This window comes from Vicugna pacos, chromosome 3 (genome assembly GCF_048564905.1).
Source record: "Vicugna pacos chromosome 3, VicPac4, whole genome shotgun sequence".
NCBI classification, from domain to species: domain Eukaryota; kingdom Metazoa; phylum Chordata; class Mammalia; order Artiodactyla; family Camelidae; genus Vicugna; species Vicugna pacos.
This window is the reverse complement of record NC_132989.1, coordinates 67448888-67520704: the sequence shown is the minus strand read 5'-3', so window position 1 is coordinate 67520704 and position 71817 is coordinate 67448888. Positions and strand designations below refer to the sequence as shown.

General features: G+C 44.5%; 1 protein-coding gene and 1 long non-coding RNA gene across 3 annotated transcripts; one reads left to right on the top strand and one right to left on the bottom strand.

The window, feature by feature from the left end:
* The first annotated feature begins 16503 nt into the window (after positions 1–16503).
* Positions 16504–58343, top strand: THBS4 (thrombospondin 4). The gene is made up of 22 exons (XM_006197608.4): positions 16504–16792; positions 22510–22713; positions 33542–33789; positions 35967–36075; positions 36462–36544; positions 36894–36945; positions 37164–37366; positions 38793–38930; positions 41253–41321; positions 43158–43310; positions 46338–46442; positions 47151–47258; positions 47572–47731; positions 49021–49139; positions 50020–50072; positions 52422–52615; positions 53488–53666; positions 54324–54372; positions 54469–54665; positions 55282–55454; positions 57407–57546; positions 58124–58343. The coding sequence occupies exons 1-22, from the start codon at positions 16705–16707 to the stop codon at positions 58183–58185; spliced, it is 2886 nt and encodes a 961-aa protein (XP_006197670.1). The 5' UTR covers positions 16504–16704; the 3' UTR covers positions 58186–58343.
* On the bottom strand, positions 47712–62258 carry LOC107034332 (uncharacterized). Of its 2 annotated transcripts, XR_004188312.2 has the most exons (8): positions 62018–62258; positions 59661–59804; positions 58347–58609; positions 57360–57538; positions 57083–57184; positions 49260–49418; positions 48905–49016; positions 47712–48355 (listed from the first exon to the last, which is right to left on the bottom strand). It is a non-coding gene; the product is annotated as an uncharacterized lncRNA (long non-coding RNA). The 2 variants fall into 2 exon arrangements; XR_012071364.1 differs by lacking the exon at positions 49260–49418.
* Between the last annotated feature and the right edge of the window lie 9559 nt (positions 62259–71817).

The window sequence follows — 71817 nt, the reverse complement described above, 5'->3', positions numbered from 1 at the left end:
GAACAGTGGTTCAAACAAAATGCCAAAAAGAACACATGAACTTCTTCTTCTGCCTTTATTAATTTGAAGTCTACAAATTTGTATTTTGTGAGGATAATGCAAAACAGTCCTAATAACTGTGTCATTGTAACTAAATTTAGGCAAATACTCCACTAAAGTTACTTTTCAAAAAACATATGTCAAGCCAATTCTGCTGTAAGGGCAAAGCAACTCAGTTCTGGTCCACAGTTTTGTCTTAGACAAACAATATACGCAATGCCTAAGGACGCAGCAAAGACCCGATGCCCTTAAGATAAAGTCCGGAGTCCTCACTGAGGTCTACAAGGTCTTAAATTATGTGACTAGAATTGATCACACTTTCTCCAACTCCTAGGATACAGGCTAAGCTGCTCTAACGTAGAGACGCCACAACAGAGTGGATCAAATAAGATCAAAGTTGATCATTTTCTCACATAACAGACTAGAGTCATGTAGGTGGTCAGTGGTCCGAAGTTCGTTGGGAATTTGACCCATGACGTCATCAGGGGCCCATGTACTTTCTATCTTGTTGCTCCTCCACCCTGTAAGGCATTTTCCTCATTCATACAGTCAAAACTTGCTCACCACCACCCCTCTGTGTTCCAACCTGTAGAAATGTAGGCAGAGATGCAGGCAAATAGCTTTCTTTTAAAGATGTGGGTTTCCCGGGAAATCTGAGATGGGCATTAGCATGTAGGAGGTTCGTTAGGGAGTGCTCCTGGGATCAGCCTCTGTGTGGGGAACAGAAGGAAGCAGAATTGGGCAGAGGGAGAAGTAGGCTGCAGGACAGTCACAACCAGGCCTCAAATGACCCTGTAGTTAGCCCTGAAGCAGAGAGGCCCTTCAGAGTTGGAACGGGAAGTTGGCCTCTGTATCCCTTGACCAGTTAGTGGTTGTGAGTTAGCTGCTCCAGGAAAGGGGGCATGACCTTGGATGAGATGGCTTTTTCCAGCTCAGGCAATTCTCAGAGGGCCATCCGCCAACAACCCCCAGATGGCTAGATGGCAGCTCAACACAGCACCCATGACAATATGTGACCCAGAAGTTGCACGAGCCCCTTGTCCTTGTATCTCCTTATCAAGAATGTCTACAATGGCCACCATGGCTGCAAAAGAGGCCGGGAAATACAGTCTTTGGCTAAGAGGCCATATCCCTATCCTTGCCTAAAGGGAAGAAAGGTGGATGGAAATTGGGGAACAATTACAAGAGGGAAGGAAAATCATTGCTTGCATTTGTGAAGCTTGTTGACTATTTGAGATCAAAAACTATTACATCAAGGAAGCTACCCACAAAGCACAGAGCTAAGAAGAGAGGTAAAAGTGGGGCAAGAACAGCAGAGACTTTGCTCACATCCAGTGATGTCCCTTGAGTAGTGATGATGACACCAAATTTAGCTAGATTTCAGAATGAGCCCAGGACTGGCTTCCCAGAGCTCTGCAGGAAGAAGTTCCCAGGAGCACACTTCCAATCTGCTGCCCCAAACCCCATGCCACTAGAGGAACCGAATAAAGCAGCATCTCCATGAAGGGCCCTACTTTGAGCTCTGTCTGTGTCCACCTCTGGGATTAGATGCTTGTCTAAGACCTGTTACATTTCAGAACAAGTTGCTTAATGTAGAGGATAAAAATACTGAAATATGATTGTTCCTACCAAAAAAGAAAAAAACAGTAGTTATACTCACCCAAATCAGGCACAAAGCAGATAGCACTTATACAAATGTATCACTTTCTATGAGAGGTAATTGGACTTCTTACATAATAACAGTGTGTGGAGAGGAAAGAGACTAAGAAAACTCCGCCTGCTCCCCCTCATCCTGAACAAAGCAGCCTGACCAGTTCCTGCTACTGACTGGCCCAGGGGTTGGAACCTAACATAAAAGCCACCATTTCTTGTCATTGTGGCAGGGAGGCTGAAGACTGCCTGTATTGTCATTAAATGGCAAGGTGTGTTTTATAAGGTTGACATTAGCTTCAGCCTGGCAAGTACGTTCTTAGACAAACTGCGAGGCAGCCAATTTAACAGAAAGTTGCTTGGCAAGCAATGAGGATGAGGTTGAACGGGGTCAGCCTATGATTACCTGACGCATCCCTTTCCACCACGTGGCCTGTCTGCCCCTTGGACCAGAAGCGTTGTGTCTGGGGCCAGGACAACGTATGAGTCCACTGCCAACTTTTGCCTCACTGACTCCTCCCATACCACCCATTCCCAAACTTCAGTGCTGACCAGTTTCCTTTCTGACTGTCCCAGTCTTTCCTTAAATGTGTTAAAATCTTTCATGAGGACAGGTTAAAGTCAAGTCTCTATTCTACAAGTTGGGGCTGCATACTGGATTTACCCTATGCGTGCTCAGCTGACAAAAGGCTGTTTCTTTGCATAGCCTAATTCTTGAGGTCACCCCACGGTTGCCCTCCTCCCATATAACACCTACACTGCAGTCTTAAAATGTCATTTTGTTTTATTTCATTTCATTTTTATTTTCTGTGTTCTTTTGAATGTCTCCACTGATTTTCTGAGTGGGATTGCTCAGAGAAAGGATATTCTTAGCATAAATTGAATCAAGTGAGAAGAAACCTTCTAACAAACTCAACTGCCATAATCAGCTTCATTATATCAAAGGAGGACAGGTTCTTTCTCCATCACCTTTCTACTTGAGAGTTAAAATTGTTCATCTATGATGAAACATGTATACGTATATTATCATGTTTAGAACAACTACTGGTTCTAAAAGTTGGCCAGTAGTTAAGTTTTCATTTCTCTTTCTCATAGTAGATTTTGCTCATCTTGGTGGTGGTTTGTACCACAAGCAGCTGCTAAAGACCCCAAGCATAGGCAGACTGCTTGGAATTCCAACGTTGGATGCACTCATTCAAACAGGGTAGATTAATCCATATCATTCTTCCTGTGCTGTCAGTAGTGAAGAAGACTAAAGAGCAATAGTTACCACTTTCCAGATTTCAATCTTTCATTTGCTTTAATAATTTTATTTTTACTTATTGATCCACTCAACTGTATATTTATTTATTCCTACCTAATTTGTTCTACATAGCATTTAGGACAAGAACGTGAGATGAAAATCAGGATCAGAAAAAGAATACATGTTAGATAATCAACACGGGAGGGAGAATTAAAAGATAGATAAGATAGTTTCTATGTAATTATTAAAGTGAAGGTCAATGTTAGGGCTGGGCTTCCAGGTGACAAAAGCAAAAATGAAAACATGATAGTTACAAAATTACCTATTACCCATAAAGAAACCTCCTAAAATAAACAAGCTTTTTCTGATACTTGGAGCAGAAAGAAATTTCTTATTTATATCTTTATATAAGAAAAACTCAGTGATGTGGATGACAGAATCCCATGATATAGTTTAGCATCATGAAAATCAAAAGAATTTTGTGTTTGGGGGTATTTTTTTCCTTGTTCAGTTTCTTCCTTCTACTAGTTTCTGAGCAATACATCTCCTATTCTTCTAGAGGTTAGCATAGATATTCAATATTTAATACAATATAAGCCTAGTCTTTTTACCTGCTCCTGAAAAATACAGGGGCATTTCTAAGAATAAATCGAATTGTTTCCTTCCCAACTTTATGGTACTTTAGTTCTATCTTGCCTTTTAATTCTATAAATTAAACATTATTTTTATTATTTTATATAATACTTAAATTTCTTTATTTATGAAAGCTTTGCTCACCATTTCTTCTTACATTTCAGACTTCTAATTTGAGTTCATTTTCTCTGAGTCTATATTCCTTAGCATTTCATTTTGTGAGGATCTATATTCAGTTTTATATGTATTTAAATGTCTTTATTTTACTATTATTCTTTTCATTAATTGTAGACTCCAGGATTGATAGTTATTTTTTCTCAGCACATTAAAAATAATATTGCATATCTTCTGGCTTCCATTAATTATTATTTATCCTATTTGGGTGTTGAAAGGGATTCTGTCTTTCAACAATTCTGGAAAATTCTCAGCCATTATCTCTTTAAATACTGTCTCTTTTCCATTCTTTCTACTATCTCCTTCTGGAACTCCAGTTTGACATATGGCCTTTCTCACTCTCTCTTCCTTTTACTTTTAACTCCTCATATCTCTTTTTAACCTTGTTTCTCAGCCATTATGTGTAAGTTCTTTAGATTCCACTTCACCAATTCTCTCTTAATTTCATCCAATCTGCTGTTTAATTCATACATTGTTTTTAACTTCAATTCAATTTTCCATTTCTAGAGGTTCTATTTCAAATATAATTGCTTTTTAATAATTTTTTTTTTGTTTCTTGTCCTTTTTTTTCAGACTTCTCTCTTATTTCTTGAAGCGTATTAAGGATATTTACCGTAAAGTTTGAAAGTCTGTGAAAGTGTGATTCTGCATCTGTTGTTTCTATTGGCTCTCACCTCTGGTGCCTTCTTTCCTTGACTGTTTTGTCATTTTTTGTGGGCTTATATTTTTGGAACATTGTCTGTAGGAACTATTTGAGAATTGAGTTCAAGGTGCTGTCCTCCAAGGGGATTTTCTTCGGCTTCAGTTGCCAGGAGGCACTACCACTATCTGGTATTTTTTCACACAGTCCAGTAGCATGAATTTGGGATTAGAAAACCACAAGAAGTAAAACCAACTATGAAGCATTCTTGACAAAAATATTTAACCTGAATCTAAACATGAGAAACAATTGGTCAAATCCACGTGATAGGACATTCTACATGACAGTTGGCCTGAATTCTTCAGAACAATCATTGCCATACTCACGAAAAGCAGGATAGTCTTCTTAATGAAAAGAAACAGAATGATCAAATGCAATGCACTTGAGCAGCTTCTGTTTTTCTTTTTAAGTCATAAAATATATTTGCAGGACAATCAAGAATAATTGAATCCAGAACATATATTAAACGATACTATGGAATTACCATTACTTTTCTGAGGTGAGGTAATCATACTGTGATTACATGGAATGATGTCATTTTCTAGGAGATGCCTGCTGAAGTATTTAAGGGTAAAGTGTCCAGGGAATATAAGTTAATTTCCACTGGTACAAACAAAAAACCCCAGATATTTATCTATATGAACAGACAGACACATGTAAAATATATGTACAGAGAAATTAGTGACCCTAGAACTGTTCATCATACTTTCCTCTTGATTTCTTTGTAGGTTCTAAAACATTCAAAGTTTTTAATTTTGAGGGAAAAGGCAAAAACGAACAAACAAAACAAAAACACATGAGGGATAGCTATAATTATAAATTCATAGAGGATAGATTTTTCTCCCCTGTACCAGAGCCAAGATCCAGTCGAGTTTCCATCTTAGCCCACCTGAACAGGAGGTTTATTTCTAATCTACTCTTACACTGAGGATGTGACTCCTTCTGGTCTCAGCTTTATATGGAGAAGGGAGTCCTCCCATCAGTCCCTTCACTCTAGGAGGCCCTTGGGCTGTTTTTTGTCCCTTCAACCTATGAAGCTGCTAAAACAGAAGTTGAGTGTCCCAGGGTTTGGCAGATGCTGTCAGTGTAAAAGCTGACTTTGGTGCCCATCTACCACCCAAGATTCATGCTTTAACTTTATATTTGGCCTTTGTGAATTTCTTGCTTTCATACAGCTCAGTAATTCATCTAACTTTTAAAATATTTTCTACCCCCGAATTTTAATTTCATTCAGGGCATCTTGTTCTATTACATTACTAAAAACAGAAGTCTTCATGCAACGACATTTCAAATACAAGTTCAGTTACAATTATTTTTCTCCCAATTCCCATAGAGATTTAAATAACAGTTATAACCACAAGCAGGTTTCAAAAAAAAATATTCCTTATCATATCGTTATTAAAAAGCCCCTGGCCTTAATGCGTAAATCCAGTATATTTACATTTCAGCTACCCAGGTGAAAATATAGTTGTCTCAACACGAAAAAAGTACTCTATCAAGCCAACTTTTCTCCTGATTTATGAAGCTCATTTACTCAAATCATTGTAAAGTCATAATTCTACATTATGTACCAAAAACATACATAAAGAGAGGCTAGATCATGAAAGAACACCTTCTCAGTAAGTCATGAATACATTTCACAGCCACAAGTAAGATACATCCTTTTTTCATGCTTTATTTATTCACTTATATAAGGATCAAACTACAAAGCCCACATCTCTTACATTTTCTTTTTTATCGTAATGGATTTGGGATACTCTGGACCAAACCACTCTGTGAGCACGTCACAATTCTCTTAACACAAGCCTCCATTTAAGAACAGGGAAAACCTTTCCCTTAGATAGCTGAGTAGGTTACCATCAGTTTCCTCAGCTGGATGAACATCAGCCTCAACTGATGAACAGGAATATGTATCAAAGGAAAAAAGGAGGAGGGGGTAATCGCTCAGTGGTACGTCATGTGCTTAACATGCACAGTCCTGGGTTCAAGCCCCAGTATCTCCATCAAAAAAAAAAAATTCTCTTAAAATCTCTTAAATCTTTTTCATCTTAAAAAAGAAATAAAAGAAAAATAAACAAACATTATTTATTCTGCAACAAGCAAATCTCAGAATCATTTAAAATTCCATGATGTCCCACAGTCCCTGATTATAGGTAATTAATCCCCAGTGTCAATTACGGTTGTACATGGAGGATATTTCTATCCTAGGACTTTCCTTAGCCTTTACCAGTGCCCCAAACTCTCTGTTTTCTGATCTATAAGTTGGCCCGTATATCTAGCTATACCTGCACACACACAGTTATCCAGGAGTGAGATTACGGTGCTTCTATATATAATAGCACAGCCTCCCCCTTGATTTTGGAGCTCAGTTTTTGCCCTAGGTTACCAAGGCAGCAAAAGCATTAATTCTGCTTGTAGTCCGGGTAATTAAAATTTCCTCTAAGTCCTGCGGTCCCTCCCTTGTTTTACCAGGGGGTTGGGTGCCCCTTTTCGAAGAGAATATATTCTACTTGTTTAAAGATTGTCAAGGCAACTACTGCCTCCCCATTTCCTCTCATCTAGGCACTGGACAATAACAGATTAACAAACTCAGTTAAAATGGAAATACCTGAACCCCATGAAAAAATGATACTAACAATGAAGCACCTTCGTCCAGGCACCGGGTTAAATGTTCATACTTATTCTCTCACCTAAAAAGTGCTGTTGGCATCTCCACTCAGCTTACAGTGAGTACCATTAGCATCTCCACCTTATGAATGACACTCCAGTGTAAGGAACAGAGCCATTAAATGCCTCCCCGAGGGCACACAGTATGGAGCCGGGATCAAAGCCAGTATGGCCACAGAGCCTGCTGCAATCCTATCCAGGCTTCCACCCCTGCTTGTTTTCACTGGCCCTTCTCAGAAATGTTTCACACATCCTGGGAGTTGGCTCCAGGTCTCTGAACTCAGAGCCTCAACATACGAATAAGCAACCCCTGTTCATTGAAAGCCATAATATGTCAGGCACCATCCTGGAGCTAGTTCCCATTCAATTCTCAAGGTAGGCGTCATGCCCATATCCCACTGAGGCAACAGAGGCACCCCCTCCGCCAGCCAGGGTTGAAGGGACCTCCCCAAGGCCATACACCCAGGTGCGGCTCCACTTGCCACATGTCCTGCTCATTCCTTCACAGACAGGGCTAGGTCATGACACACTGTGCCGGTGGCCACCACCATTTTGGCAATGGTCTTTAAAAAGTGTAGAGAAAGAAAAAGCAAATACTGGAAAACTGAGTTCTGGATTTCACATAATACATTAGAAAGAAATAAATTAACAACAAGAAATTCCTTCTAAAGCCTTCACTTCACTTAGCCTTCCCAGGAAGCAGAGTTTTCTGCATTGATCAGACATTGATTTTTCCCCAAGGCAGTGCAGCAGAGTAGAAAAGGCGCTGGGCCCAGGGTCAGAGACCTGAGTTTGAGTCCAGGCTCCAGCATTCCCTTGGGAAGGCCGTTCCACCTCCTTAGTTTTCTAGTCTGTACAGTGGGAATTATAACCACCCCATCTATCTTACCTCAGTGTGGTGGAGGTTAAATGAGATCAAATATCTCATATCTGAATGAGATAAAGTTGATTGATTATGTGGGTTACTAAGACTCTTCCACAGAAAAGAGGAAAAGATGGGGGGTGTGTGTGTGTGTACTTATGCATACACATGCATATATATGCATGCATGAATATGCATGCAAGTACATACATAAGTTGTATATGCAAATGAAGATTAAAAAAACAAGTCATAATGTCACAGGAAAAGTCCTGTTAAAGTGTGCTGGAGCAAGCCCGCAGGCCTTGATTTTAGCTGCTTAACTATCTGGTGTGCAGATAATGTTGAAAGATTGCTGTCATGACCAAGATAAAAGGGACAGTAGTCCTCAAAGGACTGGCACCAAAGTCCATGTCCCCACTGGTGACTTCAAGATGCTGCATTGGAACATCCTGGCCCCACCCAGAGGGCACTGAGAAAGGGGCTTACATTCTGGGGAGAGTGTATGCGTGCGTGCGTGTGAGTGCATGCGTGTGCGTGCGTGCAATAAAGAAAAATGAAGGTATCAGATGGGGCATGGGACTCTGATGGATACTTCAAAAGGAATCAGCACTCAACACCCCTGGACATAAGAAGCTTGTCCCAGAGGGACCCTTGGCTGCCTTCTCACCTTTCCTTCCACCTTCTCTCTCCTTGTTCCCAATTCCTCTGCCACCTTTGCTCACCTCTGGTTTCTCTGCTGAAACTTTTACTTTATTGGGTTTGTCATGTCTTTGTTCCTTTCCTCTGGTCAATTTTCAAACACAGCAGCCAGGATCATCAACATCCCGAGCAATCACGCCCATCCTCAGCATTGTTTTTGTGAAAGGACATGCCAGAACATCATACGGAAATCTCTGCGAGTTTTGTAAGGCGGAATCTCATTTTTAACTGGCATGCATGATGAAACACATGCTATATACCAATGAAATGCAATGCTCAAATGGCCTAATAAAATACCTTTGCAGTTCACATTTCCCTAGAAGAGGAAGCACATTTTCATTAAACAGATTTTTCAAGTCAATGACCAACTCCTTTCCGTTTCTCCTGAGACTGATAAAAAGCTGGACCATTTTAATACCACTGGAAGGATACTGTACCTAGAGAGAGGAAGGAGAGGAACAGTAGATTTAATATTTATTAGCTGGTGCTACTAGGAAACACGAGGTGACTGTCATGCCCTGAGCCCCTCAACTCACAGGTCTCAATAGAAAGTAGGAGAGAAAGGGATGGAACCAGCCACAGGAATCCACTCACACTTGCTTTCTCTGCCTTCCCATCCTTTCTCCTGCTTAGTAATTAAGTCTAACATAATGGATAGGATTTCAGAAAATGTATGGCCAAGAACAGCGGACAGTAACTTCCCATAAAGGGCCAGAGAGTAAAGGCAATACAGACTTGGTTGCAACTCCTCTACTTTGTGACTGTGCCACAGAAGCAGCTGTGGACAAGTGAACATGGATATGTTCCAACAAAGTTTTATTTATAGACATTGAAATTTGAATTTTACATAATTTTTCCATGTCATAAATAATACTCTTTTTAAAAAATTTTTTTTCCTCAACCACTTAAAAACGTCAAAATTTCCCTCAGCTTGTTGACTCTATAAAAACAGGTGGTGGGCCAGATTTGGCCTGTGGGTCACAGTTTGCTAAATCCCTGGTCAAGAACTTTTTTTATATGAAAAATATTCTTCATATTAAACCCATTGAAATGGAAGTTATTTCATCTCTTTTTGCTCATCTACTTTTTTCCTTAAGTCCGTTCTTTTTCCCCCATACTCTCCCTCCTATTCTGATTTACCAGTTTATCACTTCGCTTCTCACTTCACCTACTTGTCTTTTTCGCGCCATGATCCTCAAAGGAGACTAAGGACTATTTGCCAAAGACTCCCTTGTAAACACCCAGCCCTGCAGGGGGCGCTCTCAGAGTGGCAGGCACAGAGCCTATGGTGACCACAGTGGAGGGGTCAGTTAGCCACCTTCCTTTTCCAAGTCCTTCCTGGTCCAGCCCACTCCCACAGTAGAAGCTGGAAACATCACTTTCCCACCTTTGCTGGCAGACGAGACATGGGTATGTCTATGACCCCCTCCTGGACAATAAGACCTGAGGAGAAAGACATCTGTGTGACTGCTTCTGGGAAAGGTTTTCCTCACTGGAAAAAAGGGGGAAGAGGGCTTTGGCGGTTGAGAGATACAAAAGCAGAAACCTCACCCTCTCCTTGCTTCCTACCATTGTACGATGTCATGTAAAGATAGGATGTTTGGAGTTGCAGCAACCATGAGAGAGGTCCAAGAGCTGATCCAGAGGCACCACAATGTTACTTCACGGAACCACCACTACCCCTGCAACTCTCTTCCTCTGGACTTCACGTTATAGGAGATAATGAACCCCGGAGATGGGAAATTTGTTACTGTCTTAACACAGACAGTCTTCATTTTTTTTAATTGAAGTATAGTTAATTTACAATGTTGTGTTAGTTTCTGGTGTGCAGCATAGTGATTCAGTTATACAAACATATTCTTTATCATTAGGTGTTACTGTAAGATATTTATTATAGTTACCTGTGCTGGACAATAGGACCTTTTTGTTAATCTATTTTATATATAGTAGTATCTGCAAATCCCAGACTCCTACTTTCTCTCTCCCCTCTTCCCCTATAGTAACCATAGTTTGTTTTCTATGTCTGTGAGTCTCTTTCTGTTTTGTAAATAAGTTCATTTGTGTCATTCTTTTTAGATTCTACATATAAGTGATATCATACAATATTTGTCTTTCTCTGTCTGACTTACTTCACTTAATATGATAATCTTTAGGTCCATCCATGTTGCTGCAAATGGCATTATTTCATTCTTTTTATGGCTGAGTAGTATTCCATTATATATATATACACACACACACACACCAAACTTCTTTATCCAGTCATCTCTTGATGGATACTTAGGCTGCTTTCATGGCTTGGCTATTGTAAATAGTGCTGCTGTGAACGTTGAAGTGCTTGTATTGTTTCAAATCAGTGTTTCCTCCAGATATATGCCCAGGAGTGGGATTGCCGGGTCATATGGTAAATCTATTTTTAGTTTTTTTAAGGAATCTCCTTAGTGTTATCCATAGTAAGACAGCCTTCATTCTTGTGAAGGTCATGCTGTTAGAGGATTGATGTGACACAGAAAACAAAAACTATTATAAGAAAACAAAATATCAAATTTAGTAGACCACTACATGATGCTAGTTAAACTTTCAGTGCCCCTAGGTTAAGAAAACTCACGCATCAGCAACTCCCTCCCTGGCAGCTCTATTCTATCTACATCAAAATATGTCCCTGTCTCCCCCAATAGTTACTGCCCTATCTCCACATTTCAGACCACAGGCAAGCTTCCTGAAAGTTATCTTACTTTTATTATTACCCTTATTATCTCCACTTCCTCGTGTGTCATTCTCACGCTTCAAATGGCAGTACTCTGGTTTCCTTTCACCCACACTACTCCATCCAGCTGCTTTCAACAGAGTCACCAATGACTTCCGTGTTGATAAGCCCAAGCACAGTTTTTAGTTCTTATCTTGCTTGACTTTTCCACAGTATTGCTACTGTTCACCATGCCTCCCAGATACCATGCTTTCCCAATTTTCATTTACATCTTTCTGCTGCCTCCTCCTTCTCTACCAGCTCTGAACATTAGTGTCCCTCAGTGTTCTTTCCTCATCTTACACATGCTTCTTAGGTGGCCTCATCTACACCTGCAGCTTTAGTTGCTACCCGTAAATGAATGATACCCACACCGCTAAGCCTCTCTCCTGAGTTACAGACCCACGAAACTACACACCTCATGGACAGCTCCACTTGAATGTCCTGAAGGTGCCTCCCCCTCAACATAGCTGAGCCAAATCATCAAGTCTCAGTGAATGGCACTATGATCTGCCAGGCAGCCCAGGTCAGGACCCCAGACATCATCTTGACATCTCCCTCCACGGTCTTGCACATAACAAGCATCCCCTCTGCCTGCAGTGTTCTTCCCTTTGCTGCGCAGAGAATGCCTCCTCATCCTTCATGACCCCAATGAAAAGCCAGCTCTTCTAGCAAGTAACTCCTAATTCTTTTTAACTACAAGTTGCTCTCTCCTCAGCATTTCCTTATTTCTTAGGATACACGTCTGTTAGAGCCTTTATCATATTATTTATCTCTCTGTTTTTTGGAGCAGACTCTGAGCTGGAGAACAAGAACTGTGTTTTGTTCCTCGTTATAGGGCCACTGTCTAACACAGTGCGTGGTGTGTTCTAGAAAACTGTCCAGAAATGTTTGTTGAGTGAATTAATGAACAAACACATAATAATTATTTGTTGGATAACTGATTAATGAGAAGAAACTCTAAGATTTCATGATTGATAGGCAAATATTCTTTCTAACTCAACACTTCTGTCAGTGATTTGATGGCAGTACAGACATAATTTTAGAATTAAAGTTGGAAAAAAAATACATATATATATACTCTCCAGCTCCTCTACGAACTTGTTAGGGCTCATTTATAATTAGCAGTACCAATTTTCATGAGGACAGTTAACTACTAAAATCCTTCATGTGTTAGTTCTTTTAGTAAAGTTAAATATGCCCTTGGGAATTCAAGTAATACTATTAATTTGCCTACAAACTGTTTGTTTCCATAGATGAATGTCAATCCAATTCCCATCAAATTATCTCCAATTCTAAACTCCTTACACACAAATGAATAGAATTTTAGTGTAGTTTGCAAGTTTGCTTCATGCCCTATTATTTCATTGCACTTTGCTTCATATTCTCTCGGCGAATACATTTAGACATCCAGCACTAAGTTTGGGATTCTCCTGGCACAGTAGTCACTGTTACCACTAGACATTGCAGAAACCACCATTTGGATGGATTAATGTATTTTTTAATGAAGCAGAGCAGTTACTTTAAGAAATGCCAGTTGTCCAAACTCTCTGGCCTTCAAGTTGGGTAGACATAGTTATCTGTAATTAATGTCCTCACAGTTGCATTTTTGGCTATTTTCCTAAGGAATTTTTACACAGTATTTAGTAAAGTATATTAAAGAGGCTTAATGAGAATTTTTTAATAGTCTACTTAGACCCTTAGTGAGATTGAAAATGAGTGATTTTACATACTTCTTTTCTTGCTTCACTGATCTTCAGTGCCTAATTGCTAAAGTATCTTTTTTTGAGTTCTGAAAAAAAGGTTTTAATTTTAATTGCACACTAATCAAAAGTCCCCTGCTTCATTTACTAGGCCCTTCCGTGTGTTAACTAGTTGCTAGAGAAGCTATTTTCCTGTCACTTAGTCAAGAACCCCCCTTTGTTATCAACACTAAACTAAATAGTAGCCCGAAGTCCACATTCTCCAGTGCTGTGGGGTGGATGTCCTCACACGCTAGAGTGTAAACCATATTCCCTTTAAACTGTCTTTAAATGGTAAGAATTATCTTCCATGTCGATTCCCTTCAAGAATTCAACTGGAAAACTTGACATAACTAATGAAAACTAACTTTATTCAAATATCGATTAACAAATATGTATAAAGCTTCTACTCAGCTATGCCAAATAGCAGTCTGTAATAGGAGGACCTACTCCCACTCCTGAAGAACAGGCGCACGAGGAGAGAGCCCTACTCCCAGCAGCAAAATGGCTTCAAAAGGTATCTTACTCCCACAGCGAGGCTTTCTGGTGAGAGTAGGATGGGTTCCCCAGCTGGTCTGAGGATGGCTTGAGAGAGCAGGGAAAGGAGACTGGCTTTGGGGTTTTCAGGACGGCAGCGGGATGGGGCTGGGGAGGGAGCTCCCGTGCAGGGTCTAGGGCTTGCACAGTTTGAACTCCCTACCAGCACCAAAGGAAGGAGCCCCCAGGCTTTCTTATCAACTTGCTCAGACGTGGGACCAAGAGGAAGGGGAATGGTGAAGCTTGAGAGCTGTCAGCAATTATCAAAAATGGGGTAATACTCTGTGTTACAACAGTTAAAAATGGAATGAAACCTAGTCTATCAGTTGCTACAATAACATCGTACTGCTATAATTATGTTGCATAACAAACAACCCCCAAATCTTAATGGCATACAGAAATAAACATTTGTTGCTCTCATGTCTGGAGTCAACAACAGGGCTCTGCTGATCTTGCCTGAATCTACCCACCTGTGTGAGTCAGCAGCTGTCACCTGCTCTCAGGTGGCTTTGCCTACGATGACTGTGGTGAATTAGCTCTGCACCGTGTCTCATCCTCCAGCGGGCTAGCACGACCACGCTATCACAGCAGAGGCAAGTGTGAAAGAGTAAGCAAGTCCCATCACACAAGTACGTTTAAAGCTTCTGCTTGTAGGACTTTTGCTAAATTCCTATTGACCAAGAAAGCTACATGGCTAAGCCTAGGCTTACAACAGGAAAGCAAAGGATCTGTATAGAAGCGCTGAGACTGCTTTTGCAATCCACGGCACGAATGGATGGCAACATATCACAGCCTCTTATCCTGCTTTACAGTACTCAGAGAAGGAAAGCCAGTTCAATGAGCTACTCATTATCAGGTACCAGCATTGTACTCAGAATTAGGACTACAAAAATAAATGAGAGCGTGCCAAAGAGCTCACAGTCTGATACTGGGGAGAAGTTAAGTAAATTAATACATTCTTAAATTAAAATTCAGTATGTTAAGTGTTAACATCAGATATTTTAATGAGGTGGCACAGAAAATAAACTGATTAACCCTTTCTCTTCCTTTACCACATATTTCACAGCCAATTTAATGCATTTTATTGTATTCAAAATTCCTCCTGATTCTGAGGATAGGAAGAAAAAGCTGATTGAGAATCCCCAAAGAATGGCTTCATTAAAAATGCAGTCTCTTTTAGAAGCAAAACTAAATTGTAAGTTCCCTTAGGCTAGCAGAAAGTCATCTGATCCTTCTGTTGCTCAATTACACTTAGTAGTCATCCAGTTTCAACCAAAATTCGTTATGTGCCTACTTGTTTAAGCCATTTTGATGGGAATTTGCTAGATTAGGGGATGCCTGGCAAAGACGACTAAACAAAGATGACTTAAAAAATGGTATCTGCCTTCCAATAACTTACTCTAAAATCCATTGTATAAAACTTATACAAGGAAAGCTATTGTGCTTAAAGTAGAAGTTGGGAGCCTGGAGCCCCCTCCAACCCAGGCCACTCCGGAGGACACTGTTTGGAGACGTGAAGAGTCTCTAGTCTAATCCATCTCATTAGTGTAGTCACATTGCTGGAAACATGCACCCTTTGTCTCTTCGGGGCTCTCTCACAACATAGGCATATGGCAGTCCACACCATACAGTGACTTTAGTGTAATGTGGCATTAAATGAAGCCTGGATTAGAACTATGTTAGACCTCAAATAGAAATGAGCTCTGAATTTAGCTCACAAATTTCCAGGTCATTAGCTGTAAATGGAATCATAATTAGCGAAGGGTCATTCCAGCAGTTTGGGAGTAAAATGAGTTAATCTTCCAGCTTGTGGCAGACAGCTTCTTAAACTTTGAAGTGGGATTCTCTGAGACCTAAAAATAGGGATATAAATACTTCGCTGGGTTTTCTCCATTAGTCAAGATTGTTTAAGAGGGAAAAGTTTGCCATTGTTCTGAAATATTTTTTCCTCTCGTTAATCCACATTATTTTTAGGGAGCTTTGCCTAGGAGGAAGAGTAATTCCTTATGTTCCTTCTGTCTCTTTTAGGTCCTACCACCATAGCTTTAAACTGTCACATGGAACCTTTTGGGAAGGCGAAACAGAAGTGGGCAGAGTGTTCGGAAACTGGACTGAAAATAAATTCTCCATAAAACGCTACCATCCTGTAAATGGTTCTGTCTGGATGGATTCTTTAAGATGTGTTTTACTTCTGCTAAAAACTCAAAAACTTTGAAACATTCACTGTTTATGTCTCAAAACTTGATGGGAAAAAGTCAACATCTGAAGTATTCAAGACAAGCTTGAAGAAATAAAAGAATCCAATTGTTCTCTGGACCATCTTAGGGGGCGACGTTCCTGGAGATCCTTCAGGGTTCCTTGGGGAAAAGAATCCAAGATGGGCCTTAAAAGCCTGTCCAAAGAACGTTCTTCTGTTTGGAAAACAAAAGGAGTACCAGAGGTAGGAGACTGATGGTGCCTAGCGCTAGCGGGCCAGTGTTCCTTCCTTCCTCCTTTGCCCCTTTCTTCTCCTTCATCTCTACCCTGTCCTGCGCGTCCTCACTTTCCCACCAGCCCCCTGCTGCCCACCCTCGCTCTTCCCATCCTCCTAAACCCCCTCGCCGGTCCCGGGCCGGCGACTACGCCCACCCACCCCGAGACCGGCTTGCCGGGGTATCTTTCGCGTCCCCAGTCCCAGTGCTCACGCCTTTCTGTCCGCCGCCCACGCTCCCAGCTCCGGCCGCCCCCACGCTTCCCGGTGGGAGGAGATCCCAGCCAAGGGGGCCGCCCCCGCCTGGGCCCTCCCCCTCCCCGGGCCGGCCAGACCATAAAGCGCCCAGCCCAGCCGCCGGCGCACCCATCCCTGCGGCGCCAGGACGCGAGAGCCGCCCCCGACGGCAGCCCGCTCGTCGCCCTGCGCTCACCTGCGCCGCCCGCGGGAGCCCGACCCAGGGGCCGCGCGCCGCCCGCACACCCAGGCGGGACCCCCGCTGCTGTGTGACTCGCGGGCGCCCGCGGGGAGCAGGAAAAGCCAACATGCTGGCCCCGCGAGGAGCCGCCTTGCTCCTGCTGCACCTGGCCCTGCAGCCGTGGCTGGGGGGCGGCGCTCAGGCCACCCCGCAGGGTAAGTGGGCGCGAGCCGGGGCGGGGGCCACGAACTCTGGTCCCTCGGTCACGGTCGCGGAGCCCGCCGTCCCCTTGGGCGAACGGAGAGACCAGCTCTGCGTGCTGCTCGGCCTTTGGCTCTTGGGGCCTCGCTGGGCAGCATTCTGTCTGTCTGGGGCCCGAGTCAAAGCGTATTGTGATTGGAGTAATTAGAGATTAGAATTTTCGGAGATAAATAATTTGGGGGATGAAAAACTTATTTTCAGTTTATGCAAAGGCTTGGGGTTTTCTTCCGAGCCTAGGGGCGGCCCTAGACCTCGAACGCGTCCTGTCAGGAGAAGGGTGAAATGCGGATTCTGTCCTCTGAGGCTCTTTCTGGCAGGCCCTCTCCTCAGCCCTTGCATCCTTAATCCTTCGATGAGGCGGGAGCGATGTTCGCTCAGTCTGAGGCTCACATCCCCAAGAAAGGTGCGGTATTACTCTACCGCCCGGCCGCTCGCCTTTTTCTGCTCCAACTTTGCTCGGACCCCAAAGCCTCCTTTGGGAGTTGGCTTGATTTCTTGATTCTAGAGGTAAATTGAACCGGAAAGACTGAGATATGAGTCTTTGTCTGTAAAGGGGTAAAAATTCAATAAGTAATCCTGGATAATCAATTTTCAACCCCCCTTTGTGAAGTGGGGTGAAAATAACCGTTGGGCAGAAAGCACTTAAACTTAAACAGAACTTTGGAAAGACTAAAGGGAAGCTTTTCTCAGCAAGGAAAGATTTTAAGGCTCTAACTGGCTATCCAGTGATGACCTTCATCTGTTTGAAATTGATGCCCGAGGTTGATTAATTACTGACTAAGGAAAGCTGGAAGAGACGCACCACTTAAGGTGAAAACTGTTATTTCTAGGAGGCCAGAATGAAGAATGCCTGTGCGGGTGTTCTCAGGTCCCTTCCCCTCCCGTTGCAGTAATTGCCCTTAAACTTTGCATTTTACCAAATAACTGATTTTGATGCCAGACCAGGCAACCAGAATTGTGATTTCAGAGCATACTGTACTGCTTTTAGTTTGGGTTGAAATGTTTTAAATGTTGTAGCTTACAGTATTTATTCATTGTGACTTTGCTTCTAGAGAGATACGAAAGTATGCAATGGGTTTTTAAAGAATTGAAGCATAATTGACAGATAATGTTATATCAGTTTCAGGTGTGCAACGTAATGGTTTGATAATTGTATTCGTTGCAGATTATCACCATATTAAATCTAGTTAACATCCACCACTGTGCAGAGCCACAAGTGTTTTCCCTGTGATGAGAACTTTCAAGATTTACTCTCTTAGCAACTTTCAAATATGCAGTACAGTATTATTAACTATAGTCACCATCCTGCACCTGACATCCTGATTACTTGTTTATAACTGGAAGTTTGTATCTTTTGACCTTGTTCACCCATTTCACACCCTCTCACTCCCCCACCCCCTGCATCTGGCAACCACCAATCTGTTTTCTGTATCTATGAGCTTGTTCTTTTTTGTTTGTTTTTGCTTCTGTTTTTAAGATGCCACATATAAGTGAGATTTTACAGCATTTGTCTTTCTGTCTGACTTAATTACACCTGGCATAATGCCTCAAAGTCCAGCCATATTGTCGTAAATGACAAAGTTTCATTATTTTTTATGGCTAAATAATACTGTGTGTGTGTGTATCACACACATATATACATATACATACACCACATTTTCTTTATGCATTCATCTATTGATGGACAGTTAGGTTGTTTCCATGTCTTGGCTACTGTAAATAGTGCTTAGAGGAATATGGGGGTACATAGATTGTTTCAGGTTAATGGTTTTGTTTTCTTCAGGTGAATACCCAGAAGGGGAATTGCTGGATTATATGGTAGTTCTGGTTTTATTTTTTTTTTAACATTTTTATTGATTTATAATCATTTTACAATGTTGTGTCAAATTCCAGTGTTCAGCACAATTTTTCAGTCATTCATGGACATATACACACTCATTGTCACATTTTTTTCTCTGTGATTTATCATAACATTTTGTGTATATTTCCCTGTGGTTTTAATGTTTTGAGGAACCTTCATAGTATTTTCCATACATCAACTTACATTCCCACCAACAATGTACGAAGCTTCCCTTTTCTCCACATCCTCACCAACACTTGCTGTTTCTTGTCCTTTTGGTAATAGCCATTCTAACAGGTGTGAGGTGCTATCTTGTGGTTTTGATTTGCATTTCCCTCATGATTAGTGGTATTGGCATATTTTCATGTACTTGTTGGTCATCTGCATATCTTTGGGCAAATGTTGATTCAGATTTCCTGTCACTTTTAAATCTAATTGTTTGGGTTTTTTGCTATTGAGTTGTATAAATTCTTTATGTATTCTGGATATTGGCCTCTTATCAGATATTTGATTTGCAAGTATCTTCTTCCATTCCGTATGTTGCCTTTTCATTTTGTTGACGGTTTTCTTTGCTGTGCAGAAGTGCTTTCATTTGATATTAGTCCCACTTGTTGGTTTTAGCCTTTGTTGCCTTTGCTTTTGGTGTCAGAAGGGAAGCTTTTTAAACACAATTGATAAGTTTTCTTATTGCAGACATTATTAGACAGGTTTGGCCTCAGGGGTATAATATTTTGTGTTATATAAGTTCTTGACATTTGAACACAGTTTCATGGTGTGTTGCAGGTGTGGATTTTTGCTTCTTAGAGATGCCTGTTTTATGGAAATATGAAATAAGGCTATACCATCCAAATTACTCAGCTAATTTAGTTGCCGTAGGTAATCTGATTAAATTTCTGATAGATTCTTTTATTGAATTAATCTTGTGTTTATCAACTCAACTGAGTAATTTGCTTACCTCCTGTTTCCTCTGAGCTGTGTTGCTGCTCTTAGTACCATGTGTTTGACTTTCATACGGTAGTACAGTATTGGCAGCAGTGATTCACCTCTCACACTAGAACGTTGTGCTTTGATCCTGGCACTATTACTAAAGTGTAATAACATTAATAGAAAATTGTGGTGTCTCATTTCCTTTTCAAAACACTCTCCCACCTCATTACTAACTAATCCCAACTCTGCCTCTTGAGAGAGAAGCCAGTGAATTAGACAAGCCATCCAGATTGAATGTGGTAAATTTAGTCTGAGCTGAATTATGAAGTAATCGTGGTCAGAGCAAGAATCAGGAATACCAAGAGTTTAGCTCTGCATGCAGGTCCCATTCCTTAAACACACATTTCTTTTCTGAAGATGCCTTGTCATGAATAGAACTTTTAAACATACTGCTTTATTTCCCTTTGCCCTCACTAGTGGGAATGTCAAGTTTCCAGTTCTCTGGAAACTTAAAAATTCCGTGTGCCTTTTGAAGTACAGTAGGCAGCAGTCTTCATGTTTAGAGAATGTGGGATGCTAGAAAGATCATAATTCTACTTTCTAACACTCCTAGTATTAAATTTGTTATTGTATAAGGTCCTTGGTGCACATGAAAGGAACAGCACAAACCCCATCTGAAGATAGGTTTTCTTTAGAAAGAGTAGGCACTCTTTAGTAACTAGGTTTTTCCCTGTTTATTTTTATAACTTTTATTTATTTTTTTCTTGCAAAAGCTGTACCTATTTATTGTTTTCAAAAAATAGAAAATTGAATAAGCAAAAGAAAAGGAAATTAAAAATGTATAATTATACAACCCAGAGATAACTACTATTCATGTTAGCCTTTTATTGTATTATCTTTCATATCTATTTCTATGCAAATATGTATTTCAAATGGGATCATGTTATACATATATATATACACACACATATATATACAGTGTTATAATCTTTTTCCACGTAATAGCTCATGAACATCTTTCCATATCTAAGTTTTATTCCGCTGCCTTACCCTTTTTAATGGATAGTATTCCTCTTTTCGGGTGGACCAAAATTCGTTTATCCTGCTCTGATATAGGACACTCAGTTTCCAGGGTTCTGATATTCTGAAGAACTTGTTGAACATTTGCAGTGCCCCAGGATGGCTTGGGATGGCTGAAATCCCCATAATCGCTCCCAAGCCCTCCTGTCTCTGCCAAGGACAGTTTATGTTTTTGCAACAAAGTGCGAAGCCGGCACAGCTCCAGGTCTCTCACCTCTCCCAATTAGGTTTTTGCCTAATTCCTTCCTAAATAGAAATTCTAGAATTACCACTGGTGCTGAATCTCCTTGTACCTAAATAAATCATCATGTAATCCATTATTCCTTAAAGATAAATTCCTATAGTAGAATCACTAAATGAAAGAGCATGAATGTCTTAGGCCTTTGATACTGTTGTTTAAACTGGCTTCAAAATATTTATACTAGTCTATATCTTACCCACCAGTAGATAGGTATCCGTTTCCCTGAATCCTCACCAACAGTGGGGTATTATTGTATTTATTGTTTTTCCAATTTGATGGTAAAAATAATATCTTATTGTTTAAGTTAGCAATTCCTTCATCATTAGTTAAGCATATGAACACATATATATGCTTGTTTATCTTTGTCCTTTTCTGCAAATTGTTTTCTCATGTTCTTTGCCCATTTTTCTATTGGGATGCTTATTTTATTGATTTGTAAGAGCTCTTTATTAATTATGGATACTATGACCCTTTTCAGTAACCAGATTATTGTATCCAGGAGACAGCTCTGGAGGCTGAGGTTCCCACAGACCGTGGAATTGTTTAAACAATATTTGCATAAATCAAGAGAAATACTAAGTAACTTCTAGTGAGTACTACCCAAATTTGGCCTTTGCCTTTTAAATTAACTGACATACTCTCTCATAGCTTTCATAAAGTTTGAGAGAAAGTGCTGCTGGCATGATCAAAAGTAACTTAGACAAATACAAATGCAACATCTAGTTTTTGTAGACCAACTCTATCAGTCAGGGTACAGTCAAGAAATTGAAGCCACGTTTTTTTTGTTTTGTTTTGTTTTTGTTTCTACATCGGGATTCCTTAACAGAGAAATATTGGGGAACTGTAAATGCACAGAGGGAACACTTCAGTCTCACAAAGGTGGCAGATTGTTTTGCTGACACTTTATCCCACCACATCCATGCCTTCTGCTGTGTTCCCCGTGTCATTTATTCCTGACGAGGAAAAGACAGTTGGCTCTGGTCCAGGAGGCACATGAGGGACCCCAAGGTGGAAATTCACTACCAGGGGACAGAAGGGATAAATTGGGAGTTCGAGATTTGCAAATATTAACTACTACATGTAAAATGGATTAAAAGAACAAATTTCTTCTGTATAGCATAGAAGACTAAATTCAGTGTCTTGTAGAACCCTATAATGAAAACAAATATATGTATGTAGACTGAAACATTATGCTATATACCAGAAATTGACATAATGTAACTGACTGTACTTCAATTTTAAAAAAAGAGAGAGAGAGAAACAATGACTTGGATGCTCTCATCTGCTTGTCCTAGTGGGCATTTTCAGAGCCACTTCTTCAGCCAAATGCAATTCTGCGTTTACAGATTTCCTCTTCTCTTGGGGGCTGTAACCTAGTGATGAATATTGTGCTGTTTCTCTGGTTCAAATGTCCAGCCACTGTAAGAGTGATAAAGAAGACCTGGCAAGTTTGGCAATATGGAAAAACGATGACAATGTCCGTTTACTTCATAGCTTGCTATCAAATTGTCCCCCTCCAAAAAATATGTTTGCCCCAAAGTTAAATCTTTCACTAATGATCCCTTTCTCCTCCTTCTCCCCAGTCTTTGACCTTCTCCCGTCCGCCAGCCAGAGACTGAACCCAAGTGTTCTGCAGCCGATCCTGGCAGACCCCACCTTGAACGAGCTCTATGTGATCTCCACCTTCAAGCTGCAAGCTAAAAGCACAGCCACCATCTTTGGCCTTTACTCTTCAACTGACAACAGCAAATATTTTGAATTTACTGTGATGGGACGCTTAAACAAAGGTGAGCAAATTTGCAGAAATCATTTTCTTAAAAATCCTCTCTTCCTATTCCAAGATTTGGGGTCTCCTCTCCTTAGGATGGTTCCATCCACCATTCATTTCTGTTTTCAACACCAAATTCTTCTGATTATTCTTTTACTTATATAGTGAGGGTGAGCTGATACTGGGGGAAAAAATAAAGAATTGCTTGTACCCAAAATAACCTTTGACATCCTCCCTTCCTCGTGTCCTTCTGGACCCAGGAACATTAGGCCACTGTCATAGTCAGCTTGATCTGCTGTAATGAATACTGTAGGCTAGGTGACTTTTACTTCTCATAGTCCTGGGGATGGGTAAGTCCCAGATGAAGGTGCCAGCAGATTTGGTTCCTGGTAAGAGCCCAGGTCCTGGCTTGTAGACAGCCACCTTCTCACCGTGTCCTCACATGGCCTTTGTTCAGTGTGTGCCTGTGGAGAGAAAGCGGGAGCTCCGTCTTCCTATTCTTATAAGGACACTAATGCCATCACGGGGGCCCCATCCTCATGACCCCGTCTAAACCTAATTCCCTCTCAGAGTCCCACTCCTAATACCATCATGTTGGATGCTAGGGCTTTAATACATGAATTTAGGGGGCGCACATTCAGCCCAGAACAGCCACCCACACTATTCCTATGCTCCCTTGGAAGCATGTGGCTTAGCAGACCTAACTCCTGGCTCTGTAAGCTCCTTCCTGGGTTGGTGGAGACAGTACATCTCAGCGGCAGAACTAAATTGAGCAGCTCACCTTTCTGCCCGTTTTGTGCCAGTAGACGCAGGACTGTCACCTGTTTGGACCTTCCGCTGTCAGATGTTTCACTGTCAAAGTGAGTTCCTACATGTGCTAAGAAATGCCTTCCAAAGAGAAAGGTCACTGTTTTTTCATCTCCTCTTCCACCCATGCCCTGGGGACAACACCTGTTCCTGCTTACTGAGGAATGTGACAGATACACGTTCGTGCTGCCTCATGCTTTTAATAAAAAAAAAAAAAAAGACTGGCTAGATATTCCATTTTCTTCAGTTTGCTTTACAAAGTAGACACTTCGAGTGCTTCCGACTCTGAGTCTAATTGTGATTGAACACTTAAATCTGCAAGTGTTAGAAGCTCAAAGAAGTTCCTACTTCTTAGCTGTCATAGGACTACAGAGTTAAAAGCAAAAAGGAAAGGGGCGCTTTGATGTCAAGTTCCAGTATCCTCCTTCCCTCCTCCCATCTCACGCGCGAGTCTGCTTTCTCTGTCTGTTCCTCACGGGCTCTCAGGGGCTGTGGTGAAGTTTCAAATTATAGAAGGAGTCAGGGACCTGCTTTGTGATTCAGCAGATGGTTCAGCCATTCCTGCTCCCTGCGCTCCACTTTCAGCCCTGATGGGACGTAATCTCGCCTGTCTCTTGGCCTTGATTCAGACAGCCCCATCTTTCCTCCCATCTACTGAAGGAATGGCTTATCCTCCAACAAGCCAGCTACTCAGCTTGTGATCTATAAAAACCACCCTGCTTCATCTCAAGAGCAGTAGCTTCTCATTCAGCTGTCTATTTTAGATGCACTGAAAGCCTTTCCTTTTAGCTCACTCAGCTTAGTGGCTGAAAGGCCCTCTGTAGAGTGAAAAACTGCTTCTAGCCATTCACTCTCACCAGATCTCACCCTCTATTTCTAAATTGGCCATTGTGGAAAATCTGTTGCCTGGGGGAAAAAAAGCAACTTCCCCTGAGCTGATTCTTGGGGGGTTTGGGTTTTTTTTGTTGTTGGTCTTTGAGTCTAGCCTAGTTTCTTTTCTTTTGGGGGGGGGTGGTGAGGGGAGATAATTAGGTTTATTTTTTTTAATGGAGGTGATGGGGATTGAACCCAGGACCTTGTGCATGCTAAGCATGTGCTCTACCACTCCGCTCTCCCCTACCCCTTGAGCTGATTCTTTGTGTTCACTCTGGATAGGCCGGGGTAGTGCCGGCCACGTGGGCAGGTAGATGGGTGGGTAAGGGGGTTGTTGGTGTATTTCTTTTGAAGAATCACCAGTCATTGGAGTCAGCTATGAATACCAGCTGATCTCCACGTCAGAGGGGAAGGACGGGGAAAGGATTGTGAACACCTCTCTACCCGCCAACCTACTAGGAAACATAAGTAGTCTTAGGAAAAATATTTCTTAAAGGGAGTCTTAGAGAATCCAGAAATAACAATTCTCAGACAACAAAGAGGAATTTATACTTGTATTAGAGTTCGGAGAGTTGAAGAATTTGACACAGAAATTTCACTGGAGCAATAGGAAAAAGTACAGATTTGCCATCACTGGTGAGTCTGAAAGTTCTTTTAAAAAAAAAGGAGCAGCAGCCCATTCTGACTGGAACAAGAAAGGGTGGTCGCTGGGTCCTCCAGGTCCAAGGAAAAGGCGTGGCATGTGGTTGTGGCTCCTCACTGACGTGTTCAGTGGTGGTTTGGAGCTGCACCCCACAGGCCTACATGCCTTGTGGTTGCCCAGCCTTGAATCTGAAGAAGGAGCCCAGAAACAGCAACAGAGACGTCAGCGGTTTATTGGGTAGGGGATCTTACATGTCTGAAACAAAGTCCTGGAGGGACACCCCACCCCGGCAGGCAGGACAAGGCAGCGGTCTTTCCTCTGCTAGGGAGGAGGAGGCTATCCTTTATGGGGAAATAGATGTCAGGTTGGCTCATCCGTTACCAGGGAAACCAGCAGCTGGGGCACAGCCTTCACAACCCCTCAGGTGAATGACCATCATGAGAGCAGATGTCTCCCTTTAATAAACTAGCAGGCAGAGCCGTTCTGGCCTAAGGGTTAGAACACACACTGGCTGCGGCAGGGAGCGAGCACGTTTTTGTGAGTGGGGTGCAGGTGAAGCAGGGACTGGCCCAGCAGGGGACGGACGAAGAGCAAGAGAGCAGCCCTCTTGAGTGGCCTGCCCATACATGTGGCCATGCACCCCTGCCGTGATTGTGGACGGTGGTGGGAGAATCATCTGCCTAGAATTTGAGCCCCCATCTTTATTCAAATGTCAAGGCTCAGCTGACCTCCTCTGCTGTTGCTTTGCATAGAAAAGACTGAAACAGGAGATTAAGATGTATCTCTAGTGACTTAAAATCCCGGAGTAGGAAATAGGATAGAACTTTCCGTCTATTAAAGGCCATAATTTGGGAGACGATGACTGTACAGTTTCAAAGAGCAGGATTTGGTTGTCTGGGCCCTAGATGAGCTCCTACAAGAAACTAAAGTGTGTCTCATAACAGCCACAAGGAATGAGTTTGCCACTGATCTCTTTCTACTCTCACGCTCTGCTAAGTCGGCCTACCATGGCCAACTCGTCACTGGGTCAAGGTAGGCCTGACCCCAGGATGTGTAGTGCCTTCCCATCCCAAACAGAATAAAGTGCATACACCCCTGCTGGGCATTCAGGGCTTTCCACTGCCTGACTCCCAGCCAGCCTTGACAACCTGTCCATCCTTCCAGCCACTGTGCCGCCTGTGCTTCAGCTGGGTGGACTAACTACCGTTCCCTGGGCCCACTCATGCTGTCTCCCCTTGTCTGTTCTTTTCCTCTTGCCCTTTGCTCCCCCCAGGACATGCCCTGCACCATCGCCAGATACTGAAATCACACCCCTTCTGACACCTTCCCTTCTGTGACTTTGTACCTCTAGAGGAGGCGCTGCTGTTAGTTTGCCTTGTGTGAATGACTTACAGATCTTTACTCCAGGAGGTATAAGCTCCCTTAAGGCAGGAACTGAGCATCTCTTAACTCATCTGTGTGTTTACTGCAGCCTGTAGCTCCTTTGTGCCCTGTACAAAGAAGTGACTGGTGAACAGATAGGATAGGATAAATGAAGGCTGAGAAAAGTAGCTTTGTTTAAAACAAACAAAAAAGACATACATTATTGTGGCAACTCTAAAGGTGTACGATATCTGTCACATAGTAGTTCTGGCTCAGAATCATTTTTTAAATGGATGCGTGGTGAAGATCATTTAGATGAGGTTGTAAGAGAAATACAGGTAGTATTTCTGATAGACATGCTCTATCAGACTACTAGTAAAGCAGGTGGTACGATCTTGGTAGAAATAAGCTTTCTACAGAAACCACCTGGCTTGGTAGAAGATATAGTTGATGATTTTCTTGAATCTGGCATAGAGGCAACTTTCCAGTTAGTATCCCGAGTTTGAGTTACAGTTAAAAATCTTAACAACTGTGTCACCATGAGTACAGCTCTGAATCGCTCTTAGCCTCGATTTACTATCATTAAAGTGGGAATGATAATAGCTGCTTCCCACACTGATTGCAAGAACTGACTTACATAAAGTATAACATTGCTTAGATTGTGAAGCTCAGTAAATCTCAGGTTCTTGTACTAGCTGGATAGATGGATGGATGGCTGGATGAGAGACAGACACCTCTAGTATTTAGGCAACTGTCTTCCAAAAGTGATGATTTGGTGAATTCTTGGCTTACCTTAATGAAGCTTCCTCTTTCAGAAAAAGCATAAGAAGACTGCTTCTTTAGTCTTAAAAAAAAAAAATCTGGGGGGTGGGATTAGGTTTATTTATTTATTTTTAATGGAGGTACCTCGGATTGAACCCAGGACCTGATGCATACATGGCATGCACTCTACCACTGAGCTATACCCACCTACCTTGCATCTTTAGTCTTGATTTGATAGCCACGTGGAAACAACTTGGTGCTGTGGAAATGAAGGGAACCCCAAGAATTAGCAGGAATTCTGGAGAATAGAATAGAGCCAGTCAAGCCTATGATAGGAGATGTCAAATAGTTCAGAGTAGTTGTTCTGAAGCCTGCAGGTTAAAAAGAGATACAGCTTGAGAGGGACGGAGGAGTTTAAAGACTAGAATTCTGAACCAAATAATGAAGGGGAAAAAATGAGATGCCTCAAACACTAATAATAATATATGTGTTTATGGAGCCCTTACAAGGAACCAGGGCTGTGCTAAAGGCTTAACACTCATTTTCCTTTCAAACTTTCACAGTATTCTTAAGAGGTACCCTTGAACAAGCTCAGTTATAAAGTGGTCATATGCAGAAAGTGGAAAGAATTTTAGTAAACTTTCAGACAAGCCCCCAGAGGGTTGTGTTATTATTCACACATTTTGGAATTGCCTGGAAAAGAAAGCTAGGATTATTTGAAGACAAATGGGTTTACTAAAAATAAATCATGATGCACTTTTTAATGACTTTAATGAAGTCACCCATTATACCTTTCTGAATATTTTTTTTTAAAAAGTGAACTAGATAAATAGTACTGTTAGGGGTTGGTAAATTGCCTTAGAGCAAAATACCTGGTGGTTTCCTACAAGGCTCTACCCCAGGCATTGAACTTTTCAATATATACGTGACTTAGGTGAAAACATAGACAATATTTTATTATGTTTGCAATTGGCACAAAGCTGGAAAAGACAGTTGAATATGTCAGATGCCATCATCAAGATTTACAAGATCCTACCAGGCTGACACAATATGTCACAATCAGATGAAATTTAACAACAATAAATGTCAACCCATCCTCTAGGAGTGGAAAGTAAATTGCAGACATAGAGAATGTGGGAGACCCTATCCTAAATGCTCTAGTCAACAACATGAAGAACCAGCCAGTGTTGAGCTCAGTGCCTGACACTTAGTTGCTCAAAAATGTTTGTTGAATGAATGAATGAACAGATATACGGATGCAACTTTTTAAAAAAGCTTCATAAACTTTAAGCTTCATACATTTTAGGCTTCATTAATATGTGCATGTGGACAGATTAAGGGAGCTAACAGTCCCAATGTACTCTTAATTGTCCCGCCACATCTTAGAGTACTGTGTCTGGTTGTGGACGTGTTTCCCAGGGACCCTGTCAAGTCAGAGATTACCTTGGGAGTCACCAAACCAGCACCCCTCTGGTTCCCTTTTTTTTTTTAACCACGTCAAAAGTCAAAAAGTTAAAAGGAACTGGAGAAATAAAGGAGTCAGAAGACATAGAGAGATGAAAGTTGCCTTAAAATATTTGAAGAATATCATTTTGATTGAGGATAAGATTATTTCTGTCTGTAATTCTGAAGAGTAAAATTAGGACACACTGGTAGAAGTCAGAGGAAATAGATTTTGGCCCTGAATTAGGAAAATCTTGGGGAGCAATCCAAAAGTGAAATGGATTTTTCTGCAAAGTAATGAGTTCTTTGTTACTGGAAATGGGCTGGTAGAGGCTGCACTTTTATTGAAGGGATTTGTGAGGGGAGAGATTAAGCTGGATGACTTATATAATGCTGGTACTCTGTGGCTCTACTAAGGCTAGAGAGCGTTCCATGGACGTTTAAGAAATTGCTTTGCAACTCTCTCCTGTGCCATGACCTTGGGATTCCGTGTGTACTTACAGCTCTGTCGCCTACCAGATAGTTGTGTACAGTGATGCCTCATAACTTATCAAAACATGAAGCCCTTTGCAGGTGTTAAGTGTTTAATTGCTGCGCTTCCTTTCACTGGGTGTTTTCTTTGCTCCATGTGTGCATGTGTTTGTGCGTGTGTGTTTTCTGTAAATTTTACATTGGTTTAAATGACTGTAAGAAAATTTCAAAACACACAGACTGCATTTGCCACACCTGGGAGTCACCTAGATTACTTAGAGGAAAAGCAGTTTGATGATTTACCTTTTATGTGTATTTCCAAAGCACTAAAGTTACAAAGACCTGGCGTATAGAGCATGAAGATGAGTGAAGACAAAGAAGAACGTCCCTCACAGGGGACATTACTGGCAAGAAGGCTTTTTTTTTAATGTACAGTTATTTACGAAGGGGAGGAAAGGTTGACAGCAGTGGCTTTCATCATATAGTTAAAAGTGCCAAAGAGCAAAACCATTTGCCAAGCAAAGCAGAAAGCCCCGGACGATGTTTCTGAGTTTGCTGCCTGCAGGCCGGGTTTCTCTGAACTCCTTTGCCCAAGCAGACAAAATATTATCATTTCCAGTTCTTTGGAGCTGGCACCCTGCTTCATTGCTTCGACATTCAACACATCATCATATTTCTGACTACCCAGTCCACTTTTCAAAAAGCACCTTTTGAAAATTCTTTCCCAAGATAGCAGTATTTCACATCTTCACTGCTTGGGTTTGCTGCCTCATCTCCTACCCGTCATGGAGATGGCATTTAGTCAGGCAAGGCTACGTGCTTCCTGTCAGGCTGGTCCCCAGGCATGGAAATGTAGCCATAAAAACAGGCTCCAAATTCTCAAGTACACGAAGATAGTAATTTGGAAGGAAAGGATTTATATAAAGAAACCAAGTGAAACTGCTCCCCACATTTTTAAAAGATTGTGGATTTTAAAAAATCAGAATGTTGAGGGGCAGAATATAGCTCAGTGGTAGAGTGCCTGCTTAGCATGCACAAGGTCCTGGGTTCAATCCCTAGTGCTTCCATTACGTAAATAAATAAACAAACCTAATTACCCCCACCAAAAAGTTTTTAAATACATTTTTTTAAATAACTAGAGTTTAAAAATATTTTAAAAAATAAAAAATCAGAGTGAACACATGAATATTTTATCCATTTTTTTCATTCAATAAATAGTTGTATTTGCTGTTCTCAGAGGCTCTGGCATATGGGAAAACTAGGAAGAAATAGATTCCTGGTCCCAAAGATTTATGTTCTAGTAGAGAAGATAAGAAATAAATGCAAATGAACATACCAATTCCCACATTTGTACAGCAGTTCATAGTTTTGCATGTTTTTATTTGACAACCACTGAAAACAAAATGAAGTAAGAAGGGCAGCTTTTATTAACTCCTTTTGATAGTTTCAGAAATGAACATGTCAGGCCCAGAGTCACATGGGTAGTAAGTATCCGAGCCATGCCTGGAATCAAGTCCCGGAGAAGTACACCTAGAAAAGCCCCGAGAAAGGGAGTGAGGCAGGTGACTTCCAGCCGTGCGGAAGAAGAAGGAAGGCTAGAGGGAGTTCGGTGCGTTTGAGCTAGATTTGGCTTCAGGTTTCTAACAATGGTGAAGTAGGAGGGAGAGCAATGGAGAAGAGAACATTCTGCACAGAAAGAAAAGGATGAGGGAGGCTGGGAAATGCTAGAGAGGAGTGACAGCGGGCTGTTAGAACAGGTGGTTCAGCTTGGCTGGTTATCAGCAGCGTGGAAGGTGGCGGGAAGGCTGAGCCAGCCCTGGGATAGACATTAATGAGGAAGCACTTGGGAGCTAGTGAAGGATTTCATTGGTTCATTGTGTGTTGCATTGAGAAGGCAATAACTTGGTCAGAGCAGTCCTATAAGAAGCTCAAGCTGTCAATCTGGAAAGATTGCACCGAAAGAGACCCCCAGCAGGAAGGTGAGTCAGGAATCTGGCAGAGGAACCCAGAGATGCAACAGAGTAGAGGCAGAAATGCCATTTGAAGACCTGCAACCTTCAGATCTCATCAGATGCGTTCTTGGTACTCACACTGCAAGAGAACCAGGTGGAAATCACCAAGCCAGCTTGTTTCAGTGAGATGTGAGCAAGAGAACTGAATGTGCCTCAGCTGAAGACGCAGAGCTGTACGCAGCCTTGTTGTCCTGTGTGCGGTGCTCACTGGGCAGTGAGGGGCAGAGGTGGGGTGGACCAGAAGACCACTCCTTCCAGCTTCCAGCTGGGCTTTTCACTCTTCCTGGGAGGGGGGAGTGACAGTCCTACTGGCTAGTATTTTCCCCTCTGTCTTGCTCCCCTCTGCTATGTGTGTGTGTTGGGCTAAGACTGGGTGAGGTGAGTTGGGAAAGGGGGATCAGAGAAAGCAAGGGAACCATGTCTGTTCTTTTCCCTCTGATGATGCTGCTTCTGGAGAAAGTCAGCGAAACTCCCTGGCTGCAGACTCCTGGCATCAGAGCTTTAGGCTGTTTTCCTAGACTCAGTGTGACTGATGTGAAGGTGTTGAGTTTTCTGAGCAGGTGCCTGTCTACCCTCTGGGATAGTCTTACTGCTCTGAAGATAAAATAAATACAGAAGCACTGAAGTAAGGAATTCACAATACAAATGAAAAATGGAAGCCATAAGAGAAATGAGAATTACTGGATCAGGTGTGAAGCATGGTAAATGTCAAAGCACTTGGTAATTTTTCTGTAACAGACGTTGGGAAGATGGAAGTTTCCATAATTCTTTTCCTTTTTTTCCTCCTGCTGTTGTCACAAGATCTAAGAGCATGAGGACTCTGTCATTTCAGTGTTGCACTGAACACAAAGCAAGGCAGAAGTATAGCATACCCTTAAATAACAGCTGATCACAAGAGTCGGTTTTGCTGCCTGCGGTAGATGTTGAATTGCTCTAAACACTCTCTAAACTTTCTAATTTATATGCGAAAAGGTTTCAATGCAATCGTTTAATTATTCATTGGAAGTTCATATTCACAACCTTTAATGTGCACCTGTTGGGTGTAAAGCACTCCACTAGGTACTATGTATAAAATTAAACTTAGCAAGTCACTTATGAAAGTAAATCATGGCCCACAGGCCCTGGAAGGCCTGCTAAAAGCAGGCAAGAAGCCCATGAAAATAGGTTTCCTTTGAATTCCGCAGAAATCTCAGTCTGGGGAGAAAAACCAAGGGTATTTGTTTGAAGCTGCTGTGTGTATCCTCTTAAACTGTTACTGAGGAACAGAGGTTATGGCCGTAGCGAAAGTAAGGTCCTGCGTATGTGTGTCTGTGACCTGATTGAAGTCTGGTGGACCAGGTGCTGTTTTCGTTGGCCTCTTAAAAACTCCAGAGACGTGCAAAGCTCTTTTTAAAAAGGAAAGAAATAGACGTTTTAAAAACTTGAAATAGCGCATATGTTTGGGCTCAACTTTCCCCCCCTGTTGGGTACCCCATGCCTCCAATTTCCAGCCATGTAGTTACTATTATAAATTCTCAACAATATTCAATAAAGGGGTAAAACTCCTGTTGTATCCCATACTTAAAATACCTCAAGAATTTCTACTCGCATCTGCTTGCTTTCTCTTCATACCACATTTATTTAAGTCTTACCAATCCTTTCCTCCCGGAAGCGTCGTGTTGTACTACAGTCATAGAAGGGCCGTCTAGCCAGTCTGTCTTCCAGGTCTTACGAATTCTTTTTTTCAGAATGAAACTATACTGATTCATAACCTTTTTTCCATTCAACAAAATACTGGGAGCGTCTTTTTTGTTTAAGACAGTGGATCTCCCACCGACTCCCTCCTTTGCAACCATGTGTACCTCTGGTTTTCTGACTGAGCTTTGTTATAACAAAGTCCGACAGTGAGTTGCTGAGGGCCGATATGACAGATGACACTCGACTCACCATATGTGTACAAAGGCCTCGGCGTGTCTACCATGCTTTTAATCGTAGAATAAACCGCACTGTTTCAGTCTAGTCTTGTCACTTGCTACATCCTTGAGCAAGTTCCTTTGCTTCCCTGAGCTTCACGTTCCTCGCGCGTCGTCGTTGCAGTGAGTGAGGGCAGCACCCAGCCCCCTAGGAGTGCTCGGTAGATGTTCGGTGAACTAATGAATTTGTGTCGTCGGGAGCTTGCTTGGACGTTAGCTGACTTGGCGGGTTCTGCTCGGTCATTGTACTTATCACTGTCTGGAATTATATCATTTTATTTTCACATTTAGTACTTATTGTCTGTCTTTTCATGAGGACAAAACATCCTCAGTGACCGAGTGGGTTGGCAGTGCCCAGAGCAATGCCTGGCACACGAGACGTTGAGCATTTCTGATCATGACTTGCTTGCATTTTTTTTCCCACTGACCCAGCCTTGTCATTGTCACCTGGAGGCTGTTCAGCACAGCATCACCCCCGTCCCCCTTAGCCCATCATTCACTGGTCTGTGTGCTTGGTTCCAGCCATCCTCCGTTACCTGAAGAACGATGGGAAGATACATTTGGTGGTTTTCAACAACCTGCAGCTGGCTGATGGCAGGCGGCACAGGGTCCTCCTGAGACTGACCAACCTGCACCGAGGGGCCGGCTCTGTAGAGCTCTACGTGGACTGCTCGCAGGTGGACGCCATTCAGAACCTCCCCAGGGCCTTTTCTGGCCTCTCCCAGAGTCCGGGGTCTGTTGAACTGAGGACTTTCCAGAGGAGGGCACAGGTAGGAACCCACAAACCATCCTCCGCAGTGGAAAGCTGGCTTGCTGAGGCTCAGGGAAGGCAGAGGATGGGCTGAGGTCGAGAGTGGGTCTAATTCTGGCTGCATATTAGAATCAATCACTATGGGACTTGAAAAACTGATAGTAGAGGGCCCACCCTCAAGACGGATTAAACCAGAATCTACAGGGATGATGCCTAGGCATTAGTGTTCTTCAAAATACTGATTCTAACGTGAAGTCAAAATTGAGCGCTGCTGCTTTAGACGATAAGTGGATCGTTTGGGGATATAATGGTAAAGCTGGAAAGGAATAGCAAAGATTTTTAAACTATCTTAGGGCAATAGGATGATCTATTTTTAATCTTTCTCTAATGTTGCTATTTATTATTTTTTAATGAAAGTGGAAAAGAATGACTGGAAATTGGCCAGCACCAGGAACCGTATTTTTCACAGGTCCCTCTAGAACATCCCTGCTGACAAAAAGGACCTTACGGCCAGCTGAGTTCCATGAGGCCTTAAAAGTCTAATCACCTCTGTTTTCTGTTTATGCCATGTTGATGGTATTTTTTTCATTACATCATTGCACCTACTGTAGAAATTGCCACACGTATTTCTTTTAGAATTTTGTGATAGGAAATACTTTGTTTCTAAGAAATAAGTAGCATTCTTTCTTTTCTATTAATCATTACTGTAACTGGTTATAGTTCCTGAATTTCATCTGATGTGGAAGTGAGTGCCAAAATCAGTCACTATATTCATCTTTTCTGCCTCATACTGTTGTCTTCTGTATCTCAGTCAGCATTTTCCATTTCTGTTTCATTATTGTATGTGTTTTAACTAAATTATATGTGCTTTTACCAAGTTGTTCTGACCCCTTTGTACAAAGAAGCAGAGTGTAAATGGTAATTTCCATGACAACCAGGAATGCTGAGAAGTTTTAGATAATAATATAAAAACTATGAATCTGATACTAGACTTTGTGCCTGAAAAATAGGGAGCATTTTCAAGCAGAAATTTCAAGATAGGTAAAATCCAAGTTTGGAGAGAGGGAGAAAGAGATGTATATGTATTTAGTGTGGACTTACATATAGAGAAAAAATGATGGAGAGAGATGCTAAATTTCATTTCTGAATCCCCAAAGTAGCCCGAATAATCAGAATGACAGAAATCGTGTCACTGGCCATTTCAGAAATTAGTATCCACCACCCAGTAAGTCAGAGCCGGGAGTCAGCCATGACAAGATTATCGGAAATGGATGGAACTTTTTGCAATTTTCTTCAGAATTTCTACCTCCTTTGACTATCAACATGACCACAGTGCCCTATCTTCTGTTCACCTTCTCAGTCAGTCAGTCAGTCAATTAACAGGCCATTCTAGGCATTAGGGTCACCGCAGTGGGCAAAACCATTATGGCCCAGCCTCCAAAGAGTTTACGGTCTGCTTCCAACACGGTCTCTGTGATGTAGCAGGGGCTGCGTGCATCTTAATTTAGCGGAATTGAAAATCAGAAAAAAAGTTCCTCTGAAATTACTTAGCATGCTCATTTCTAAACTAAGGATGATAACTTTATGTCGACAGTTAACATAAACTTTTTCCATCATATATGTATAAAATAATGGGTACAAGTAAAAACTACAAAATAAAGGTGAGGAAATTGACCTCCTGGCTAACAATGAATGATTGATACCAACCAGTAATGTGAAAATACATGAAATTTATATCCTAGAGTCCACTGTTTATTCATTCTCATAATCCAAGGAAACAAGGGACTTTCTGAAAACCTGGAGCCAAGACGCCCTAAAAACAATAAGTGTTTAAAATTGAGATCAGTATCTTATTCATTACAGTCAGAACTCCATAAACAGACAATTCTTAAGAGGCCCCGGCCACAAAATAACTTATTTACCATGAAGGAAAACAGCCTTTTCTCTTAGTCACCTTGAACTCTCAGGCCTCATTCGATGCCAGCATTTTTCTAGGCTCCTGGCTACTTCTGTATTTGCTTCAGTCAAAAGGATAGGGCTGACAGTCTTCAGGAAAAATGCAAACCCACAAAATTATGTAAGACGTCAGGGCCCAAGTATACAGGCCTCCTTGGTTATGAAAATTGTGTGCGTCTGCAAGCTCATTGGCTTTTGAATGGCATCAGCAATGTGTGGTATGAATCTCATTTCTTCCAGGACTCCTTGGAAGAGCTGAAGCTGGTGGTGAGAGGCTCACTGTTCCAGGTGGCCAGCCTGCAGGACTGCTTCCTGCAGCAGAGTGAGCCACTGGCCGCCACAGGCACAGGTGTGGGCTCTCGGGCTGTTTGCGCCCCTCCGTCAACACAGACAAACCCCCAGGCCCCTGGATGAGCTGGGTCCCCTCATCGAAAGGGGGGCTGTTAGAGCAGTCCCACAGGACTTATCTACAGAAACCAGGCTCTTGTGCCAAAGTCGAGGGCAAGAAATATTTTTCCTGCACTTTTATTTTTATAACTCATAGGAATTTGGACTAACTCGTCAGGGGCATGATCGTCATTATTTTTGGGGGTGAATTAGATGAATGACCTCAAGGTAAATTCCTATACCCGAGGTTTTTGTCATGCTGATTCTCTGGGAAATCATTTGTTTTTGAGTCGCCATAGAAATGGTTGTGATTGGCTGAATGCTCCTTACCTTCTGCTATTCCTACAGGAGACTTTAATCGGCAGTTCTTGGGGCAAATGTCACAACTAAACCAGCTACTGGGAGAAGTGAAGGATCTTCTGAGACAGCAGGTAACAAGCAAGACACACAGTCCAGAAAGCCCCAGTCTTAAGAGAAGCTCTCTGTTGGAGCTCGTGGACTGCAGGCCCGCAGAGGCAGGGAGGCGGACCTGGGGCCAGACCTCGGGTGGCCCCACGCAGCCCGCTGCCCCGGGGCTCTGCTAGAAGGGCTCTGCAAAGGGGGGACTGGCATGTAATACACGCACCAGAGCTCCAAGCGGAGTGGGAGCCACCAAGGGCTACTTCAGCACTCCTTTGAGAAATGTTTAATAGCTTGCTACACATGGATTCTTCCATCCCTGGATTATACATCAGGTACTCCTTCTCCAGCTTTTTTTTTTCCCCCTTCCCATTTCTAAAGGTCAAGGAAACATCATTTTTGCGAAACACCATAGCCGAATGCCAGGCTTGTGGTAAGTGCTTTTCTAGTAACTGGAGCGTTCTGAGTTGGACCAGCAGAAGCCAACTGATGAAGGGCCTGGGTGGGTGAGGCTCTGTTGGCTGTGGTTTCTGGAGGTTTGGCACAGAGATGGAGGGAAGGGAAAAGAAGTTCATTGGGAAACTAAACTTCATTCTGTATCAGCTCTTTTCCTGGCGGTGAATAAACCTGTGGGTGGTTGTTTTTCTCTAGGTCCTCTCAGCTTTCAGTCTCCGACACCAAACACCTTGGTGCCCCCCGCACCCCCGGCATCCCCGACACCCCCGGTGCGCCGGTGTGATTCCAACCCGTGTTTCCGCGGCGTCCGCTGTACTGACACCAGAGATGGCTTTCAGTGCGGGCCCTGCCCTGAGGGCTACGCAGGGAATGGAGTCACCTGTTCCGATGTTGATGAGGTACAGTTGAGCTAGGTGAGGTGGGCTCCCTCGGTGCCTTGCACACCCTACCGCTTACGGAAAAAGGAGCCAGGTCTGTGACCAACGGATGATCTGGGCTGTCCTCCAGGCTCCATAAGAACTGCTCCCTCAGGAAGCCTAAGATACGGTGCATAGTGAGAAGGAGGAGGCAGGACACTTGGTCATGGCCATGTTCATGATACCTCCTCTCTGCGTTTCCCACTCTTTTGGTTCCTGCTGCTACGGTGCTGATATTTCAGCCTTCAACACTAACAATGATTATTTCTCTTAAGCAGGCTCTGTTACCATTGTGATTTTGCCACACAGTTGCAAATAATGGGAGGGGAAAGATCTGTGTAAGGGTGTATTTCAGGGCTTGCAACTGATTTCTCCAGGCTTCCTTAAATAGGGGAGCAGAGAGGAATTTCAAACCATCAGGACCTTTTGAGGTGGCCCTGTGGCCTGTGGTAACCAAAGGTGCCCAGAGATGGAGCCAGGAAGACACACACAGCGAATACAGGCTGTTTGGCCGGCCGACCAAGCCTCTGAAGGAGACTGTTTCAGGACCACGGTTAGCCAGTCACTACTCCAGCCCCAAAGCAGTGTTCACAGTATGTGGCAAGGCTGCCCCCAGAATGTGCCTTTCCCCTCCCATCAGGCCAGAGGAGAGCTGGAGGAGCTTAGTTCATCACATGCATCGAAGCTGCAGGCTTGAGGTGGCTCATTAGCTCAGCAGGTAGTGAGCAGTCCCAGGGGCCTCCAGTACGCCCTCGATGGGAGAAACATCTGCACATGTTTCTCAGAACTGCATCTGGTTTTTATCTGTGAGCTGGAATTTTCCTCCATTTGAAAGGGCAGGAAGTGGTCATGTTTTTTACATTAGTTGAAGTGGTAAGGAAAAAAAAAATCAGAATGAATCTCCGGGACTCTGAGAGCCTTGGAACGGCAATGGACTTGATAGGGCGTGAAGGCGGACACAGATCCTGGCCGAGCCCATCCTACTGAAGAAACAGTTGTCCTGGCTTTGTCTTGTCAAGGTCTTTTTGTTTGAATAGTTGGTTTGATGATGCCCTTGGACTCAGATAAGAGCCAGCTGACAAGTGGTCCAGGAGCACCGTCCTCTTACAGAAATTTTCACCTCCCAAGGAATTTATACTGGGAGTGGGCTGGTTGACATGACGGACCCTTTGCACTTGGCTGTGCGTTACTCTGTAATACAGCAAAGCCCACAACAAGGCAACCCCCGGACAGTGAGGGGCAGGGAGTCCACAGGGAACTGTGAAATTGGAAGCCTTTATTTCCTTTTATCACTTCGACCACCAAAAAGTGGATAGTTGAATGAGTAAACAAGCATGTGCAAAGAGACGAATGAAAGTTTGAGAGTATTTCTCATGTGGCTAAAGACAAGACTTTTGTTTCTCTCTAGTGCAAATACCATCCCTGCTACCCGGGCGTGCGCTGCGTGAACCTGGCTCCCGGCTTCAGATGTGACTCCTGCCCGGTGGGCTTCACAGGGCCCACGGTGCAGGGGGTGGGGATCAGTTTTGCCAAGACAAACAAGCAGGTGAGCTGAAGTTAGAGTCTTTTAATCTTTAATTCTCAACTGAAAACCTTTGGTTGGTTCCTACCTCTTTCCATATGACCCTTTGCTCCTTGAGCCACCAATGCCATCTGGAGTGTCATGTGTATGTGGGCACGTTAGGAAGTTTTCTAGCTCATTTCTGAATATTTATGTTCATCGTCGCTGGTGGGAGGAAGCTAGTAAGTTGGGATAATTGAGTATCCTTAGAATTACAGTGAATGGGGTGCTGATGCTGAACACATGGGGTGATTTCAGGCTTATTTTCTTGGTAGCCATTTGAACATTTTGTCCCACAGAACGACTTGAGAACAGGCGAAACAAATACAAGCTTTGAAAAATTAGGTCATTTTTATAGAGTCAGTGTTGCTGATCAGAAGCTGTTACAGAGATGAGAGGATTTCAAGAGTAGAAATAATCCCCCGAGGAAAACCCCCTTTCTTCTTACATAAGCTGTAAATTGCCATAAAGCACTTGCGCACTTCATGACAGTCTCCGTTTATTTCCAAATGTTCTACTAGATCTTGGTCATTATTTAACTGCCTGACTGTGAAATTCTTTTTGATGTTTTCAGCCCTCAAAAATGGTCGGTCTATAAATATATTTTACTACCTTAGGGAAATTATTAGCTTTGAAGAATGGCAGGGTTCATTATCTCCTAGCTGCCTATCACAGGATTCTAGGGGGCACCCTTTTTTAGACTAGATAAAGGAAGCAAGCTAGACACATGGGAGTGACAAGAAGCCATTTGAGTAATGACCTCAAGTTTTTCTTCCCCTTCTCTAAAGACAAAATCTCCAAGACTAAACCAAGGAAACTAGACAGAACGAAATAGAAGGTGCTTTAGTGGGTTTCTAGCGATGTGGTAGACAGAACTCAAGTAGAAGTGAGCCAACTTGCAGAAATTTAACAAGTGTTAGTGCATCACCAGTATCAAAAGAAATAAAAGGAAATGTGCAGGTTCTGGAAACCAAGAGGGAGCTCAGAGTCAGAGCTGTGGGTGGAAGCTGATGCCATGGCAGCTCATGGGAGGTGGGAGCTGGTTGTAAGTCCTCCAAGTGGGGAACTGGGGTTCCAGCACTAGTGGGAATAGCAGGTGTAGTCTTGAACCTTTAGAAAGACCTAACACCCCTGAAGAAACCAGGAGCCTCAAAGAGCTACCACTCATTACAAGGAGATGAGAAAACTTTTCTACCCCCCAAATCAACAGGAAGCTTGATGTCAGCTTTGGGCATGGTTTGATGAAAATGAAAATTGCCCACAACAAAGCAAAGCTCCAAGCTTGTACAAAATACAGTCAGGAGCTCCAAATCTATCTTCCATATAGAATGCACGGTGTATTCCATGTACAAGCCAAAAAATTGATGTAAAAACCAGCCCTGGAGCAGTAAAATCCCCAAATCCCCAGGGCCCCAGCTAATGTCAAAGCCAAATCACTTTGTAAAGAGACTCCGCAGTTCAGGCCAGTGGGATGCCCACAGCAAAAGTGGGGCCACCAAGGATGTGCTCATTAAAAAAAAAAAACAAACAACTTCTATGAAGAAGCTACCATGAGGAAACATGACAATATAAAGTAATAGGGCAATGTGGGGAAAAAAAAAAAAAACAGGCAGGTTTGAAAAACAGCCAGTAAAGTTTATTCAATGAAAAATATAACCATTGACATTAAAAATTTAATAGATGGGCAAGACAGCTAGCAGAGAATTTATAAATTGGAAGGTGGATCTAAGAAATCATCCAGAATGCAGCACAGAGAAATAAAGATACGGAAAACAGGGACGAGAGGTTGAGTCAAAAGAAAAGATTGAGAAAATACAGTATTTTAAAATTATAGTTACAAAGAAAGAATGGAAAGAATGGGGGGGAGGGTACAGCTCAGTGGTAGAGCGTGAGCTTAGCATGCACACGGTCCTGCATTCAATCCCCAGGACCTCCTTTAAAAAAAAAAATAGCAGAGGGAAGCCAAGGATTTTTCAGAATTGAAGAAAGATGGGAACCGTCAGATAGAAGAAGTGCATCAAGTTCCAAGCAAGATAAAGAAGAACCTTCCTCACTAAAAGGTTGTGGAAAAGATTAATCATGTAAGTTGTCTTTTCTGAACAACTTTAAATACCAGGTCATCAACTATCACTTGAAAGTAGGTTGAGTACAGACTGGTACAAACACAGGGAGATGGTGAATGTGATGCTCTGATCCCCATCCTAACTGAAATTCCGTGTCATCACTTTGCACAAGATAGCAAAACAAAGCAAAATTTCTTTGCATTTCTACTTAAACAGAGTGTCTTTTTAAACGTTTCTGCGCTAGGTCTGCACTGATATTGATGAGTGTCGAAATGGAGCATGTGTTCTCAATTCTATCTGTATCAACACTTTGGTAAGTATTTTTCATGGCTCTTGTTTTCAAAGACCAGTTACTAAAAGAAGTGCATGTTTGTAAATCATAACCCCCAAATACACAGAGAACATATGGGCATAATATATTTGATTAGCAAATGAGGATAAAAGTTTGTGCTGAAAACAATTTTTAACATGAGTAATTTCTTAAGTAATTTTTAATATAAGAATAATTTTATAAATGCCAAATTTGTTCTTTATCTTCCACCAAAGTGGCAGTATTGGGCTTTTAGATGAATATTTAGTGAATAAAATATTATCATTCTTGTATTTTTTAATTTGAAGAGCTTCTTGGGGGAGGATATAGCTCAAGTGGTAGAGCGTATGTTAGTATGTTAGCATGCACAAGGTCCTGGGCCCAATCCCCAGTACCTCCACTAAAAATAAATAAATGAACCTAACTACTTCCAACCCTGAAAAAAATATTGAAGAGCTTCTTAGTGTGTATTAATAGTTCAGTATTCCAGAATATGCATTTTATTGGTAACAACATAATTCCCAAATGGTATTTATCATTTTCATAGAAGTTTTCAAAGTCATTTGTATTAAATTAAAATGCTTAGCACTTGGGTGGGATGAGGTCTAAAATTTAACCATTCAGATATGGGTTTTATTTCTGCACGTTCCTGTTGACTGTTTCCCAGATGGTAGGTGTAGCCCAGTCGACTGTCTGTGGAAGATGCTCTGATTCTCTATAGGACTGCTTCTCACTTGCTATATGTTCCTGGGAAAGGTTTTTAATTTTCATCCTCACAACAACCTTGTCAATAGGCACAATTATTATCCCCATTTTACAGCTGAAGAAACTGAGGCACAGGAGAGTTCAGTAATTAGGCTAAAGCCGCACATCTCATAAGATGTCCAGTCTGGCTGCAGATCCCTTTTTTGTGTCCGCAACGCTGTACTGCCGAGGAATACACCGGGACTTACTGCTTTTTAGATTTTTACTGGGACGAAGCTAGTCTGCAGAAATAGATTTGCAAGACACTGATATGAAGGGAATAACTAAAGCCCCCATAGGGAGGAGAAATGTCGACAGTGAAACTGTCTAGAAAGCAGAACTCCAGACAACCTCAAAAGTGAAGAAGCAGGCAAAGGAAAAAGATCACAGGAACAAAGGAAAGGAGAGGACTGACCAGAGTGGGTGGCCCAGTGAGGCCGACAGATCCAGAAAGATCACTGAGGGGGCATCCTTTGGACTTGGGGATAAAGGGGTAGTTAGTAACTGAAATCATTGGATTGTGTGCCTTACATGGGTTTCTTTCATGATACGTAAATTCTATCTCAGTAAAACTAACTTGAAAAAAAGTCAGGCTTGTCCTGAAAGTGCCATTGCAATGGAGCTGATAGCTCATTTGCCAGGTTTCTGCCACAGCAGAATTTCAGGGCAAGGCCACTGACATTTCTCTGTACCTTTGTCACTTTAAAAAAAAAACATAACTTTCTAACTTGCTCTTTAATCAAACCACTGTCCCTTGTCCCCAGAGTGAATTCTCTCACTCCACCTCCCAGGACTTCATTGGAGCCTTCAGCCCTCCACAGTGCAGTGGGCAAGTCAAAGTGATGCTGGCTTGCCCAGCAGCCTTCTTCTGCCTTCGGTTCTATTCCTGCATGCCTCTGTGGACTGCTGCAGCTTCCAGCCTGGTGGTGTCTTCCCCAGTATTCACACGATCTCATAAGACGTAGGGAAGCACAGGCAGGCAGGGGGCTCACTTCATCCTGGCCTCGTCGAGTACATATAAAAATACATACAGTCACAGTACCTTTGCTCACAGGTCTGAGCTCCTGGCTCACTGTCTCGCTTTGCTCCCTGCAGGGATCTTATCGCTGTGGGCCTTGTAAACCAGGATACATCGGGGATCAGATGAGGGGATGCAAAATGGAAAGAAACTGCAGAAACCCAGAACTGAACCCTTGCAGTGTGAATGCACAGTGCATCGAGGAGAGGCAGGGGGATGTGATGTGCGTGGTGAGTCACTTGTTACTTGCTTTGTCATTTTCTCTCTCCGTTTGAAACACCAACCCTCTCCAGTTTCTACTTGCATCAGAGTAAAAATACCCAACAATGAAAACATTTCCATCAAAATAAACAAAGGATGTAGTGGAAGTCAACTGAGTTTGTAGGGAGCAATCTGAAGGCCCCCTAACCATCGGCTGCCTTTTCTCTCCCACTTGGCTGAGGGTTGACCCCATCCCCTCGGGGGCCTCAGGGTGGAGTCCCCCATGGAGCCCCAGCTCCCAAGCACCCTCTGTGAGCAGCTGGAGGGGAAAGAGCCTCCTCCCCTCCCTTCCTGCCGCTGCCCTAGCTCATTGTTGGTATCAGCACACTGCTGCCATTTCTAACTGTCCTCACCCTGAAGATGTCCAGTTTCACAATCTGGCTTAATACTCCCGGAGGTGAGCCACAGTGATGGGTGGTGGGCTGCTGTCATAAACCCTGGCAGAAAAACCTCCTGTTTCTTGCAGTGCTTGTCCACCTGCGCCAGGTTCAGGACCAGCTCCGTGGGTGCCCACGCTCCTTCCTGTTTGGTTCCCAGGTTCTCAGCCCGGAGCCAGCCTGGGGAGGAGGAGGCCGGGAAGAGGGTGGGGCAGTTGCAGCCTCTCGTGGGTCTCTTGCCAGGCAGGTGTGTAGTGGGCCCTTGGTAAGGAAGGAGGCTCGGTCTTGGCATCCGTCCCCAAACCCCAGGCTCCAGAGTCCTCGGGGATTCTAGATACACTGCTAAATCAACCATCTTCACTGCCTCACCGCCTCCTTCCTCCCCAGGGAGCCAGGCCCTTTGGGGTCTGGTATTCACGGGTTCACAGTGATCACGCTGAGCGGCCGGATGGATGCTGGGAGACTTTCTCCCTCTTCTTTAGACCTCAAATTCAGACTTCTTTACCTTTCTGTTCGCAAAATTTCCTACAGTGAGCATATCACTTTGAAATAGGAAAATGAGAAGAATCAAAACTCAGCTAAAGAATTAACTGTAATGATGTCAGCTCTCTCCAACAATACGGATAATCCGTAACCGAGGTGCTGATGAGGGAACAAGCTGGGTCAAAGGGGGAGAAAAAAATCAACCAATTCCCTTAATTCCTGTTGACTGGACATGTTGATTACCCTCAAGAGGCAGGTGTATATCTACATTTAAATCCGCGTTTTCTGTGAACAAATTAACAGCGCCCCTGGGATGGTGGGTGATGGGGCTCTTGATATGTTTTTGAATTTGTAATAAGGTACAAGGACAGATGGTAAAGGATGAATACACTTGGTGTGAGTACTAAAATAATTTAATCTGCCAGAAAATGGCTCATTAAAAACGTATTTGTTCCTAAAGGAAATTTTTTCTTCATTCAAATGAGTCAAGGACTGTACCCCATGGCTGCACTTTCCAGGCCTTCTCAAGGCCCTGCTGAAGCAATTGAGCGGAAATGGGGGGAGTTATGGGAAGGATCGCTTTGGAATCCTGCCTTCTAAATCTCTGGTTGCAGGAGAGTGCAGACGATTGGAAACAGACTTACAAAGTCACTGGTCTTAAATCACTTTATTTTGATCAATGAGGGCAGGAAATTTAACATTTACTTGTGTCAAGTTTCTCTTCCCTTGGCCTTGACCCTGTTCCCCAGACTCTTCCCTCCCCTGCCCCTTGCTGGTTCCCTATCATTTTACAGGGCCCCCTCCCTGTGTTCCCCCTGCTGTTCTGCCTGCCCCTCCTGCAGGCACCCATCCTGCTCCTGGGCTGAGCTCCCAGGTACCAGCTCCTACCCAGGACGCCACTTACGGAAGGATTTCCTTTCTCTTGCGTTTGTCACTCATCCTAGGCCAGCGAGGATATGGAATATCAGAGGGAGAACTCTAAGTGTGCGTTAACCAAATATTAATGGCAAAAAATACTGAACTGGGACAGTCTTGAGTTCAAGTCCCAGCTCTAAGACCTTGAGCCAAGAGACTTGCCACTCTGAGCTGAGTTGACACTTTTGTAAAAGGAGATAATAAGGACCTTGCAGCAGCATCGTAAAGACTGGAGAAAATGGCTACAGAGTCTGGGATAGAATAACTGTTGTCTTAACGCCTAGTCTGCCAACAACGAAGGCTTGCTGTCGGCAGCTGGTGGTAGCAGGGAACTTGGGTAGACTTTTCTAAGAAATTAGAGAACATGCAGGCCCAGCAGTGCACTTGCAGGAACCTTAAGCTATGAATAGAGGTGAAGCACCTTGGAAGGTTCTCCCTGTGGTGGAAGCTGACCTAGAAGACCATTAGATTCAGGAATGGTAAGGAGAGTGCCACAGCGGCCACCCCACCCACCACCCACGTGTGCGTTAATTCCCACTGGGAGAAGCAGCTGGATAATCACATGGAGAACATTTTGACAATAACTCAAAATTACAAATACCCTCTGAACCAGGAATTTCACACTAAGAAACCAGTACGTGTACAGAATGACAAATGTATAGAATTATTTGTGGCAGCACTATCTGCAGGAGAAAAGGGTTTTAACGACTTGACACCCACCAGTAGAGGATGGGTTGAATTAGCTGAGGTGCATGCACACCACCTTCTGTTTGATGCATCTGTGCGCCTTCAAAGGAATGACACGATCTACAGGCAGAGAGGTGGAAGGAGCTCCAAGATAGTGTTAATTTTTTTAAATCAAGTTGCCTAGCAGTGGATATATGTGTACTACCAATGGTGCTGAAGGACAGAGAGAGAAAAAGAACGTATGTGTGTGTGCTGGTCTCTGCCCAGCATGTCTCTGACAGCTGACTGCCTGGACTCCTGAGCCAACAACCAGGACGGGGAAAGTTTTCACTCTGTCTTCCTTTGTACCTTTTGAGTTTTGAACCATTGGCCTATTCAGAGTACAACTTAATAGTTTTAAAATCCTACCCAACAAAGCTTTCTGGCTCTGGGCCCTCCCTCTGGGCATGCACACCCAGGACCAGAGCCCCTTGTCAGCCACCAGCCCCCCACCAGCCCCGGCTCCTGGGCCTCTGATGGGCTTTACCTTCACAGTGTGGAGTCGGCTGGGCTGGTGACGGCTACATCTGCGGAAAGGACGTGGACATTGACAGTTACCCTGACGAAGAACTGCCGTGCTCTGCCAGGAACTGCAAAAAGGTACGGGGAACAAGAAGGGGAAGACACACGCACACACGCACACAGGCACACAGGCACACAGATACAGGCACACATAGACTCACAGATACATATAAACACACACACATACACATAGATATACATGCATACACATACATATAAACACAACACACACACAGAGATACAGACAACACATAACTCACAGATACAGACACACAGACACACATACCCATATAAACACACATACACACACACACTCTGTAGCTTTGCTCAAATGTAGCAAAACAGCCATCACAATAAAGCCAGGCGGCCACAGTCAGTCTCAAGTTCAGAAATAGTTTTTGATTTAAGACAGATTGGGTGGGGGGGAAATGGGGAGAAGCTGGTAAAAGGGTACAAACCTTCAGTTACAAGATGAGTAAGATCTGAGTATCTAATGTAGAACATGGTGACTATCTGATAACACTGTACTGGATAATGGAAATTTGCTAAGAGAGTAGAACTGAAATGTTCTCAGCAAAAAAAAAAAAAAAGGCGGGGGGGAATAAATACGTGAGGTGATGGGTGTGTCAATTAATTCAATGGGGGGGTCCTTTCACATATATGTATATCAAATCATCACATTATGCACTTTAAATATCTTACAATTTTATTTGTCAGTTATACCTCAGTAAGCTGAAAGACAAGACAGATGTAGGTGTCTCTCTGAGCTGTGTTCCTCCGACTTAGGACAACTGCAAGTACGTGCCAAATTCTGGCCAAGAGGATGCAGATGGAGATGGCATTGGAGACGCTTGTGACAACGATGCTGATGGAGATGGGATCCTGAACGAGCAGGTAGGTGCCTGCTTTGCTGAGAGCGCCTGTGAACTGCCACATACCAGGGCTGGCGGAAGAGAGCCCGTGAAGTCAACCATTTCTATGAGTCAGCCCGAATGTTAGTTTCCATGCCTGCGCTCCCAGAGCACCGCAACACTTTATTCTAAGATTCTCATATGTTTAAAATGTAAAGTTGATAAACTTGGGCCTCCTGAGTTCTGTCATCTCCTGACAGTTGGGGGTGGAGGGTGGCTGGCATCCACGGCAGGACCAGGCACACAGCAGGGATTCAGTAAAAGACAGGGTTAATGTTGGTCTCCTGGTCCCTTAGGATAACTGTGTCCTGACCCACAATGTGGACCAGAGGAACAGTGACAAGGACATCTTTGGGGATGCCTGTGATAACTGCCGGAATGTCCTAAATAACGACCAGAAGGACACTGACGGGGATGGAAAAGGAGATGCCTGCGATGATGACATGGATGGAGATGGTGGGTTTGTCTTGCTTTGTCTTTTACTTGGGACCCATTTGTCCTTTTCCCCCTGTTCTCTCTTAGGGGCAGGAATAGAATTACTGACTCAGGGCCTTCCCTCTCTGGATGGCTCCACTTGTTCCTGTGGAAGGAGACTCCACGGCCCCCTCCCCTATTTAATAACCCTGTTGTTTCTGGAACACCATTGCCAGAAACTGGAGGAATCCTGTCAAGCAGTGCCTTGTCAGGGGTGTGTCTTTGTAGGGCAGCTCTCTTCCCAGCCTGCACCTGCCCCTCTCCTCGCCATCCTTCTCAAGTGTGAGAGTCCTGGAAGGGGAAGACTGAGCGACAGGGACTGAGCAGGGTCACAGGCTGCAGCCCCTGGTTAGGCTCCTCCTGCAGAGAATCGGGCATTTCCCAGGAGACCGGACAGCCCCTCTCATTCGGAAGAGCTGTTGGGTGGGGCAGCTGCATTGCCCAGCTTGAGGGTCCACTGCAGGGCCTCGTCTTGTGATCTGTGTGAGTGGCATCCCTGGAGCACAACTCTGGAGCCTCCCAGGACTTGAGGAAAGACGTGTTCCTGTATAGCTTCCATGATACATACACGACTGTCATCAAAATACAGGTTGCATCCCATGATTTCTGCAAAACATATCACATCACAGGGCCTTAAAGGAAGATCCTTTTAGAAAAACACTCCCCCTGCCGCCGCCGCACCAACCAACACACACACACACCACTCTAGAATATCCACACTTCTCTAAAACACAGCCTCGCCTTCTACAAGCCTGACTGATGACCCCGATCCAGTGGTGTGCTGGTAAATCAGCTCAACAAAACAAAAAATCCCCCAAGTTGTAGCACTTGACAATTTCCAGGCTATAAATGTTCCTCCAGCCACCAGTGATTTTAGGCTACCAGTACCAGATGACACGATTGAACAGAAAGCTGGGAAGAGATGGGCACCCTGGGCCTGGCTCCAGCACAGCGCTCTCTTGCCCCGAGGCCCCAGTTACAGCTTACACACCCACAAGGTCCTCCTTCTGCAGGGTCAGCCACCTGGCCCTCATGACCCCTTCATCTGGTTGCAGTGATAGCCCTGGTTACCTTGGACAAATTCTAACTCAGGGGCTAAGTGCCTTAGGTCACTGTGCATTTTTAATTCTCCCAGAGTCCAGCCTTTGAGATTACCTCCAGGTACCTGCTGACAAAGGTGGTGGCCCTGATGTCTGCAGCATCTAGAAGTCTGTGTTCCACACCAGTCTGTGATGTTCGCCTGACTCAGGGAAGCGTTCCTTTTCTCCTAGGAATAAAAAACATCCTAGACAACTGCCCAAAAGTTTCCAATCGTGACCAGCGGGACAGAGATGGAGATGGTGTGGGGGACGCCTGTGACAGCTGTCCTGATGTCAGCAACCCTAACCAGGTTCGTAGGATCCAAGGGGATTCAGACTCGAGGCTGAACTCCCCTCTGCAAAGACTGGTTGAGACCAGTGTCTAGAAGAACCCGCAGAGCCCACCGGCTCAGTTGTTTGCTGTTCCTTACCCCTGACAGCAGCGGAGGGGAGGTTGCAGGCTTGGGCTTGGAGGTGATGGGAAGCACCTTGCAGGAGATCTGAGGGCCTCTGGATTAATCTCACAGGCTGCAAAGTCCCTCTGAGGTTAGTAATAGGAGTTTAACGATGCCCAAAACAAGTTTTTTCTGCTGAAAGGAAAATGCAACATGGAAATTCACCACTGGGCACTGTGTGTCCCTTTCGTCCCTGAAACCCCAGCGCAGCCTGTGTATGGACATTTCAGATTAGGTTCAGTCAGCGATGAGTGGTTGCTCTTCTCTCTCCTCCTTCCTGTGGATAACTTGGTATGATGTGTCACATATTTTTAAAGCCCTGGGAGCGGGGAGTCATTGTTGCCCTCTGACTCACTGCCATTCGGGCTCGATTCCCAATTGCAGAGGCAAAGCAGAATCCGCTCGCCTCGTCCCCTGCCCGTGGCTGGCTCCCTTCCGACCCGTGCCCGAGCTCCCCGTCTCCACCTGCTGCGTGCTGCCCCGGCGCCCTTCTCCAGTCGGCTCATCTGGTGTGTAGGCAGCCCAGCCACGGAGCGTGGCATTTTGGAAGGCTTTTTTGAAAATGCAGCCTCGTGCCTACACCAATATGGTGTTGTCCTTTTACAGTCTGCACCAGCCCAATTCCAGAGAAGTGATTCCTGAGATCCCATGATGATGGGCCACGTCTGCCTTCTCTGGAACATGCTGTTGTGCACACAGGCCCAGGGATGGATAACACATTCTGTTCTCTTTGCAGTCTGACGTGGATAACGATCTGGTTGGGGACTCCTGTGACACCAATCAGGACAGGTATGGCACCGCTCGCAGCTACGCAGGGCCAGGTGAAAACCCCAGAGGAAGGTTTCTCTTTCTTTTTGCTGCTTTGACATCTCTCTGGGTAGATGGAGGTGCTAGCGGGACAACAGCCCTGCCCTCTGGTCAGGGTCACTGCACCTCCGTGAATGGGGGAGGTGACAGCATCAGGAGGGGTCACTAGGCACTCGAGCCACTGAGATTCTATTACAGGAGAGGCCGTGTAGCATGACGCTTTAGAGATGGGCTCTGGAGTGACACAGCTCCTTCCCTTACAAATCAGCTAACCTGAGGCAAGTGACCGAATCTCTGTGCCTCCATTTTCTCATCTGTAAAATGGGGATGACAGTGGAATGGAGCTCTTAGGACTAGTTTCTGTACCATAGAGAGCACTCAGTAGATATTAACTCCTTTGCTATTAGATTCTTTCAGCTCAGGAAAGCTTCACCATTGTCCCAAAATGGAAAGCTGACAGTTTGTGGAAGGATCACTGTTATTTCATTGTCCTTGGAATGTTTTTTTCATTCATTTCCCCTTAGTTGAGTGAAATTGTTCTATGTTGAATTGTGTCAACCCTTCTAGCCTCATATGGATGGAGTCCCACGTTAAGACACAGGGCTGGACCAGATGCTACAGGAACATCATCAAGAACAGAGGCACGGGCAGTTCTCCCTAGAGGCACCTGCTGTCCAAGCCTCTAAACCCTTTCATCTCCGTAGGGAATCATAGGGGCAGCGGGACAGGGATGAGAGAGGGAAAGGACCCTACAAGGCAAAGCAGGGGGCAATGTAGCTTCCCTTCTCAACCTCTTCTCAGAGATTGCCCTCCAGACAGGAGCTTTCCAGCCCAACTTTGCTCAAGGACAGCTCCTGTAAAGTCTCACCTCTGTCCTTGTGCTGTGTCCTTGCTGCAAGGTACACGTTAGCTACGTGAACTTAAACATACTTCTCAGTCTCTGAGTGCCAATTTCTTCATCTACAAAGTAGAGATAATTAGAGATAATTCACATCTCACGAGTGATGGTAAAAATGAAAGATAATATAGGTAATCCCAGCATAGTGCTCGCCCTCAGGTGACCTGCAGAAAATAGCAGCTGTGGTATTACTGTTATCACAGCAAGGGGGGGAGGCAGGTCAGTGCCAGTGTGACATAGGATGTCTGTTTTTGAGTGGAAGGTGGGAATAGTATGCTGACAACTTCCCTCAATGGTATATGTCAAGAATGTTCCCTGGTGCAGGTCATCCTGCACTCTGATTGCCCTCCAAGTGATTTCTAAAATATCCTGTCCCACCGGCCTCTAGATATTTGCCTAAAATGAGTCACTCCGCTACATTTTAATTCCCACGAACTTGAGGACAGAAACTGCTTGTTTTTGCATAAAAGTATTCAGGGCTATATGGAATGGCTGCTGGTGGAAATAGCTCCATCTTATGACTTAGAAAGCAGCCCTGCCACATGCCCAGGAATCCCACTGTTGGGGCCCTGTCATCATCTGCTGGTCCAGGGAGACCTCACTTTCTCTGGGCTCTGGGACCCCTGGGAAGCGTGGCCTGAAGGGCATGGACTGGCCCCTGGCTTCCCTCCTGCATCTCGTGTGTGGGGGCAAGTGCTGAGCCAGGAAGGGCCGGGGGTGGAGCCGGTGAAAGGAGTATCTGCTCTAGTCCTGAGTAGCCAGGGGAGGTCTCCATCAACTTAGGGAAACCTGGGGCAGGGCAGACTCACCCTCAGGGGACTGCAAGGCCTGGAAAGAAGAAACACCAGATGGGTGGAGAACAAGGGTTCTGAGAAGTGTTGTAGGGAAGGGAGGCCCTGCTGTCCCTGCCCTCCTCTCTGTGGCATCCACATCTGATCCTCCTGGTCTATGGCCAGAAATGGTGACAAGTCACAGAAAAGGAGACACCGTAGGGCTTCCTAAGAGCCAGGTAATCAGGAGGGCATTTGCATGTATTAAAATGTAATACACAACATTCTAATCATTTAATCTTCCTAACCACCCTGTGAGATAGGCTGTTACTCCCATTGAACAGATGAGGACGCTGAGCCCAAAGGGCCACCTGCTGATGAGCGGCTGAGCTGGGACTCCCTGGGAGCACCTTGGCCCCCGCCCCTCCCACATTCTCTCTGTCAGGGGTCAGAGTCGTGCCCAGGGACTGATAGGAGCATCTGATCATGTAATCACAGAAATTAGTTTGAGGAAGTGGGAAATAGTCTCTGAGGCCCATAAGACAGCCTCATCTAAGATAAAAGACTAAGCCTGGTTAAGACCTCAAACCCTCTCTCCAGAAACCTGGACTGTCCGTGTCCTCTGCTGAACTGTGACGCAAACACCTCTCCTTCCTCCCACAGTGACGGAGATGGGCACCAGGACAGCACAGACAACTGCCCCACGGTCATTAACAGTGCCCAGCTGGACACTGATAAGGATGGAATTGGTGACGAGTGTGATGACGACGATGACAATGACGGCATCCCAGACCTGGTGCCCCCTGGACCAGACAACTGCCGGCTGGTCCCCAACCCCGCCCAGGAGGACAGCAACAGTGAGTGGGCTCAGCCCGGGGCGCCACCTCTGAGCAGCCACAGCTTGTGGGGACAGTAGATGACTAGGAGACGCCAGGTCAGGGAAGAGCTGCTTCTGAGCAGCCCTAGGATGAGATCACGGCGGGACAGGGACGCAGCCACGTGCTCCCGCCCGGGGCTTGGAGAGCTGCTCTGCCACCTTGCTCACGCCTTTCACCAGGAGTCCCAGGGCAGGAGCCAGATAGAGACACGGGCACAGCAGCCCCAGCATAGGTGGATTTGCAAATTCTGAGGTCCACAGGGGCCAAGCTGATAACCTTGTACACAGAGCCAGGGCTGCACCAGCAGCGTGGTGAGGACGGTGGTGATCCGGCGAGGGCACGCCCAGCCCCAGCTATGCAAATTCAAGTTTTAATACCATCGGGTCTGCTGGATAAAACACTCTGAGCTAGATTCAGCCTAAGAAGCACCGTAAATTATTATTAGAATCTGGTGATCATAATTTCCCAGCTTTTTATATGTTACAGTCTAGAAAGTACAAGAGTCATTTGCTTACATAATATGGTCAGGTTGAAGATCCACCAGCTGGTGAAACCCGCATCCTCAGAGGACACCTAGGGTTTCTTGTCAGATCGATTTGGAACAGTTGGCCTCCCCTCTGTCCCCATCACATACAGTGGGCTTCAGCCGCCCACCTCGCAGGCTCCAGGGTGGGGCCTGGACACAGCCGACTCCAAGACTCCTTCCCTGACATGGGTTGAAAGCCTCGCTTGGAGCAGGGCTTGGGCGCTCTCTCCCCCTTACCCGGCCTCCTCCCCGTCGTGGAGCCAGGGCAAGGGGTTGGGGCTAGTACGTGTTATCGAGCCCCCCTCTTCCTCCTCCACCCCCTCAGGCGATGGCGTGGGAGACATCTGTGAGGCGGACTTTGACCAGGACCAGGTCATCGATCGGATCGACGTGTGCCCGGAGAACGCGGAGGTCACCCTGACCGACTTCAGGGCCTATCAGACCGTGGTCCTGGACCCTGAAGGGGATGCCCAGATCGATCCCAACTGGGTGGTCCTGAACCAGGTGAGTGTCCCCGGGCTGGCGGCGGCTCAGCTTTGTCTCTCAGCCCAGGCCCTCCTGAGAGGAGTAGGCAACATTTAGACGGTGCTGACTGCAAGCCAGGCAGTGTTCCCCATCACATTTATTCCTCACAGTCACCCTGTGACAGGGCACTTTCATGAGCCTTGTTTTACCGATGGTGGGATCTCATCTCATAGAGCTGCAATGATTACTCATGGTAGCACCGCAGGTAAGCGGCTAAGATTGCTGGATTTGGGACCGAGGCAGTCTGACCCAAGAGCCATGCTCCTAATCTCTGCAGCAGCCTGCCTCCCATGTGTCTTCTTCATCATGTAACTAAAGAAGGCAGGCACAGAGACGCTTAGTAAATTTTCCAGTGTCACCCAGCAGGTCACATTCATTAGAAGTGTTTATTCTCCAATTAAAGGCTTATTGAATCAGCTTAAGTGACAGTTTTAGCAAAATTATTTCTATTGAGTTTTTTTTTTTTTTTTGCAAGTGTGTGCTGTCTTTGAGCACATGACAAGCTAGACCAGTTCCTCAGATAATGAAATTTTTACAGGGAGCTCAGATGTCACTGTCCACTCACTGGTGATGCCTGAGGTTCCAGGCCTCCTTGAGCTCATTCCATCCCTCTAACTCCTTCAACTCTCTCCACAGGGCATGGAGATCGTGCAGACCATGAACAGCGATCCCGGCCTGGCAGTGGGTATGTCCAGGGCCTCCGTCACCACTTGTGTAGAATCCGCTTTTTCCAGCTAGTCATGTGGCTTGTCTGGCTTTCAAATCTTACTCATCTCTGCAGGGTACACGGCTTTTAATGGAGTTGACTTCGAAGGGACCTTCCACGTCAACACGCAGACAGATGATGACTACGCAGGCTTTATCTTTGGTTACCAAGACAGCTCCAGCTTCTACGTTGTCATGTGGAAACAGACAGAGCAGACGTACTGGCAGGCCACCCCGTTCCGAGCTGTTGCAGAACCTGGCATTCAGCTCAAGGTATTTGTCTCCGTTGCTTCCGGGCCCTTTACTCTCCTGTTAAATTCTGTGTTCTCCCATATGGCATTAATTCATCTAAGAAATTGATGCCTCTGTGCCAGCATTCAAGTCGAGGAACACTGGAGCCCATCCAGGGCCCGGCCTTCTTTCCTGCACATGAGCTACATGCTCACCTCTGGGCGGCTGACGGTGAGGACGGCAGCAGGAAAAGGGCCCAAGAGGTGGGGGGACACCTTCAGGCCACTCTTTTGGAAACTGGCTAATCAGTTTCCTCGATGGGGCCGACTTCGTACAGGAGGGCTGAGAGGCTACCTCTGTCACTTCTGCTGGGAGGAAAGGCAGCAATTCAGAGTCCTCATTGGACAAATGTGGGAGCAATGGATTTACAGCTGGAAAAACATGGGAGGGGTTTATGGATTACTAGCCAGTGCTGATTACTACAAGGTTGTGGGTCACCTCAGTAGAAATGGCACTGAAGTATTTATGCTTTATGTCTGGATCCAAGGCAGCCAGGTGGTAACCATGACCTCCCACCCCTTCATCATCCCAGGGATGAGGGGTGCAGGAGGAGGGTCTGTGTGTTCTGTGCTAAGACCTCGCTTGTGTTGTTGTCCAGGCTGTTAAGTCTAAGACAGGTCCTGGGGAGCATCTCCGCAACTCCCTGTGGCACACTGGGGACACCAGCGACCAGGTCAGGCTGCTGTGGAAAGATTCCAGGAACGTGGGCTGGAAAGACAAGGTGTCCTACCGCTGGTTCCTGCAGCACAGGCCCCAGGTGGGCTACATCAGGTAGGCGGCGCACCCCCCACACTTGAAGCAAAGCCCACCCTCCTTCTGCATCCCAGAGCAGATGGTCCCCGAAGGCGCACCGGGACCTCAGGTTCCCAGAAAAGAGGTGGGAGGATGACACCCCAGCTTAGACTGATCACCTGGACATGAGGGCCAAACTGGGGCTCTTGAACCATGCTGACCTGTGTGAGGTGAGACGTGCACTGAGCCTCCCATCAGTGCTCCCGTGTGGGCCCCCGGGGCCCTGTGTGATAAGTTATCTGAGAATATTTCAGCTGCATTGAGCCCCTTACAGTCTGATAATCTCCATGAGGGCAGCGCTCCCCAGTGCCTGACAGCGTGCCACCCTCGGCATGAACCCATCCTCCTGTGAGCCAGTGTCACCTGCCTTATTTCCCTGCAGGACTACTTTAAAAGGCTGTTCTCAGAAGCTAGGATGCCTTAGGACTACATCTGTGACATTTAGTCAGTATACTTTGTCACTTCTCAAAATTGCAGATCAGCACCCACTCCAGCTTTATGAAGTGCTTTTAGGAATGGGTACTGAGTGCATTCTCTTGACCAGGGCAGGAAAACTGCCTAGTAGGAAAAAAGGAAACCCTGAGGACTAATTCATATTTTGTTCCTCTTTGAGACATTATATCAAATGTAATCTGTCTCACAGTAAGATGATCATGTTCTCAGCCCTATTAATTTTACTGCCCCTTTTAAATAACAAATATTTTGAAATGTCCCTTCTGTCCCAAAAGGAAACCACAGAAAATATAACCTACTCACATATAAAGTATTCTTACTTCTTAATGAGGGATCAGATTGATTTTCTAAAATTACAACAAAATCATGGCTGGGACACAACCACACTGAAACACGCAATGAAATAGACATTTGCACCTGCCTAGAACCACTGTGAAGGTGATGTTCTACCACAGAGCACTGTGCTGGGGACTTGACTTAACCTACAGCAGTGATGTGAATTCCTAACACGGTGAACAGCTCTTAATTTTCAAACAAAACGAAGTGCAGTTGCCCTTTGAACAACACAGGGGCTTGGTCCCAGGACTTGCCCTGATCTGCAGATGCACAAGTCCCATATTCGGCCTCCTTATCTGGACTCACCCACAAATCTTGTAGTAAGATAGTATTTATGGGGGAAAAAATCTGCGTATAGGTGGACCCATGCGGTTCAAACCTAAGTTGTTTAGGGGTGAACTGTACTCAACAGTTTCTCACTTTACCCTGGAAAATCAGTTTATATTAGTGCAAAAAAATGCCTGATGTTCACAAGTAAGAGAGTTAGGTTCTAGGCCCAGATAATTATAAGCAGGCTTGTCACCTGCCCAAGGGCGTAGAGGTGCACCCCAAAAGTGTCTGGATGCAGGACAAGTTTTGATTGTTCACTCCAGGGCCTTGTGAGCCACCCAGCATCCCTGGCTTCTGTCATTACTAAATGCCACAATGACAGTCAAAAATGCCCCCACACATTTTTACAACCCTGCTTAGGGAGCGCTATCACTCCTGATGAGAATCGTTGCTCTGGGATTCTACCAAATGATACCAATCAGACCTAAGGAAAAGCCACAGTTTTAAAGCAAGATAACTAGATAAGATGTCGAGACAAGATAACTCACCGGACAGTGAAGTCACAAAGCCTCCTGGTCCTGGGTCGTACTTGATTTCTAACTCAGTGAGTACCCATCAAGTTGGACTCAGTGCCCAACATCGTGCAAGGCCTTTGGAGAGACAGAAAATGGGAGGACGTGGACACATGGTCCCTGACCTCATGGAGCTTCCAATCTAGTAGGGAAGGGGGAACAGGAGAGCACAGTCCAGGTCTGTGAAAAGTGCTGCACACAGTTGTGTAAGAAATGGGGCCCCGGGGTCTCACAATGGGCACTTCACCCTGACCTTGGTTTGAGTTTCACGGAGACCCTCTCTGGCTGTGTTGTTTGCAGGGTGCGATTCTATGAAGGCTCCGAGTTGGTGGCTGACTCCGGGGTCACCATAGACACCACCATGCGTGGAGGCCGGCTTGGCGTGTTCTGCTTCTCCCAGGAAAACATCATTTGGTCTAACCTCAAGTATCGCTGCAATGGTAACATACATTCTTGTTACTGCACAATATTACTGCTAGGAAAACTCAAATAATGCCAGCTTATTTTATAGCACATTTCCCTCCCAGAAGCCCAAAGCTCATGCCACTTACTCACTGAGACCTGATAGTCCCAGGGTAATCCAGTAAAAGGTAGATCTCATTTTTCCTATTTGATAGATGAGGAAATTAAGACTCGTGGAATTAAACTGCTTGGCTTTTGATTGGGGTTTCACTGACAGATCGAGTGAGGCTTAATTTACAGGCAGCCTTTATTTTCATACAGTTCCAACATCATCACAAGCTCAAAATCCACTCTGCCGGCTAATTTTCTTTAGGCCTGTGAATGAGTTCTCCTGGGCTTTAAGCCAGCAATTCACAAAGCAGTCTGAGGTAGAAAATGGCTGCAGGGTCTTTTGGAGGCTGCTGCGCAGGCTGACAGCACCCCCTGCAGGCGGCCTCGCAGCAGGAGCTGCACCAGGATGCAGGAAGGAGGGAGCCTTTGTAATCGCACCCCCACCCCTGTTCTTGAAGGAGGGAGCCTTCCTGATCGCACCCTCACCCCTGTTCTTGTTTGCAGACACCATCCCAGAGGACTTCCAAGAGTTTCAAACCCAGAATTTCGATCGCCTGGATAGTTAAACCGAGGAAACGATCCGTCACTGCTCTTCAAACAGTAAAGCCATATATTTTTTAACCTCCTCCAACTTTCTTTGTATACACCGTGGCTTTCTTTTGCCCACCCAGATATATCAGACCTTTTGTATGAATGTGGCAATAAAGGGGAGATAATTTCTAAATACCGTGTTACTCAGACATCGCTTCCACGGGGCTCAGACTTTGATGGTGTGTTTGCTGTTCCCTGCAATGTCCATGTTCCACTTGCTCAGGGATCTTTTATTCTCCGACCGGGTCAGTGAGGCTGAGTGTGTGCATCAGTCACAAGGTCTCATCTTCCATCTCTCCAGCTCGCTTCACACAGAAGCCCAACAGCCCCACACTCGCTTCGGCAGCCTCCTTGTTCTGGGTAAGGAGCCTCAGAAACGCTGCCCTGGGGACGCCTTCCCTATGAAGACATTTCTGGATCAATCCTGTGGCAGATTTGTCCAATTCTTTCTGATGATCTCCCCACTCCACACACACCTTCCCCACAGACCACTATCCCAGCACCTTCAGTACAATTATTAAGCTTATTTATATATTTGGCTCCCCCTAGTGGAATGTCTGCTTATTGCGAGCAAAAGACCATGTCTCACTAGTCAGTATCCCTAACGCCTAACATAGCACCTGGCATGTAGTAGATTTCCAGTAAATATTTGCTGGCTGGCTGAGTGCCTCTAAAGTGACGAGGACAATAGTGTATATGGATCATAAAGCCCTCCTACAACTCAAGAAGCTGCTTACAACCTAGACTCAACCTACAGTGCTATCAGTAGCATCGCTGTCCATACAGGACAGAAACTTGCCTGATTTTTGCACTAGCCTGTCTCCCATTCTATTGGTCAGGCAAAGATTCTAGGCAAATGTTTATAAATTCCCTAAGGATTTTGTTTCAAGGAATACTGCTAGGTAGTAATACATTTTCCTGTTCCAGAATTCCTGGAAATATCTTAAATCATAAAGAATAAACACTGTCACCAGTGTTTTACTATGATTTCAGTAGTCAGAAAATACAATGGCATATGCATGACCAGCATGAGAGGTGTAGGATTTCAGGCCACATGTAAAGCCTGCAGGTGTATGTTGCCTCTAATTCAGGACATTAGCTCTTCAATGAAGGTCTTTAGTGAGCAGCCAGAACTTGAGCTTGTCTACCAGTTGTTCCCTCTACTGCTACTATCTAGTCTCCCAGGAGAATCCTGCTACAGGAGCTGCCCTCCTAGGAGTTATGGGTCATATTGGTGTCATGGGACCTGCGGTTCCACAACTACAAATCTCCAATTCTAGAAATCCCAGGGAGGAGAAGTAAACCCATTTGGTTGGAGGCTGTCATCTCTCCTCTCCCACCTCCCTTGCTTTTTATATCCCCCGAAAGGTCATTTCCTGAGCCCTTAGGGCCTCCAGGAACTCCGGCCCTCCTGGGCCCCCTCCCGTTCTACGGCACAGTGAGGTTTTACCTTTATAGCTATTTTGGTGTCCTTTCTCTGGAGTCCTTGGCACTTTACGAGGCAGTCCGTCATGAAGGCTACAGATCCTCTTCTTGAGGGAGTTCATTCTAATCACTGAAGTATGCAACAAATCCATACATGAAGTACACTAAGCTATAAAGGGAAAGTGTGTTATATTCACATCCAGATCTGATCAACTAAAGTCTTAACAGTATCTTGATCTGACTTTCAGCGAGTCTGGTATACTTAACAAAACTATTCTATGCTCCTAGATTCTCCCCGACACTGCCTCCCTGAGGTGGTGGAAAGAGGAGGCAACCTCCCTGCGCCACCCCCAACCCACACAATTCCCTCTGCTATGATCTGCTATTAGCTGTGCAGTTGCTCCCCCCAAAGCAGGAGATAATCAATACTTTCATGTCCATGACCATGCTAGTACCATGGGCCCACAGGAGCTTTAGGACATAATTCCACACCTTAGAGAGCTTGTTACATTATATATAATAAACTCATCTTCCCGGCAATCAGAGGCTAGATAGAACCAGTGATGTACTTAAACCAGCGCGTGCCAGTTCATGCCAGCCAACCATTAAATGTTTAAGAAAGTTGTGAGCCAGTTGTTACACTGTTGAAAATATGAAATTGGCCATGGTGGGAGTATTTATACCACAGAGATTGACAAAATACTACACATCAGAGCTCTAGAGAACTAATTGTCAAACATCTACCAACACACAACTGGGTGTACTTATCTTATTCCTAGTCATCCCTCATCAGTATCTTGGAAGCGAGTGTAGAAAGCTTGCAACTTTCAGAAAACTTTTAAAAAGTAGAGAAGTACCCCTAGAAGAAAGCTTAGGAAAGATGCTCTTTGATATTGATCTGGGCAGTGATTTTTTGGATATACCAAAAGCATAAACAGAAGCAAAAAAATCAACAAATGGGGGGACTATATCAAGCTCAAAAGCTTCTTCACAGCAAAAGAAACAATTAACAAAGTGGAAAAGACAACCTGCAGAATGAAAGAAAATTTTTGCAAACCATACATTAGATAAAGGATCAATATCCAAAATATATTTTTAAAACTCCATACAACTCAGTAATCAAAAACAATCCAATTTTTAGGTGGGCGGAGAACTAAACAGACATTTTTCCAAAGAGGACACATCACAGTGGCCAACAGGCACGTGAAAAGTTGCTCAGCGTTACTAAGCATCAGGGAAACAAATCAAAACCACAGTGAGATTCACCTTGCTGATTAGAATGACTATAATCAAGAAGACAAGAGACAAGAGGTGCTGACAAGGATATGACGAAAAGGGAACCATTATACCCTGTAGGAATGTAAATTTACGCAGCCACTATGGAAAACATGGCATTTCCTCAAAAAATTAAAAATAGAACTACCACAAGACCCAGCAATTCACCTCAAAGTATATATTCAAAGGAAATGAAAAGAGGATTTCAAAGCAATATATGCACTCCTATGTTTATTGCAGCATTATATTCACAATATCTAAGATACACAAACAACCTAAATGCCCAACAGATGAATGGATAAAAAAGATGTGGCATAGACTATAATTCAATAAAAAAATTAAAAAAAAGATGTGGCATATATACACAATAGAATATTATTGCAGCATGAGAAGGGACATCCTGCCTTTTGCAATAACATGAGCAGAACTTGAGCATATTATGCTGAGATAAAGTCAGACAGAGAAAGACAAATACTGTACAGTATCACTTATATGTGGAATCTAAAAAGTTAAACTTTTGAAAAAAGTTACCAGAGGATGGGGAGTGAGGAGATAAAATTATTATGGTTTAAGGGTACAAACTTTCAATGAGTAGTAAATAAATCATAGAGATCTAATGCACAGTACAGTGAATATACACAATATTGCACTACCATCATCAAACTTGCCAAGAGACTAAAAATTATCCCAACCACTAAAAAGAAAGAATTATGTAATGTGACAGAAGTACCAAATATCACTGCAACAGCCATCACAACATGCAAGTGTGTCAAATTAACACATTGCACACCTTAAATTCACACATTATATGTCAAATATATTCAATTTTTTAAAACTGGAGAAGTAGGGAAAGTTGTGAAAATCAGGAAGCCCTTGAGAGAGGCTGGCCAAGTGCTAGATGTACACTGTGGGAATGGTACCCTCTTCCCCAAGTTGCAACGTGGGATTTTTGAATGTTTATACTCAACTTTAGCATGACTTGAATTCCTATTAGAGTTTCATCCAGGTTAGTAGAGTCCTTACTTGAATTTTATTAACACCTTTAGGAGTCTGAACAAATATCACTCACTCACCAACTAGGATAAATTTATCCCACTTCCTACTCACCTCCTTACTTCGCACTGAGATCAAGGGTCTTGAGGGCATCAGAGGTGTGAGCGGGAAAGAGAAGAGGCATGTCACTGTGGGAAAAAGACAGTGCCTGAGTAGAATCCCACAGGATGAGCGGAGAGCTCTTGGCGCAGGAGGAGGGCTCTGAGAGCATCAGGAGACAGCCCTGGGGCACAGGAGCAGGTGCAGAAAGGGAGGTCAGACTCATTTCACCTCCTCAAAAAGGGAACATGAAGCTCTTCCCACTCCCCTCCCAGGTTATTACTCCTGTAACTCAGAATGAATTAAAGATACAAACTGCAAAATCTTAAGTTTATAAGTTCAACTTAAAAATCTTATTACCCTACTATACTCTAGAAATATCTACTCATTACAGCACAATTTATAACCACGTCTAAGCTTTTGATTATCTAATCTCATTGGCAAACTTAATTAAATTTACTTAAGCATTTAAAATTGAATTTATAAATTTAATACATTAATCTGTAACATAATAAAATACTACATTAATTTGTAATGTATTATAAATTGAGTATGTTTAAGTTCCACATATAAATTTTTCTCATCTCACTGAAAAACCTACCTACATACTTCAGTAACTCTTATAAATGTAACAAACTTACAAATATTGTGGATTATAAGTTATCTTAACCACTTCACTGTTATTTATATATTCAACCAAAGATTCCCATACCTTTTAACTTAAAATTACAAGTCTAAAATCACTCAACTTTACATTTGTCATTCAAATCACAAGTTAATTCCATTCTCTAAAATGCCAGATTCTCTGAAATATATCAAATACTTTAAATATCACATAGTCAAAGATAATTCCGAAACACCACACAGAAATATTAGGACAATGGGTTCAGCATCTCTATACTTAATTTGAAGTTTTCTCAGGAATAAAAGACGCTTACCCACTAAGGAAACTACACTGTTTCAAGACATTTGGGGTGAACCCAGTGGACTAAGCTTGTTTATTAGCCAAAGATTTGGGCAAGGATGTAAGATCTGGAGCTACGGACATGGAAAGGGATTTTTCTCCTGACTCAGGAGGGAGGGTTGAGCCCACCTACAGTCCCAGTGTTATTAGGGACCCCAAGTGTACACCCTCCAAACAGGGTGCCTCATATCCCACTCCCCTAGTTCATGTATGACCCAATTCTCAAGTTTCTTCACCTCTAGACCAGATTTTTTTTGGTGCAAGAATCCAAGATAGCCATAAATTGTGTTTTCTGTGTACAAAAGCTGCCCTCATAGGTAAAAAACAAAACCAACAAAAAACAGCCCAGTGACAACACTAACAGGATTTTTTTTATTTTGGAGGAGTCTGGGGAAATGCATCCTCAATTACAAATAAGTGGCTGACAATTTTTCTAGGGCACAGCCCACTTCTACAATGGGGACTGTCACCAGACAGAAAGGACTGTCACAGGATGGGACTGTCAGTGTATGGAGAGGACTGTCAATGTACAGAGGGGACTGTCATCGGATGGGGGTACTGTCACTGGATGGAGGGGGATGCACTAGCCCCAACTTGGGACCCCGTGTGGGGATGTGGCCTGGAGCACCCCTCTCTCAAACCTTATAGGGATGACTAAGCATGTCTGCTTCAGGGGCGCTGGGGATGCACGAATGAGAGCTCCCCTCCTCTGACCCGACACCTGACTGAGAAGTAACTGCGGCCTCTTCCTTAATTTATCAAGAAAGAACACGTCACCCACCTCCTCAGTGTGAGTAGTCATGACTCACAGGCTGAACTCAGGTTTGTGAGGAAAACAGCTTTAATTCCCACATTTCGGTGCGCTTGTACTCTGAGAGCTCTTTCTGCCAAACTCAGAAGAAACATCGCTTCAGTCTTTCCGGCGGTTTCCACTCATCTCTCAGGACCGACTCAGGCCCAAAGTGCGGGTGGTGGGGCATCTGTCCGCACAAACCCCTCCTGACCTGACCGTGCTCAGCACCCACCCCCACTCCCCGAGGCTACAAGACCACGAAGGGGGGCCCCAGATCTGTTTGAACTGGGCAGCCGCCTCCTTCCAGGCGCCCACCTGTGGGGCCGCAGGAAGCCCTGCCGCCCCTCCCCTCTTCCCGCTCCCTCATCCTCCCCCCAGCCCCCTTCTTCTGACCAAGAAATCTTGTCTGTTTCCTGTCTTCCTTTACTTGCTCCCCCAAACCCCAAACTTCCTCTAAGAGCTCAGGTGCAGGCCAGCCCTGACAACCCCTCTGAGGTGAGAAGGACTGCAGGAGAGGGGCGCACGAGCAGGGGGCGGCCGGCGTCTCGGGGAGCTCCCCCGCCCTGTTCTGCATGACCTCGTCTGCTGGCGACCCCTAGTGTAGGTTCATCTTTGGGTTTCTGGGGCTACCTGAAAAAAACAAATAGCCACCAGGGACACGGGAAAAGTCTGACTTAGTCAAGGAATGAAGCTTGAGTTGCTGGCGGCTGGCGGGGGATAGGAAGCTGGAGGAGGGGTGCAGAGGAAGAGAGAACGGGATTCCTGAGGGTTGGTGGGTCCAGAGTGGCTGCGTCTGCCCCACGCCCACACAGCACGAGAAGGTGGAGGGGCACCCGTTGGTGACTGTGTTCAGAGGGGCAGAGGGGCGGGCTCTGGGTAGCCGAGCCTACGCTGGCGCAGAGTCCCATAAGGAGCATCACTGCAGCCACCCTGAAAATAGCGCCCCCACGTGGTGGAGGACCAGATCGCCACCAGTGGCTGAAGAGAAACAGAGAGGGTGACCACCTAAGATAAGGCTACCAACCTCCTGTTCTGAAGCCATATAACCCCCGGGGCCCTGAATGGAGGGGATGGAGGTGAGAAAGGAGCCCCAGTCAGAACTGACAGTGGAGGTCGCCGAGTGAGAGGGCAGGGGGACAGGGTGAGAGCAGGGGCATCTGCTCAGCCCCAACAAAGGGGAGCAGACAGAAGAAAAGTCAAGGAAGGAAGGAAAGACATGAGGGGCAGGGCCAGAGGGATCTACACTCAGAGGAGAGCACTGGGTCACAGGGAGAGCAGGACCACCTCCAGGACCTGCAGTCCCAACTCCAGAAGGTGTTTCTGGTGACACTGTCCATCCCACTCCATTCACCAGAGGCAGAAGCAGGCAGCCCCAGACCCATGTGCAGAAATGGGGAGTCTGCAAAGTGCAGATACCATTCTAACCTAAAACTCCTGCATGTTTGTTGTTTCTACAAGAAGGAAAGGAATAGAAGTTATGGAAGCGTCAAGCAAGCCAATGAGCAATTTAAATGCATTCTGCAGAATATTGGCTAAGAGAAGTATGGATGATTAAACAATATAAATAGGAGCAACTGAAATAGAAACAAAACAAACAGCCTTGATTTTAACTCCCAACTCACACCACCAAGGCTGGGCCTCAACTCAGTTTCTTGAGCCACTACAGATTGGACTTGGATTAGTCAGCTCCTACAGTTTCAACTGGTTCTTAAAATTAAAAGATGCCTGTGTTCAGACCAGGCTACATCCTTCATGCTAGAAATTCCACTAATAGCCTGCTGAGCAGAGCGCTCCAGATGGATGGCTGGGTGGTGGAGCCTGGTCCCAACCCTGCCCTGGAGGGTCGCCCTTGGAAGTCACAGCACCAGCTCAAAGTACTCTGAAAAAGGGATTCATTTCAATCTTTTATCCAAGCTGTGAACTAGCACACACAGTTTCCCCTCCACAAAGTTTAACTTGCTGAGTACGATCAGATTTATACACTATAAAGCACAACAGGAATCACTGCTGGGAGCACATGTGCCCACAAAAAAAGACATGTCCAACTGAGTGTGCACATCTGTGCCACGTTTCGGGTTTTTGTCTAAATCGTTTTTCATTAATTGCTTGTTTTATAGCAGCTGCAAGAATAAACAGTAGCAGACATCTAATGTCTAAGGAAAACTTACAGAAGGAAAGTTTTCATGGAAAATGTTCTTCATTAGTTTATTTTTAATGAGTTATCTTCCCAAGTCCATCCCATTCCCACCCCTCTCCCACCAGAATTCTGAGGATCAGGGTTTAAGAACGAACGTCTCGTAAGTCCCTTCCAGCCCTGTGGGTTCTGTGAGCTCCTAGAATATGAGGACTGTGCACTACTCATCTCCACACCCTACTGGGGGCCCTCCAAGAAGGGCTGAACTGGAAAAACTCACCACATCAAGCCTAATAGCAGTTAGCTTCAAATTTCTGTCTTTCTCCATAAAATCCATCAGGGGGCAGCAATCCTCTAAAAATACCCCTATTCTGAACAAGCTGCTCTTTAATTAAAAGACTCCCAAAGTTCATTAAAAGGAAAATTATAACTACTACAACTTATTAAAAATTTATTATACTCCTAGAACTATGCTACTAATAGTTCAGTGCTTAAGAATTCTTATTTACCAAAACACACAACTAAACAAAAAACAAGCACCATATTTCGAACAACCTAAATTTGAATTATTGCAAATTAGGCTCTGAATGAATACTGAGGCCTCATTTTCTTTGGGTTTTTTTTTTTTTCAGGAAATGCCTAGAAAAGACTTTTTTCTACATCCCTCAACCTAAATTCACATGATAGTCTTCTCCGTGAGCCAAGCAAAGAGCCATTCATCCGTCTGTTCATTATTCATTCATCATTCACTCGCTCATTCATTCATCAAACACCCGATGAGCAATTACCATGTATCAGGCACTGTGCTAAGCACTGTCAGGGATACAAAAAAGTACACAAATCCAGCTGGCTTCAATCCAGTCCTCTGTATGCGTGAAAGCCATTTTTATTTGAATACTGTTCATAATTGCAAAAGTGAAATTTAGTTTAGAATTGGATGAACCTTAAAGCTAATCTCCAGATTCCCTTGCTCTTGGACTCTATTTATAAAGCATTGGTCTATTGGAAGAACCCCCTACTCACTTAACCCTGAGACTTCCTAGCTGGGTCCAAAAGAGCCTTGTCCCAAAGGTCCCACCAGGAAGAATGATTTTCCAGGGAGCAGAGGGCAGTATGTCCCAGGCCACAACAAGGGCTTGACAGAAGTTGATTGAGTCAAAACTGGGCTTGCACAGTATTGTCATTGTTGTTGGATTTTTTGCTTGGTGTTTTGTTAACTTGAATAAACATTTAAAACTTGGAAAAGCTCACATAAAAATCTGGATTTACAGTGTGGCTTAAAAAAAGAAAGTCAAAAGCTCTGGCCGCACCATCTGCATTCCTGCACAGGAACCTCAGAGATGGCCACGTCCTCCATGCGCCCCAGGTGCTGCTCAGCCCTCTCTTACTCAGTAGGCTCCTGCCCGGCCCTACAGGTGACAGCCTGAGACCCTGGACTTGCCACGTCCGAGGCACTCTGAGAGGCCTGCGGGAGTAGGGAAGGGTCAGACTCCACCCCTCAGGCTGACAACCTGTTAGGGAACTTGTCAACAGTCCCACAGCCAGTGAACAACACAGCCTGGACTCTAATCCAGGTGTCCTAGCAACTTGCCCCACCAGGGCCCCGCAAGAAACAGAAGGCGCCCAAATTCACAACTGAGAAGAGTTTAACAAAGGGGCTATTTAAGAAGGTGGGAGCAGGTTTGGGGAAATCAAGAGATACAGTATCCCTCCCTATGTTCCCTGCCCCGTCTCCAAAAGAGGGGAGCTGTTCTTCCCTGCCACCACCGTTGGCTGAACAAGAGGAAAGAACAGTCACCATTCCCAAGGAGGGCGGGGTGCAGCGAGGGCCGGCGGCCCGCAGGAGCTGGGCCTGGGGTAGAGGGGCACAGCCCCACAAAACCCAACAGGAGGGCCCAGGAAATAATCTCCATGACTGATTGCTCAAACTCGGCCAGAGCTGCTGTGCCAGGGGGTCCGCTGATGCAGAACAGAATGCTCGTGCCAGTCCTTCCAGATACACACTGCTGGTGGCAGGTGAGGAATAGGGCCCACTTTTGCCCCAGGACAAAGAGAAGACCCCAGTACACTCCTACCCGACTTTAAGCTCCCACCACACAGCCTTCTGTCCCAGGCATCGGACCAAAACAACATACCACCAACAAAGACAGGGAGGAAAAAGACTTAACAATAACAGTAAAAGGTTGATTTGAGAGCATCCCAGACTCCTTATACACATTACCTCTGATCCTGACAACAACCCTGCAAGGGGGGTGGGGAGAGGGGGAGGAGGGGGACGCGAGGGAGGATTCTCTTTCTGTAACTGAGGAAACCGAGGCACAGAATGGCACAAGGACTTGCCAAAGGATACCTACTTTATAAATGGCAGAGGCAAGAACTAAATCCAGTGTCATTGGGTCCATAACCTGAAATGATTATATAGTTATAGAAAATATTCCTCAATTGTGCAGAAAAGAGTTAACAGAGCAGGCCTGAGATTACTGTCCTAAAAGCCTGCTTGTAGTTTTGATGACTATCTATGCTGAATGATAAAATTGTTTTGTCTGCATCTACTACAAGGACTATTTGTTTATTGTTTTATTCTGTTTATATGGTGAATTATATTTTTAGGTATCTCTTAATATTAAATTATACCTTAAAAAAAAAGCCTGTTTACCAAGTTGGCCAGTGGCTGGCACCTGAGAGCCTGGGTTTGGGGAAGGCTGCCTCCATTCTCGGAACTGATAAATGTGGCACATATTGTAAAATGTGGCTTATACTGAACAGCTGCTTTTCTTCTGGGCGTCTGGAACTTTGGTACATGCTAGGCAGAGTGCTTACAGGCCCAGCCCCCAGTAAAAACCTGAGTGCTGAACCTCTAATGAGCTTCCCTGGTGGACATTCCACATGTGTTGTGGCAAGTCCTTGCGGAGGGAATTAAACACAGCCTGGGTGACAATTCACGGGGAGGAATCTTGGAAGCTTATGCCGGTTTCCCCAAGATTTTGCCCCATGCAAGTTTTTCCTTTGCTGATTCTGCTTTGTATCTGTGGCTGTAATAAATCACCACTGTAGCTCAACTGTATGCTGAGTCCTGTGAGTCCCCCAGCAGGTCACTAAATGGGGTGTGGTCTTGGGCACCTCTGCAACATCAGGCACCTCTCACCAGCAGCTGAGTGAGGCCATGGAGCTCGTAAAATACAAATACTAAAGGAAGTGCTATTTTTGCATCATTAGTGAGGAAATAACAGGAAAGAGGGCCCCAACAGTAAAAGCTGAGGCTAATAACCACAAATTGCCTGTAGAGCCAGAGAAGCCAACTCAAAGTGGAGCCCACTGAGATTGGACACATGGGGCGAGGGGCAGAGACTAAATGGGTGGTTTATTTGGCTAGTCCTGTACCTGGAGAAACTTAAGGTCGAGGCTAAGACTCCCAATGTCTGCTCTATCCTACTTTCACAGGCATAGAGCCCACAATTTTATCTGGAACATAGATGCCCGGAATAAAACTACATCTCCCAGATTTCCTTATAGTTGGGTGTGGTCATATGACTAAGTTCTGGCAAATGGCATGGAAGCAAAAGCAAAAAAATCATGGTAGCCCTGGGAACCTTCTTTTAAAGACAGTTGATATTTCCTCTTTATTCTCTCTCCTAGTCTGGAATGTGGATGTAACAGCCAGAGCTCCAGAGGCCATCCTCAACTGAGGAGAAAACTCTGGGAATGGAAGAGTCACAGCAGAGAAACCGACAGCACACTGGCCCTAAAACTTCTACATCTGGACTTTTTGAAAATAAGAGACAATTTCATCAGTTTATTTGGGGCTTTTCTGTTACTTCCAGTTGAATTTAATTCTCCCTAATACAGAAGATATTCAGGATGAGCAAGTGTTTATGAAGTTATGTATCCAAAACCATAGGATCACCAGATTTTATACCTGAATGATCATTAGAGACCACCCTTTTCAACCTCCTCATTTTACAATTGGAGAAGCTGAGGTCCAGTCACCCCTGGGATTTGTCTGTTAGGGGCAGAGCCTGGACGAGATCTCAGGTTTGGGGACCTGCAGGATCAGGCTTCTCCTTCTCCTGCTGAGAACTGCCCCAGTTAGGCCAGGCCAGGCCAATGGGAAGTCTGAAAGCACTCAAACAGGAAGTGCTCGTAGAAAGTATGTGACAAAATTCCAGCGGTCTCCTGGATGCCATCCCCACTTCCTGTTTTGATGGAGAAGACCCAGCAATCTATACCAGAGGATATAGCTCAAGTGGTAGAGCACATGCTTAGCATGCACAAGGTCCTGGGTTCAATCTCCAGTACCTCCATTAAAAGAAATAAATAAACCTAATTGCCCTCCCCCCTGCCAAAAAAATAAAATAATACAATAAAAATATAAATAAATAAAATATTTTTAAAAGAAAAAAACAGGATTAAACTGTGCAGGTCCACTTGTACGCACATGTTTTCAATAAATATGTCCCACAGTACTACATGATCTGCGGTTGGTTGAATCCACAGATGAAGAACCACACAATATGCAGGGCCAACTATAATCTTACTCTGGATTTTCCGCTGTGAGAGAGGGTGAGCACCCCTAATCCCTGTGCTGTTCAAGGGTCAAAGGTACAGAGGCCCTGGTCAACCTCAGGCTTGACAAAAAGCTCACTGGGATCCATCTTGCTTCCCAAAGCACACTTGGCCTTGCTGACATCAAGGGAACTTTTTACTCCTACTGAAAAAAACTGTGGCTGATGCTTTTGGCGTCCATCTGCCTTAACATTCCTCACTCACTGAAGTCAGACTGCCAGCACCTGCAGCTCTTTGTTTCAGAGCGTCCTCTGGGGCTGAGACCACTTTTTCTATTTATGTAGCAGGCTAGATGTGCAGGGGGATTAAGAGCCCCCAGGAACAGACTCCAACCAGCCCCTCACCTTGAGGGGGCATGCCCTGGAGGCATGTGTTCTGTGTCACCCCTAGCAAGATGAAGCTCCAGTTGCCTCAGTGGTAATCACCTTTCCATCCCTGCCTCACTCTGCACTCCCCTGCCTGGAGTTCCTTCACCTCCCAAGTCAACAAGTTGGACTAAATCCTTAACTCAGTGTCTGCTTCTGGATAAACCAACCAGAAGCAGACCTCCCTCCAAACCAGCCCACTCAGATTTCACTTGACCCAGAGTTAGGGAATCTGAAGCTTGAATGGATACCCTGTGCTCATGAAAACCCACATACATACTTATGCAGAAATGTCCAACTTCTCTCTGCACCGCTCATCCCAAAGACATCCATACGCCTCAGCCTCTTAGCTGGGCTTCACGGCCCCTCCATGAATAGCCCAGAGGTCCAGTAATTAAAATGGAAACTAGAATGATGAAGGAATGGTGGTACTGGATCTCATTCATCTTCTTTTTTTCTTATGGAATAAATATTCTCTTATTAAATTTGAATACAAGTCCAGAGTTACGGAGTCTGGGCTATGAATACTCATAGCCCAGGGCTCAATAAATGTTTTTGTACCCTGAGCTCCAGAAGTTTGTACCATAGCACCTTATTTTTTCATTATTATTATTCATCTTTTTAACCCCACCCACATTCCACCATCACACCCAGCTCACAGACCTTGGTGAATGCTCATTAAGTATCTGTTCATCAGAGAAGTAATTAGAAGCAGGCAGCCCCTGCTCCACGGCACCCGCCCCAGTCGCTACTACATCATCTTCCTGGGCACCAGGGCTGAGTCTCTCTTCTCTAATGGTGGAGAAATGGCACTTGTTTTTTTCCAACTATTCTTCTACATCCTCAGGAGCCTGTGCCAGGAACACACTCTCGAAACAGCCTGCCTGTTCATAAGTACATTTCCATTTTAGCAAGCGCAGCTGTCGCTCCTGCTGGAGGGCTGCTGGTCTCACCCTTGCCACCTGCCCAGAGGGAAAATTTAATTCACAGAAACGT

Bases quoted from the DNA above. Each gene is read 5' to 3' on its own strand.
- THBS4 (XM_006197608.4), top strand. From the start codon at position 16,705: ATGCTGGCCCCGCGAGGAGCCGCCTTGCTCCTGCTGCACCTGGCCCTG. The intron at 22,714-33,541 runs GTGAGCAAATTT...GCTTGGTTCCAG, and splicing joins GATGGGACGCTTAAACAAAG to CCATCCTCCGTTACCTGAAG. The intron at 53,667-54,323 runs GTGAGTGTCCCC...CTCTCTCCACAG, and splicing joins ACTGGGTGGTCCTGAACCAG to GGCATGGAGATCGTGCAGAC.